This window comes from Entelurus aequoreus, linkage group LG09, assembly GCF_033978785.1.
Source record: "Entelurus aequoreus isolate RoL-2023_Sb linkage group LG09, RoL_Eaeq_v1.1, whole genome shotgun sequence".
Classification (NCBI taxonomy): domain Eukaryota; kingdom Metazoa; phylum Chordata; class Actinopteri; order Syngnathiformes; family Syngnathidae; genus Entelurus; species Entelurus aequoreus.
The window spans coordinates 26,578,260-26,650,348 of record NC_084739.1 but is presented as its reverse complement, the minus strand read 5'-3'; the positions used below and the strand labels follow the sequence as shown (position 1 = coordinate 26,650,348).

The window sequence follows — 72,089 nt, the reverse complement described above, 5'->3', positions numbered from 1 at the left end:
GTAGTTTCCATTTCCTTCTACTTCAGGGGTGTCCAAAGTGCGGCCCGGGGGCCATTTGCGGCCCGCAGCTAATTGTTTACCGGCCCGCCACACATTCTGGAAATGCTATTGCAAAAATTAAAAAAACATTTAAAAAAGTGGAATGAGGTGAAATCTAACTAGAAAAAGTTGCAATGTTGACACAAAGCTACCATGCAGGCTTTTTTTTTTCTTTTGTCTATCTTTATTTTTAATTTTTTTGCCATTGCTCCAAAAGAAAAAAAAAAATCAATGTTATAATGAATTATTGACCTATTCAAGGCTCCAATTATTTCAAATATTTCACTTTAAAATGTTTTATGTGGGAAATATTGTATATATTGTGTGGTTGCCATACAAAAACATCAACATTTTATTTGACAAAAGAGCATAAAACAAAAAAAATAATAGTTCAAACGTAAAATCGACAGATATATCTGAAGTTGAGCTCGTAACTTAAGTGTTGAAAGTAAAAAAAAATAATAAAAATGTATAACTTTCTGAGTGGGGCACCTTTTGGATCACAAATATCTTTAATGGGATTTTATTTATCTTTTCACTGTGATTACTCAAAAATAATAATCAATGGTGTCCTGCATTATTGATATTTTTAAGGCTCTAATTACTTCACATCAAACATTGCTTTCTGAATGTTTTGGGCAGTGGGGGAAATACTGCATATTTCAGTTTTATTATAAAAAACTAAGTTGTCTTTGACAGAAAAGGCATTAAACCTTTTTGTTTTTTTAAACTTTATATCAACCTGAAGTTGATATACTGTACAGATTTACTGTAAGCGTTATATAAATAAAAAAATAATAATTTGACTTGTTTTTAACATTTTAATGACTTAGACCCGGGATCCCTAAAGGTAAAAAACAAACAAAATCCATATATTTTGTTATGGTTTGAAAATGAAAAATATCAAAATGGCCCCCGCATGCTTTAATTTTTCCGTGTGCGGCCCTCAGTGGAAAAAGTTTGGATACCCCTTTTCTACTTGAACACACATCTTTACCTGGGCCATTCCAAGCCAGTAATTTACAGGAGTTATCACACCCTCTGAAAAGCCTCCGTTTTAGTAACGTTGTCCAATGTTGTAAAAATGTGTAGAATAAATATTGCATTTCAACATTTCTGTCAACAAAGATTTGCATCAGCCTGCGACAGATAGTCATTTTGATAGTAGTCTAATATAGCTAATATAGACACTTACATCATGTGTTGCCTTCATTATAACACTTATATAAGGCTTTACATTTTTTGCGGTTCAAGACCATTTTTATTTTTTTAAATTTTTGGTCCAATAATGCTATTTCAACATTTTGGGTTGCCGACCCCTGATCTAAATGAATTAAAAAAAAGGGGAACATTTGTATCTTTTAGTGTGCCAAATAAAAGGCGTTTCCTGTTTACTATGTGGCTCATTGACCTGAGTTGTACATGTCATGTCTTTTTGCACCGCTATTCGATTGAAAAAACTAGCAAACTCCAAAGCAACTCTATTTGCTAATTGTTAATTTTAATTTGTAGGTCAAATGTAGTGATTTTCTAATCCAACAGACGTGGTGCCATTATAGAACGGCATCACGGTGCCAGTGCGGTGCCAATACAGCCAGTGAGTGTGCCACACATTCACTGAAATGTTTTCTAGCAAACATTAGGACTGTATCAAAGAGGGAAACGTTACATAAAATTGAATGCACAACATGGTAGCAAAACTGTTCATATTTTTTGTGTGCTGAAAATCTGCAAACGTGTTCCATATGGGACTTCCTTGTTTTTGGCAAGAACACAAATGATGTGATAGTTTGAGAATAAGCGGTAGACTAATGAAAGCATCTTCTCAAACAGATGGCTCACTCACATCAATGCCTCATACTCTCTGCAGTTGAGTTGAACTCTGTTGACTAGGAGCATGAACCTTTTTAGAGGTTATTATTCACCACAGAAATTCACTTCCACTACAAGAATGAGTCTGCAGCCAATGCAAAAATGTATTTCCTCAAAATAACCAGAACCATTTTCCAATTAAATCCCTTTTAGAAACGTCTTAGTCCTCAACATCTCTGCAGAAAAGGTAAAACCATTAAATCACTTTGACCAATGCAGGCAGGCAGAAAGATTAAGATTGGCTCGAAAAGATTTAGCCCATCAACAAGTAAGCAGTGAGAGAGCTGACTGGGTCACGTTCACATGCTTCAGTAGGAGGAGGTAAACAAATTACGCCGTTACAGGCTATCAATGACTGCGAGTATTCGAACCAGGGAACTCAAGGTGAAGTCACGAGGGATAATAAGAGAGTTTGAGCCCACCTGTGAATAGGATGTGGAACTGCTAGCTGACCTAAAGCGGCCAATTACCCTGTCAGTAGTAGTCCAGCAAGCGCCTTTTCCCATTGTACCCGGTCCCTGAACTCAACTAAAAGAATGTTGGATGTTTTCCTTTTTAAAGCAAAGTCAATTACTGACCTTGCATATATAGTCAAGCAAGGAGACATTTTGAGCGCTCTCGTTAATCTTGTGTTGACTGACAGTAAGGATAGACACTTATGTATACAGTGAAAAAGTACTGTCAGGTTCAAACACTGATGACATCTATTAAACAGACAAGAAGCAAGGAATCATGCAGGGACAGAGTTCAAATGAGCTCATGAGGAGAACGCATGGAGGTGCACACTTAGTCACAGTCTCGCCTTACGCTCTAAGGTACAGCTCCCGCGTCCCTCTATTTATTCAAGAGTTCCCCAGTCAACATCACTGAGGCCGCCTCTAAAAGGAGTTGTAAGCTGGGTAACGTTTGCTGTCGTCTGGAACAACATGGCACACAAACTACTATGAGAAATGCAGCCAATATTACATACAGATAATGTGTCATGAGACATGCAAATATACATTTAATACACAGAGGACATAAGTAAAGGAAATTAAATTGACTGAAATATACCTATAACTACGAAAACGAATAAGAAAACAACCCGAAGGACCTCAGAGAGGCGGGGTGGAAGATGGGCCTAACAGGACTGACTATTCGGAAACGACTGGAACAGACATCGACAACGAGATAAGGACCTTCCGATTGTGCAGGTGTGAATGGGGGAAAGTGACCACATACAGGGGCTTACGGATCCATCGGGGGAGGAAGAGAAAGGAGAGCGAGAGAAAAGGCATACAACATCCTTGCACTGCTCTGGCAGATAAGACAAGCAGGACCCCCAGCCGGGGAGAGAACCACAGAGCCGAGGGTCCAAACATTGTTGATATGCGGTTGGTAGAGGAAGAACCCCCTGAGCGGAGCAGTACCCCCCTGGCATGTGAGCATGCTGAAAATAGACCTGCCAGGCCCCCAGTCACCCAGCAAACAGAAAAGAGGGAACCAGGAAGAAAGTGCACCATCAAGTGGCCTAGAGCAAGTGATGTGAAGACATGGCAGAAACTGGACTCAGACCTCAGTCTAGTGCTGGAGCACTCGCTACGTGGTAAAGTGGACAAGAAACTCAACCTTCTTGGGGACATCCTGTACGAGGAGTGCAAAGCTAGATTCGGTAGCCTCACCAAGAAGCAGCACAATCTACCCCCAAGAAAGGGCAGGAGGGAGGCTGAGATTGACGCCCTGGTGCAAGATCGGCGCCAGCTCCGCAGGAGATGGAGGAAAGCATCGGCAGAGGAGAAAGAAGGCCTGAAGGTGTTATGGGATGAGGTGAGACAGAAGCTGGGCAGCATGCGAAGAGCAGAACGTATTCGCAGACGCAGGAAAAGAAAGGAGAAAGAAAGAGCTAGCTTCATGAGGAATCCTTTCAAGCACGCCCGTCAGCTTCTGGAGGAGAAAAGAAGCGGGAAACTGGAAGCCACCAAGGAGGAGCTTGAGCAGTACATCAGGGGCCAATACAGCGACCCAAAGAGGAATGATCCGTTAGGTTCATCAGGATACGTCCCTCTTCCACCTCCTCCAACCACGCAGTTTGACGGCTGCCCTCCTCGACTGAGCGAGGTAAGAGCAGCCGTCAAGAAAGCGAGGTCAGCATCAGCTCCTGGGCCTAACGGAATCCCCTACAAGCTATACAAGAACTGCCCCCAAGTGCTGAAATGCTTGTGGAAGCTAATGAGCACAGCATGGAAGAATTTACTCATGCCGTCGGAGTGGCAGAGAGCTGTGGCAGTGTTTATTCCGAAGGAACAGGAGTCCCATAACATCAGTCAATTCAGGAGTATTGCTCTGTTGAATGTCGAGGGAAAGATCTTCTTTGCAGTCATGGCCAAGAGACTAACCTCTTACCTCACAAAGAATGGCTATATTGACACCAGCTGCCAGAAAGCAGGAGTACCAGGTTTTCCAGGATGTGTGGAGCATTCTTCAATGATTTGGGCACAGATCCAGAGGGCCAAGCAGGAGAAGAGCGACCTCCACGTGGTGTGGCTTGACCTTGCCAACGCTTATGGTTCTGTCCCGCACAAACTCATCCAGTTTGCATTGGAGTTCTCCCACGTCCCTGTTTCCATCATCAACCTGGTAAGCAGCTACTTCAGGGACTTCCAGATGTGTTTCAGCCTCCAGGATTTTACAACAGGTTGGCAGCGTCTGGAAGTAGGCATCGCCATGGGGTGTTCCATCTCCCCAGTCCTCTTTGTCGCAGCTTTTGAAATCATCCTCCGCGGAGCCCGCCAGACTGTAGGAGGAATGAGGCTGCAGACAGGGCAGAGGCTTCCATCACTCCGAAGCTACATGGACGATGTCACTGTGGTTCTGCAAACAGCCCCATGCACGAGAAGATGTCTGAAGAGGCTGGATGAGCTAGTGACATGGGCACGGATGAAGATAAAACCCTCCAAGTCACAAAGCCTCTCCTTGCGCAAAGGCACCAGGAGCGACAAAACCATCTTTGTTGCAGGAGGTGAGCAAATCCCTCTACTGGTCAACCAGTCTATCCAAAGCCTGGGGAGGCAGTACAATGCGGACCTGTCGGACAAGCATGCAGGCAAGGCAGCACGGAAACAACTCTCAGAAGGCCTAGCGAGTATTAACAAGAGCCAGCTCCCCGGAAAGTACAAGTTGTGGTGCTACAACTTCACACTGTACCAAAGGGTTATGTGGCCACTGAAGATTTGTGAGATTCCATCCTCAACAGCCAACGGGTTGGACAGACTAGCCAACTCCTACATCCGAAAGTGGCTGGGCCTACCGCGTTGCTTCTCACACACTGGCTTATTTGGGGAAACTTCGCTGCATCTGCCGATCCAGTCCATCACCCTGGGCTATAAGCAAGAGAAGGCCAGACTGGTTCTTGAGCTGGAAGAATCTTCAGATCCTACAGTGAGGAATGCATGTGTACCCACCCGAACAGGCCGGAAGTGGCAAGCAGGGCCAGAGGTCGCCAAGGCCATTGGCAGGCTCCAACACCAGGAGATAGTCGGCAGGGTGCAAGTGGGGAGAGCGGGGCTTGGCTGGGGTGATTCTCCACGCCTCTGGTACAAGGCCACAAAGAGGGAACGCAGAGCCATGGTTGTGGAGGAGGTCTCAAGGGCAAACCAGGAGCAATATACTATCAAGGCCGTGTCTCAAGGTCGCCAAGGAAGATGGACCACTTGGGAAGGTACCAGCAGCAGACCCATCAGCTGGGCCGACCAATGGAAGATGCCACAAGCCAGACTCAGCTTCCTACTCAGGGCAACTTATGACACCTTGCCATGCCCCAGAAACCTCCACGAGTGGTTCGGCCAGGAGGAGAGCTATCCCCTGTGTGGTGCTCCCAACGCCAGCCTGCAGCACTTGCTATCAGGTTGCAAGATCGCGCTGACACAGGGTCGCTACAGATGGCGGCATGATCAAGTCCTGAGGAAACTGGCCGAAGTCCTGGAGAGCAGTAGACAAGAGGCCAACAGCCAGCCCATAGCCAAGCAACTTCCTGTCATGTTTGTGAGGCCAGGGGAAGGCAAAGGAGACCCCAGCCGACGAGGCCCCCGCAGTTTCCTCTCTCTGGCAAGGGACTGGAGTATGAGGGCTGACATCGGCAAACAGCTCCAGTTCCCCCGTGAAATCACCACCACTTCACTCCGCCCAGACATCGTGCTGTGGTCTGCTGTTACCAAGGCTGCCATACTGATTGAGCTCACCATCCCCTGGGAGGAGGGAATCCAGGCAGCCTATGAGCGCAAAGCAGCCAAGTATGCAGATCTGGCTGCTGAGGCAGGTTGGTCCACTACCATCTACCCTGTGGAAGTAGGCTGTCGGGGCTTCGTCGGTACATCAACTATAAGGCTGCTCCGAGATGTGGGAACAACTGCGGCAAAGCTCCAAAGGGAAACTAAGGCCCTTGCTGAGGAAGCAGAAAAGGGAAGCTTCTGGTTGTGGCTGAGGAGGAGGGATAAGTACTGGGGGTCAAGGCAATAAGATGGGTCGGCTGCAGAGGGTGGCAGGGAGACGTCCCTGCCACCGCTCCGCCACCAGGAGGCGTTCCGGGGTTAAAGAGAACGAAACTCCAATGAGCGGTGGTCCCCGGCTGATGACCCTGCAGCTGACCCAAGGCGCTGTAGGAGGCGGGTCAGGCATACTTGCCCAGCAGAAACAACACCATATCTGTACAATCAAACCTACAAACGAGGCATGATGCAATATGTACATACAGCTAGCCTAAATAGCATGTTAGCATCAATTAGCTTGCAGTCATGGATTGACCAAATATGCCTGATAAGCACTCCAGCAAATCAATAGAATCAACAATGCTCATCTTTGTGCATTCACGCACAGCATAAAACGTTTGGTGGACAAAATGAGACAAAGAAGGAGTGGCATAAAACAAGTCTTTCTGTGGCAGCGTCGGAGAAAGTTGTACATGTAAACATACTACGATGAGTTCAAGGATCGCTGAAATTAGTAGGAGAAAACGGTGCTTGCCAAATACTCTCATCAGTGAATCATGTGCAACATAAACAGTGGGATTTCTAACAATTAGGAAGGTTTGTGTCATGTTTGTTCTCCCACAGAAACCACATTAAAACAAAACTTTTTTTTTTTCTTCATCTTTTTCCATTTTCACACATCTCTGAAAGAGGTCCAGGGAGCCATTAAGGCAGCGCTAAAGAGCCGCATGCGGCTCTAAAACTGCGGGTTGCTGACCCCCGTTATAGCCAGACCTGTGTGTATATTTTCGTACCTGACCGTTTCGGCTACAACTGTGGCCTTTCGCAGTGTGGTTGTCACGTGATGTTGCTGACGTGTCTGGTCAGCGGATTTAAACAGTTTTTGCCGCCGTCTTCCTGTTGTAGTAGCAGGCTGTGTCCCAGGTGCAGGAAAGTTCATCCAAGTGTACACCGCCTTCCGCCCAGATGCAGCTTAGATAGGCTCCAGCACGCCCCGCGACCCCGAAAGGGACAAGCGGTAGAAAATGGATGGATGGATGGATGTAATGAAACAACGGGAAATATGTGATGCATTACATTGTATTGTATGCATGTTCAAAATAAACTGAAACTGAACAGAACTGAAGGCTGTTTTTGTAACAGATTTGAGTTTTAATATATAGGCTCCCTTTATTTTAAAATCATTATTTTGTCTGTTTTAACTTGGGTAACAGTTTGTGTATTATTTTCTCATTTTAAAAGCAATATATTGTCTACTGGGGCAGCACGGTGGAAGAGGGGTTAGTGCGTCTGCCTCACAATACGAAGGTCCTGCGCTAAGGATCTTTCTGTGTGGAGTTTGCATGTTCTCCCCGTGACTGCGTGGGTTCCCTCCGGGTACTCCGGCTTCCTCCCACCTCCAAAGACATGCACCTGGGGATAGGCTGATTGGCAACACTAAATTGGCCCTAGTGTGTGAATGTGAGTGTGAATGTTGTCTATCTGTGTTGGCGGCCTCTGTGATGAAGTGGCGACTTGTCCAGGGTGTACCCCGCCTTCTGCCCGATTGTAGCCGAGATAGGCTCCAGCGACCCCGAAGGGAATAAGCGGTAGAAAATGGATGGATGGATGGATATTGTCTACTTTGGATTAAATAAAAGTTTACTTATGGAGTTTACTCAGGGTCAAAAGTTTTTTACTTAAATAATTTAACCTTGAAACCGGAAGTTCAGTTATTGGTGTAAAATTTTGAAAAGCACACTGTATTCCAAATAAAAAGTCAACACCCCCCACCCCCAGGTAGTATAATTTCATTTACCACTTAAACTTATTTTGAATGAATTATGTTTAATTTTTTCGCTTTCATATATTGTGATATTTGAGGGTATTTTTTTTTTTCCAGATTAAAGTTTTTATTTTTTCAGATGCAGACTTTTGACCCTTTTAAGTGGCAAGGGTAAAGGGCGTCCCCTATCATGTTGCCTTCAGGGAACATGAATAATTATGCATTTCAACAGCCAAGCTTTAAAAATCCCATTTCCGGGTAGCACATGCGCAGGTGATCTGTTTGCTAATCGCAACAATGGCGTCCGACAACAAAGTACTTGCATCGGTCTACATATCCATTTAGTGACAAGAGCAATCAAGTGTCTGCACATTTTAATCCATTCTAACTTTCTAGATCTGTAAATGTTCTACACAAGCATAGAATAGTTTGCTAGCATTTTAGAATGCATGTCACTTCTATTTCCCAAACTTACGCCGAAACTAACATTTTAAAGTGACGTTAAGTGTCTTCACAAAAATAATATTGCAAATCCTGTGCACGTATATCACTTAAATTTTCTGATCATTTTCAGGCATCTTCCACGTGCAAGTTTTTGCCTTAGACCACAACCATTCAACTGGCGGCCCAGGGGCCAAATCCAGCCCAGGAATGACACCATACAGGGCCCCCCCGAGTTCAGTTCAAAACTTGAAACATTTTTTCAGCAAATTCCTAAAAATACTCAAGCGCTCCTGTTGTATAGAGGAACTTGGACCACTGTAAACGCATTGGCCAACGTTCCCTCTAAAAGGTGCGCGCCTGTGCAATTGCGCACTGCTCAAGCCTCCTCTGCGCACGGCAAATCTATGCCACGCACAAAATCAAATAAAAAAATAAGCGCATAACAATTTTCGACACACGGACACGACAGAGAAAACAGTTTTCGTCATCATTGTTCAAATAATGTAACTAACGTCTGTCGAGACGCTTTGAGGACATGAATTCCATCTATCACTTTACTGAGCAAAACTCTTTGTCAGCCATAAACACATCACCAAAACATTAGTAAAAAAAAATGAAATCTAGCAAAAGTGGTCATTTTCTGCAGTACAAACCAGACCAAAAGCAACTTTGTTATATCAACAGCAGCCGCTCGCTCTTTCTTACTTGCGCCAACACATGCACATATGGCACTTAGCCAGTGATGCCTTTACAGCCACACAAAAAGTCAGTCAACTCCAACACCACACATAAAGTGTCATTCCAGGTCGTTACACTATGATTTACCAATCAAATGTGTGCTTATTCTAGTGTCATTTATTAGGAATCTTAATTTATAAACATTAATCATGAAATGCTGTTAGTATATTAAATAAATACTAATAAAAATATATTTTTTACAAACAGGAAGTTGCAGGAATGTACACATGATCCCCTGCTTACATCTCATTGTGCAACATGTGAATGTTTTAATGGGAACTAAATGCAATGTCTGAAAGAGGTAAAAATTATTTTCAAATCAGGACCTCCACCCAGACAAACAATACAAGTACACAGATCATGAAAAACAATATGTTTTGTTATTGTCATTGTAAGCGGGCCAAAACAATTATATTAGAAAATAACCTCATGGAAATTACTGCTGTCATTTGATTATAATAATAAGAGAATTTTGTCTGTCTATCTGTGTTGGCCCTGCGATGAGGTGGGGACTTGTCCAGGGTGTACACCGCCTTCCGCCCGAATGCAGCTGAGACCCCCCGCGACCCCGAAAGGGACAAGCGGTAGAAAATGGATGGATGGATGGAGATTGAACTTGTTATTTAGTCAGGTTTGGGACAGGTGTGCTGCTGGTGTAGCCACAGTGTGCACGTCTGATGTTGCTCACATGGGCTCCGCTGAATGCTCAGGGAGTTTTTCCGTTTGCTCACACACATGAAAAATTAGAGGGAACATTGGTGCTGTCACAGAGATTATATTTGACTAGCTTTTTGCAGAAGGTCCTTAAAACAGCAGAGAGTCTCTGTAACTGACAATACATAGACCTACTGTATTTTCTGGACTATAAGGCACACTTAAACTCCTTTTTTTTCCTCAAAACTCGACAGTACGCCTAATGTACGGAATAATTCTGGTTTTGCTCATCAACCTCGAAGCAATTTTATTTAGTACATGTGTGTGACCAGTAGATGGCAGTCAATCATAAGAGATACGTGTAAACTGCACTAGGATGGCAATAGAGATACTACTTAATTGATTCCTTCAGGAAAATTAAAATCCAGCAGCAGTGTACAGAATTGAGATCGAATTTAAAAAGTAAGTCAAAAGTAAATGGGGGTAAAAATGGAAATAAAATAGAAAATATTACAATAAAAATATAAAGCAACAATAAGAATAAAAATAACAGTAACAATAAGAATAAGAGAAACTAGACAGTAGTGACCATGTTATGAAAATATATTGCACTGTTTTTGCACTGTTTTTTGTTGCCGTTTATTTCAGTATTATTGTTTTGCATCCCCTGTCATCCTAGAATCCCCCCCACCCCCCAGAGAGGAGTTGAACAGTCTGATGGCGTGTGGGACAAAGGAGTTTTTTAGTCTATTAGTCCTGCACTTGGGATGAAGCAGTCTAGCACTGAACAGGCTCCTCTGGCTACTGATAACGGTATGCAGAGGGTGACTGGCATCATCCATAATGCTAATTAGTTTTTCCACAGTCCTCTTCTCTGCCACCGTCACCAGTGAGTCCGGTTTTATTTTATATGACTCAAGTAAACACCAACATTTTATATGTTCCATTGAAAATCTATCAAAATGCTCTAGTACGACTTTGGTAAGATTAAGATTAATTAAGATTAAAGTACCAATGACTGTCACACACACACTAGATGTGGTGAAATTTGTCCTCTGCATTTGACCCATCCGCTATGAAGACGCACCGCTTGATGGATTGTTGGTGCATTAAACATAAGAGTATTATTATGGTGTGTCTATAAGGTAAGACATCTGGCGTTTTGTTTCGCAATATTATGCAAAAGCAACTTTTATTACCTTCTGGTACCTGCTGATCTGTATTTGGGATCTGCATAAACCCTAAAAAATTGCGCGAGTCCGTCTTTGTAGTCTGTGGAGACGCCGCAGTCGATAAGCTTCTCCTTTTTCTCTATCTTCTTGTTATGGCACATTCAATCTCCGCTGTTGCCATTTCTTATATAAAGTAGCGTACAGTGCTAACATATCTGTCAGTAAACTCGCCATTAAAGCGCTAAAACATACCGGTGTAGTGAGTTTACATTACTTACCCAAGGAACTTTAGTTATTGAGTTCCGGTCGGATGGTTTATCACGGGACACATTTCCAGTGTTTCCGGATGAGGAGATGCTACTCCATTATTGATTTAAGTAAAGTCTGAATGTCATTAAAACAGTTAGCTCCATCTTTTGACACTTATTCGACTCCCGTCCTTGCACACTACACTGGTACAACAAAGATGACAGGGAGAAGACGCTACCGAAGGTGAGCCATGTAAATAAGACCGCCCACAAAACGGCCAATCCGGAAGAGACTGTCAGTAGCAGCTTGAAAATGTTCTGTAAAACAATCTATGCAACATTTTGACCAAAGAACCACCATTACATGTTAAGTAGACCACAAGGAAGTGTTGTCAATTTAGAAAAAAATAATAAGAGTCTTTTATTGCGCCCTATAATCCGGTGCGCCTTTTATGAAAAGATCAAAAATAGACCATTCATCGGCAGTGCGTCTTATAATCTGGTGCGCCCTATGGTCCGGAAAATATGGTAAATCAAATGTCTTCTATAGAGGAGGCTTGTTTTCCGGATTATACAAACACTGAAGGGAAAACTAGCCCGCCCTGTCCTTAGTTTTCTGTAAATGTGGCCCTAAAACAATTTTGTAGAATATCCCTGCCTTAGAGTATAGAAAAGAATCCGGTTTTCTCCTTAAGTGGACAATGTTACAGTCATGCTAGTAAAGATTTGCACACCTGCCAAGAGCATAATAAGTTCACTCTAAACTCAGAAAGCCTAAATGGTACTTCAACTACCAAGTTATTATGCACCATACCATAGTGAAGGTAGGGCCTTGAAGCTAATCAGTGGTGGTGGTGGTGATTGAGGGGAAAAAAAGACAAGGGAGTGAAATGAATTGGAAACTAAATTTGCTTCCCAAAATCTAGGCTGAACAATCACAGGTAAATAAACTTCGGTAACAGAGCAGTGGGATTACCTATCTTTTATTTACATCATTTCACAAACATAACTTTAAATAAAACATTCAATAACAAATACTTGTATACATAACTTAATCACAATATTTATTCAAGATGGCTAAAATCCTTAAATAGCAATCATTGTAACCTAACAAAGTAAATAAACTGGAACAGAATCGTCATGACAGTATCTGGTAAAAGACGATAGGTATAATTGTAATGATTAAAACTAATTGAAAAGAACAATTTTTCAAGCATTTTAAAATTTTACAAGTTAAACTTGCGTCATTTAAAATTTTAATTTTATGGAGAGTTGAATCAAACATCAAAATCAGTCATAGTCATAGCCACAGGTGGGTTTTTTCACTGGTTGCTAATTCTTAGTGTGTCTTCAAGCTGAGCAGCTCATTACTGTCTGTCAGTTGTTCATCAGGCACTTGACAAATGATTAATCAGGCATGCGGCCTCAGTGGAGCAAAGGAAAGTTAATTTCCACATCTCTGCATGTGGAGATAAATTAGAAGCATGGGCAGCCACTTTAGTCACACTGTCAGGGTGACCTCCGGCCCTCACGTTTGAAAGGATTAGATCCAGTCCAACAGCTCCGCACTCATCTTCATCATGTACCAGCATACAGCGTACATCGGAGCGCTGACGAAGGCTCAAGTTGCGGAACTGGGGATGGCAGGGCCATACAGAGACAGAACGTGGAGGTGGGTGAAAGACAACATCCTCCTGCACCACACCTAGGTGGGTATCAGTGAGTAAAAGCTGGGCCAAAACTTCAGTGTCACTACTGGGACTAATTTGAACCTTCACGCTTGTGTACATTAAGAGCTGCACCTCTCCAAGGATGATGACCAGTTCTTCTTCCATGTTGCAATGTAGAAGATAAAGAAGATCTGCAAGACTCTTCTGAAATTGCCAGCATACTCGCAAATCCGCATCCAGCAGAAGGTCAGGTACGCAAGCCTGTGTGTCAAATGACAATCCAGTCCCAAGTGGCCTCCAGTCTCCACTAAATACAGGGTGCTGAGAGACTCTGCTGTCTCCAGGATATATTACGCCTAGTATGGCAGAGCACAACTCTTTGGTAAGTAGCTGGCTGTGAGTGTACACACCCAAGATGCTTTCCTCGGTCGTGCCCATCAAACGCAAACCGTAGCCTGCAAGGCTTACCTGCAACTCCTTCAGCTGCAAGAAGGGGAGCTGATGAAACGCCACCAGCAGCCCAGATTCTGCGGTCAATGTATAAAGTCCCACCTCCGAGAGGACCAGGAGAGCAGGACAGGGTTCAGGCTGGCTGCATTTTGCTGCATTAAGCCAGAAGAGCGCTACAATTTTATGAGAATCCAGCAGTGTGCTTGATAGGACTAACTGTATAGATGTTCTCAGGTCTCTTAATGAGAGATTTTGTAGGTTAACAAGAGGATCTGGATATTTGATCGACATTAGAAAAAATCTTTGGACCTCACGCTCTGGACCACTTACAGAGCTCTCAAATGTTTGATCTAAATCTGTGGGTGCTTGAGTAATCTCAGTACTCGCCTCCTCCTGTGTTAAACAGCCATCCATGTCCTCTGCTAGTAAATACAGATTTTCAGTTGTCATATTTGTTTGCAAGCCATTTTCTGTAAGTTCATGAAGGCTATCTGGAATGCTCTTGGCTTTAATAATTTCATCTGTCTGGGACAGGAGTGGGAGTTGTAGGGGGTTTTGACGGTTGTAGTCATGAATAATCACAGTAGTTTCACTGCCACTAAGATGTCCCATTATGTCCATCTGGATGTTCTGCATCAGTGGAAGATATTTGGTCATTGAATAAATGTGACTACCCTTAAAACGTGAAAAGACATAACTGTCTCTAACCAGAGAGAAGACTTGGCTGTCAATGACAGACATGACCTTGCTTTTCCTGGCAAGAGAAATTAGATGATTCGACCAGTAGGCCACAAATGGCTTTTGTCCTTTTTCTTCAAACGGGCGGAGTGCCATGGAGGAGCGCCAAAGGAAATGCCGAGCATCTTGGACAATGCAACTCACTTTGTTAACCAAACCGCTCAGTCGTGAGCCTTGAACCGCAGATCCCACAGACTCTTTTGCAGAATCTTTACAACATACAAAACCAGTCATGTCTCCACAGCCAGGCTGTTCCTCTAAGATAGTTTCCTCAGGTGGAGGGCAGGCTCCCTGATTGCCAAGAGCATGTTCTTTGAGCTGAGAAGTGCTGGCCTGTCGGGGGGATGACGTGGCACTATTGCTCCCTGAATGCTGAAGGTGGTACACGTTGCCTAATGAGCTCCCACCAGAGCCAGGTCTCCCCCTGTAGCAATGAGCCACAACACCTTGGATCTCGTTAGCTTTCCCCTCTGGCTTTATGACACATCCATCAACTAGGCCCAGGACACTTGTGTGCTGGAGGCTGGCATCCCCTGACCACACCTCCTTTCCCGTACAATATGCTACTTCAGCTGCGTTCTCAGCTTCCCTCCAAGGGTGCTCAGACATGAGCTCTGGCTGTGATTTATGACATCGAACGGTCTCCTGTTCCAGGTCACCCCCAGTGCTTACTCCATTCTGTTTGTCTCCACCCAAATTGAAACCAGTCTGAGGGACAGGACATGTTCCAGGTATTTCCTAGTTATTGTGTGGGTGGGTAAAAAAGAAAGAAAAGGGTCACTTTGCGTTTCTTTCAAGCGACATACAATAATGCGTTTTATGTAGAAGCTATCACAACGATACAATTATACATACTATACACACATGCAGATATTTTAAAAAGTGCTCTTGACCCAATATTTTCCCCAAACGCATCATTTCTTTTAAAACCTCTGCGGGAGAGCGTAATAAGGTGTAAACATATGCACATTAATCAACCAGAACAAGCCAAGAGAAAAATAATTTCATGCATCATAAAAAACTGCATTTGGCCCAGCCAGAGTGGGGATAGGTGTTCCCATTAACTGTTTTGCAACTACGCCTCACTTCAGTGCATGATAAAGCTCAAACGCTGCAGCACAAAATTATTCTACACTCAAATTGTGTCTTCCCAAAACACGCTGTGGTTATCTTCTATCTGATAAAGTGTATAACTGCTGTAATTGTAAAAAGACATGTGCACACTTACATTTATTGGGTAGTCAGGAGAACAGGTCACCAGTTTTGACTCCGTCCTGGAAATAAGTAGATCAATAACACTGAAAATAAAGAGAGTAAGATCTATATTAATAACAATGTTTTTATATTTAAATTACTCATGCTGCCTTTCATTTTTAGAGGCAAAAGTTATTTGGTGTGAAATGAGACTTTAGTTACGGCCACAGGCATGCCTGCAACAATCCCGAGTCCCCGTCACAAAAAGCAGCCTTTGTTGGTGAAACAGTCAAAATGGCTGAATAAGATTAAACCCACTCTACCAGCTGTGGGGGAAAAAAAGAAAAAACCTTGGTGCACGTTTATTTGAAGATTTACATATAATTTGCAGCTCTCCTGACATTGGGGGTGTGGGTGAGGATTTTAGAAACCATGGTTGAGCTGTGCCTGCTACAATCGGTCGTCACAGCAACACATGGGACACAATGCATGTCCTTCAATCAGCGATATCTACCCAAAGTGAAAATCAATTATGAATGCAGAAGTTTAACATTTTTGATGACGATTTATATAAAACTTCATAGTTAAATTCACTAACTATAGCAAGCGCTTGCTGTTACAATAAAACTGATATCTGCATGTGTGTATATTCCTGGGATGAAGCATGTTTTGTTTTTGTTTTTTTAAACCATATTGTACAGTGCATCTTTCCTGGTACATAATCATACAAAGTTATCCTTTAATGTCTAATAATGAAATGTGATTAAGGTTAAGAAAATATAAACTTTGGAATAGGGCTCTAGGCAATCTTTGCTGCTCACTAGTGTTACCATATGAGTTATTGTGTAGAAATAATTACAAAAGTACACTTCATTCACCAACAGTGTTACAAAAAAGGTCAGTTAGAATACATAATGTTGGATGTAGAGAACATACAAACACTATCTGATCAAAAATATTGAAATTCAATGATTTAGTACTTGTGCAAACAGCTAAAATGTATACACAAAGCAAACTATAACCTGCTGGCCAAGAATGTACAACAATTCTTCAACAGAAATATAACCTTAGAGAAAAATCTCATTTAAAACAGTAGTATGCACGTACAACACTTAATACCTTGAGCATATCAGTACGTCGAATCAAATTATGGAATGGATTAAGCAAAGAAGTCAAACAATGTACTAATATGATCCAGTTAAAGAGGTTCAAACTGTTTATCAAAAGTATTCTTCCTTGTACTTTGTAAACATCTTAATCTTTATTTAAAATTAGTTATTCTCATATGTGAATCGCTGTACTTACAATACAATGATTTAAACTGTTACAGATTGAGAACAAGGAATAAATACATGTATTAGAAGTTGCTATGAAGTGGAAAGGGGTAGGATTAAATAAGCTTTGCTTCTTCCTACTCCTTTTCAGACATGTAATGAGAAATGAAAGTGTAATGTGATTTAACATGCTGACATTGTATGCATGTTCGAAATAAACAGGAACACAATATAATTTGAGTTACTACTTGAGCTACAGTGTATGGCCGGAAAACAAAAAAAAGGAAAGGACTGATCCAGAGGTTTGTTATGGGATGAAAAGCAGAAAGTGGCAATAATAAAAAGTTAAAAAGTAGCTCCATCAATCAGAGTTTGGTCTTCGACAAAGCTGTATTGCCATAAGCTCGACTCAAGGAATAGCGGATATACACTGTGCTCCAAATTATTATGCAAAGTACATTTTACTCAAATTGTCATAAATAATTGATGCAAATGTCAGTCAGTATAATTTTCAAGTCATCAGCTGTTAGTTTAATTCAAATTTCATTGAACAAATCTCAAAATGTATTTTTACAATAAATAAATACAGTAAATAACTCAAAGTCCACTGTTCCAAATTATTAAGCACAACAGCGTTTCAAGAAATTTTATAGGCTGTAAAGAACTATAAATGGTCACAGGTTAAATTTGTAGCATTATAAGACCATATCAATTAAAATACTTTTGATTGAAATAATTTCTGATCAAACAGGCTGAGTTACATGTTAATATAGGATCCCTTTTTGATATCACTTTCATAAGCCTTGCATCCATTGAACTTGTGTATTCTTGGACTGTTTCAGCTTTAATTTCTTTGCAGGATGTTCGAATAGTGTCCCATAGCTGCTGCTTGGATATGAACTGTCTCCCACCCTCATAGATCTCTTGCTTGATGATGCTCCAGAGGTTCTCAATAGGGTTGAGGTCAGGAGAGGATGGTGGCCACACCATCAGTTTCTCTCCTCTTATGCCCATAGCAGCCAGTGACTCAGTGGTGTTCTTTGCAGCATGAGATGGGGCATTGTCATGCATGAAGATGTTTTTTTGTCGGAAGGTACGGTTCTTAGCAGCTTCTCTCTTAATCCGAAATAGTTGTCTGGCAGAGACTTTTATATTTTGCCCTTTTCTGCACAAACTTGCCTGTGCTCTGAGTTAGCGACACATTTCTTTACGGTTTGATGATCACGCATAAGCTTTTTGAAAATATCCAATGTTTTCATACCCTGAGCAAGGTAGTGTACCATCTTACGCTTTTCAGCAGCAGAGAGATCGTTTTTCTTACCATATCGCTTGAAACCTGTGGCCTGCTTAATAATGTGGAACATCACTTTTAAGCAGTTTTCCTTTGATTGGGCTCACCCGGGAGCCTATTTATCACAGGTGTCTGAGATTGATGTTAATGATCTACAGAGCCTTGAGACAATACCATCTATGAGTTTAATGGAAAAACAAAACAAAAACATTTTGACATTTAAATCCAATTTGCCTAATTTGGAACAGTGTACAATCAATTTTATACTGCACAAACTGAAGTACTTTTGAGACAGTAAATTCACAAGATAAAAGTAGAGCGCAGCTTAGAGTCATGAGGCTGCCATGTTTTGCCTCTTTAATAAAAATGTCCATCTGTGAAGCTTAAAATCCTGTGCAATTTGCTATTCCCCAGAACAACTAAATTGACAATATTCAGAGCAGTATAATCAAATCAGCCAAGACAGTACATTTGAAATGCTACGGTCAGTCTCACTTGTTTGGTTATGTATCACTAATTGATGCTAATGGCAGAATTGCCACAACTTAAACCATAATGTTGAGTTATGAAAACAAAATCGGTGTGCCAGTCAAGCCCTATGGTTGACAACCTTATAACTTATTAATTATACCAGTAATTAAAATTGAAATATACCAGGAAGAGTACACACATATTTACGACATATGTGTTGTGAAATTCTCCTGTAAATCGTAAGAAAATATTGAATTGACAATATGTTACTATGATGTGGAACAGGCTGGGAAAATAGTCCTAGGTGCATTTAACAAGCTAGATCCCGTTTGTGGCATTGTGCATCACTCTGTCCACTTACATACATACATACATACTGTAAATGTAAGTTTGACAACAGAAATTTCCTTATTGAAAAAAAAAACCTTGCGGAGACCTTAACGCTGACGACCGCTGTGACGGATAGTTAAAATGGTAGTAAAGGACATCCTGGTACCTTAGTTTTCATGAGTAATATGTTCCAAAATCGAATCGTACAAAAAACAAATACATTTTTGCAATGCAAATTCAATATGTTCCAGCAAAAAATAACATGTTTTCTAAAGAATAATTAGTTTTATCTGCAGAAAATGTGTAATACATGTAGATGAGGAATGAAAATAATAAATGGTAATTTGTACCTTGATTGAAGACTCAGTGATAATTATAATACATTTTACTTAGATACGCTTTTATAAAAACTGACTTTATAATAAACAATAAAAGTAAAAATATAATACAAAAAAAAGCATTGATTACATAACAGTCATTCACTTGAACACAAAACAACTCCACATTGAATAAAGTACCACTATTACAGCATAAAATATTTTTAAAAAGTGGGTTTTGGCATGCTGCAGGCAAAAACGGCGATGAGCTGAGAGGGAGGAAGGGTGAGCCACACGGAGCATACCATTGTATTTTGTTAAGTTCTTTCTTGAAGTGAATAGTGTTTCTCAACTTTAATAAAGAGCTGGTACTTACGTCTTTGGCAATGTTGGCTTTATTTTACTGTTAGTCAACACAAAAAAAAAATCACATGTGGTTAAAGAGGAACTGCACTTTTTTTTAAATATTGCCTGTCATTCACAATCATTATGAAGGACAAGACGATGGATGGTATTTGTTTTGCATTCTAAATATTAAAAAAATGTGATTCAAAGTTCTTACAATGGAAGCCACGCAATTCAGCCTATAAAGCCCTTAAAAACATTCAAACACCTCCATTAAGGTTTTATATACATGTCAGTATAGTAATGTAGTAACGGGCACATTTATAACATTTAATATTTACATATTTTGATAATTTTAAGCATACGCGGCACATTAATTTAAAAAACGCATCACGTTTGCTTTTTTTTCCCCTTCATCCCTGATTACTAGCTGTGTTTCCATTGCAGTTTTAATCGCAAATTAAAAGCAATATTTTTCAAATTTTGTTAAAGTACATTTGCGACTTATAGGGTGTTTTGCATCATGAGCCATAAGTCTCATAAAATCTCATCTCGCGAGACTCCACTTTGAGGAAGATTTTGCAGCCACTGCTCCGTGATGTCAATAGATGACCAAGGCAGCAGGTCATCGCTCAAAGGCAACGTCCTTACTGCTCCCTTGACACTTGTTTGGGCATGTGGTCTCTCCGCGCTTGCAGGTCGGCCTCTATTGTGGGTAGGGCCTCGCGGGAGTTCCCAGTGCGGCAATGCCGCCTAGCTTTCTCCTCCCCCTCCCTACCGGGCGACCGATCGGACACTCACGGCCCCCTAATTTTGTTCGGGCAAATGTGGGTCTCTCCACGCGAGATGGCCCGGTGCAACGTCCAACCGATCGGAAGCAAGACCAAGATGACCCATCATGGGCGCCCCGTCGGTTTGTTGTTTAAGTGACATCTAAATGCGAAAAAGTGCTTCCTTCATGCTTTTGCAAAACACTTCAATATCGAAACGTCTCAAATGTTTTAGCGATATTTGAGAGGTTTTTTGAAATATAGGCGTTTCCATTACCAGTCGACATTTAGGTTTCGCGCATTTCTAGGGATAATGGAAACGCAGCTACTCACTGCAGACTTTGAGAGCAAACAAACATAATAAAACATCACTTACCATGCAAGGTTTGCTGTCATTAGGATGCCGACTGCTGCAATGTTAAGACATTCCCATTTAGGTGAATAATTAATTATAATCCTCAAAGAAACGAGGTGGGCGTGCAGGGTGACGTAAGAGTCTTTTTGTGTCGTCCTCACCAGTTATGGGTCCTAAATGGCTGTCAAAGTGTATCAACTTGTCGGAATACGTCCTTGTTCTACTATTCAGATGAGAGACATTTATGATCTACAATAAACTTACAGGGAGCAAGGAAGTGAGGAAGTAGAAGACCACTCGATGTAAAGAGAAACACATGGAAGTGATCACGGTGCCGCTAAATAGTTTGTCTGCATTAGCACTTACAACAATAATATCACTAATATTTAGTTAATATTCAAATCACGAAATGTAAATAGAGTATTGAATAGAGTAGCTCCCAATGGCTCCGCTGTAAGCTGACTTTTATATATTGGGGCGGTATAGCTCGGTTGGTAGAGCGGCTGTGCCAGCAACTTGAGGGTTGCAGGTTCGATCCCCGCTTCCGCCATCCTCGTCACTGCCGTTGTGTCCTTGGGCAAGACACTTTACCCACCTACTCCCAGTGCCACCCACACTGGTTTAAATCTAACTTAGATGGGTTTCACAATGTAAAGCGCTTTGAGTCACTTGAGAAAAAGCGCTATATAAATGTAATTCACTTCACTTCTTACATTTAGTTAGTTAACCGTGAAAACTACAGGACAAGACATGAAATACAATGCTTTAGACATAGTTCAGTCACAGGAAAATAAAGTGCTAAACAAAATAGCTACCTCATGGCCGCCTGCCACTTCGGAGGTTCTTGGGCAGCAAATACTTCTGTCTTGTGCATACTAAATAAGCGTACAATAATTAAACCAATGTGCTTTATAAATATACAGAACAATTCGACACAATATAACAAAATACCTTGTTCAGCTAGCGAAATGTTCTTGCTGCTGCTGATGGCTCGCTCAAAGTATTTTTCATGTCTGGGCGAATGCAGGTCTCGCAGTCTCTAATAGTAAACCAAACCTCGCGAGAATAGCGGTGTAACATAGGAAATAAATTGCCGTTTTTAATAGTACAAAAAATTTAACAAATTCACAACCATAATAATTTTCAACAAAAAATATTAACCCTTAAAACAAAAATATTAAGTGTAAGTTTCAACAACACTTACATTTATAATGCATTTTAAAAAAAAATCCATCTGTTGCCATATCTTTCATAATGATTGTGAACGATAGGCAAAAGTTCCAAAAAAAAAGTGCAGTTCCTCCATATTGATTCCGCGTAACGAAAAGTGGGCAAACTTGTTTGGGCGTACAACAACCAAGACATACAAAAACTGGGCAATATCTTGGCAAAAAATGTTGGCGAAAAATTTTAATCGTACGAAGAGACGTAAGAAAATCTAGGCACCACTGTACCTGAAATCTTCAAATAATATCCATATAAATTCTGAACCCAAATTATCTCCATCGTGTCACGCCATCTTTACAGCTTTGTCTTATTCTAAAACCACAGAGGCACATGTTGCAATGCCTTCTCCAGGCATTTGGACTGTACAAGCTGCAGACCAGGAGTGCCCAAAGTGGGGTCCGCCAAGTCATTTTGTTTGGCCCGCCAAAGGGTGGCTTTCCAAACCTGATACATATTCATATATGACCACTTTGAAGCTCGCAATCAAGCAAGGCTAACTAGGCAGTACTCACTCATGATGCTGCTGTACGCTTAACATTGCTGTGTTTGGCCCGCGGCCCTTTGGCACATTTTCACTTTGGCCTCTGGGGCAAAAAAAAAAAATTGGCACCCCTGCTGTAGACTTATGAGAAAACTACTACAGACAGTCCTCGTTTTACTTCTTAAAATGCATAGTTAGAAGGTTTATGGCAAGCTAATGTCAAATGAAGAGTGATGTTTTCAAAAATGGGACACAGCGCCAGATCACTACCGACTGAACTATAGATGCCGACCTGGGACACCCCCTCAGCTGTCTAGACCAGCTGTGATTTACACTGGCACAGCATGAAGTGCTTCAGGTTGGCATGTTCATTTGCAACATTCCCACTTCTCACTGAAATGCCGCCATGATTTATGGCTTTGACTATGCGCTGACACATCCTGCTAAAAAAAGAAGTGGCGACAAACTAGTTGCAACTGAACCTTCTTCACCTCAGAGTGTTTTGTGTTTGTCTGCTTGGAGTCCTACCTTGGAGTGGCAAGTGTCGTCTTGGAGGGGATTTTAGATTTCCATTTTGGAGACAGGCTGATTCTCGATATCCGCACAGCCTGTAGCAATCAGAATGAGACAAGACTGGAATGAAAACAAATCAATTACAAAAGGGTTCATTTTTTTGCACTTGGTGTGAGTTCATAAAAGTTTGTATTTTTGCCACGTTTTGATCACATTTAAAACATAAAATTAAAAATTAAAAAGGGTGTTCAGCGGATCTCTTGGTGTCAGGAGAGGGAGGGGAGTTAACTTGGTTTGATATGTGCTCAGACGAAAGCAAAACAATTTTGATTAAAAATGCACTAATTTGTGACCATATACTGGATATATATTTTCGATAAAATGTTGTATTCATAGCTGGATTATAAAGACTTCAAATGTATGTTTTGACCCAATTAAAAAGTATATTCGACAAGCTGGTGGGGGGACTCAAAGCCACTAAAGTTATTTAAAGTTACAGTATATTCCGATCAGGGTTTTATGCTGCTGATCCTGATACCGATCATCCATGAGTGAAATTGGCCGATACATGTTATTGGTATTTGTATTAACTATACATTTTTCAATTCATTTATTGTGAGTGCTATCAACAGTTTAACAATATTAAAATAATATTCAATCAATCAATCAATCAATGTTTATTTATATAGCCCTAAATCACAAGTGTCTCAAAGGGCTGATTCAAACAAATTCCTTATTTTCTTTTATTACATACAATTGTTTGATAAAAACAAAGTCACCAGTACACACCAACTTAAAACAAAAGCAAAAACTACTACCAGTATCTACTAATTTAAATGCTTTTGGTTTTGCCCTCAGTCATCCAGGGAATTAATCAGAGTTTAAAAAGATAAATAGATTAATGAAAATGGCTCCAATTAAATTATTTTGAGACACTACACATATCGATCGAATCACTCTAGTATTGATTGTATACTAATACTAACCACCAACTTATGGATTAATCTGCCCTTTTGTGTCGTGTACTTGCTGTGACAATGCTGACAGTTATCCTCTCTCTAGCTCCTATTTCTCTACTTGTTCATAGTTGCTTACTTTTTGCTGGAATGTGATTACACTTCTTAAACATTACTAAGCACTTATTTCTTGGTGTTTAAAGCTAACTGAGCCAATAGCTTGCTCTCGGTATGTAACAAATTTAGCTTCCAGAGGGGACCAGCATTAATTGGTAATGCCAATCACATGCTTTTATGTTAAAAATCGACCAATAGTGATGGAAGGCCGATCGTTCGGCACATCCGTAGTCATAGCACACAGACAGACGTGCATGTCTGCTGTAGTCAGGTTCTGTCTGCACCTGCTGTTTCTCTCGGAGGTCGACAGCTCCGGTGGGGTGGTTGAAGCGTAATAGGGTTCTGCTCCCTAGCTGTATGATGGCACCTGAAGGGGAAGGGGGCACACATTAGAGAGTTGCAAATCACTAAGCTACCTGCAAGCTCAAAGTATTTGGAATAAATAATGCAAGCCTTACTAAGACAGGTGCAGCAATTAAAGATTTGAGGCTCTTCACAAGATCTGGCACAGATGATAGAGTGTCAGAACATTATCCATAATGCATGAAAAGCTACAACTTGGCCGATGGAAACGTTCCTGTCAATGTTTCAAAGAAGTAAAAACTTGCTAGTATTAAAACGGCACCTACATTTCAGTGATGGGCAAGCTACTTGGAAAATGTAAGCTACTACTAACTATATAAATGACATTAGTAAAGTTACAAAGGACTTAAAGTTAGTATTATTTGAAGATGATACAACTGCATTTTGTTCAGGAGAGAACACAAGATAATACAAATAACAGAAGAAATGAACAAATTGAAAAGATGGTTTGACAAAAACAGACTCTTTGAATCTCAGTAAGACTAAAATAATGCTATTTGGTAACAGTAGAAGAGAAAGTCAAACAAATACAGATAGACAGAGTAAATATTGAAAGACTAAAAGAAAACACATTTTTGGGTGTACTAATAGATCAAATGAATTGGAAATCTCAAGTAAAAAATATACAACATAAACACAAGAAACACATTAATAATGAATAAAGCAAAACATGTTCTAGACCAAAAATCACTTCATATTTTCTACTGCTCGCTAGTGTTACCATGTCTGAGTTATTGTGTAGAAATATAGGGAAACTACAAATGTGCGCTTCATTCACTAAATGTGTTACAAAAAAGATCAATTAGAATAATACATAATGTTGGATATAGAGAACATACAAACCCTTTATTTATTATATCACAATTATTGAAATTCATCGATTTGGTGCATTTGCAAACAGCTAAAATTATGTATAAAGCAAACTGTAACCTGCTACCCAAGAAAGTACAACAATTATTCTCAACAAAAGAGAAATATAGCCTTAGAGGAAAATTTTATTTTAAAACATTTGTATGTACGTACAACACTAAAACCTTTAATATATCAGTATGTGGAATTAAATTATGGAAAATATTAACCAAAGAAATCAAAAAAGCACCAATATGATTCAGTTTAAGAGACTGTTCAAACTACAAGTGATCACAAAGTACACCGAACAAGAATTATGATGAACATCTTAAACCCTTTGTTTCCTTTTTTTTTATTGAGACAGAGCTTATTTATGTTTTTAATATTGGTTTGCTTACTATGGTATATTATTTATTTATTATTTGTTCACTGTTCTGTTACAGAGAACAAGGAAATTGGATAAAATTGCTATGGTATGAAAAGGGGTAGGATTAAATAAGCTCTGCTTCTTCCTTCTCCTTTTCGGACGTGCTGTAATGAAACAACTGGAAACGTGTGATGCATTACATGGTATTGTATGCATGTTCGAAACAAACTGAAACTGAACTGAACTAGGTAATGTCAATCAAATGTATCTAAGATACAAGTGAAGCTATCCCCACAGAATTATAGCTACGCTACAAGCTACACAGCTAAAGTAGCTTGCTACATCAACACTACATCCATCCATCCATCCATTTTCTACCGCTTGTCCCTTTTCGGGGTCGCTGGAGCCTATCTCAGCTGTATTTCGGGCGGAAGGCGGGGTACACCCTGGAAAAGTCATCACAGGGCCAACACAGACAGACAGACAACTTTCACACTCACATTCACACACTAGGGCCAATTTTAGTGTTGCCAATCAACCTATCCCCAGGTGCATGTCTTTGGAGGTGAGAGGAAGCCGGAGTACCCGGAGGGAACCCACGCAGTCACGAGAAGAACTTGCAAACTCCACACAGAAAGATCCCGAGCCCGGGATTGAACTCAGGACTACTCAGGACCTTCGTAATGTGAGGCACATGCACTAACCCATGTTCCACCGTGCTGCCCTACATGATGTATATAAATAGATATCTTAACTGAATGTATAACTTTACACCAAACATAAAGGCAGAAAATAAATGCTCAATTTGGTTTTTCATTACAGTAATTAAACTGGAAACATGCCCTCTGTCTGGCTTTTTAACATTTCTTAACTTGCAAAGTTGTGGTATCTTGTGCAAAATTATGGGGAAAACACTGGGAACAAATCACATTAAAGGCAGTCAAACAATAATAATAATAATATTGAATAAACACCAAAATTGGAATTGAGACTTTTCAACAAAGGATAATTTAATGTTTCAACAGAAACCACTGTAGCAAAATGACAATAACCTGGCCAAAGGAAAAGTGCAAAACATGTGTCTCCCAAAACAGACTAACAAACTCTTTACATGAGCAGAAATCTATAAAAGTAAACAATCTGGAATCTGATGTAACTTTTATACCAGTATTAACTAAGCTGCATCGAGTAATCAGTATAGCCATTTTCCACTAACCTCCCTCCTCCCTGAGTGGTTTGCTCACACAGCTGTGCACAGTCAAGTTAGCCAGAACAAATAAAATGTATGAAATGTAAAAATAAAACAAAATGTGTCAAAATAAAAGTACCGGTAAATGGCATATTGATGCACCATAGAAGAAACAGTCATTTAAACCTCATGTGGTTCCTGCCACTGCTGCGGACAACATGTTTTGATATTGCTGTTGAGGCTTTAAAGCCTCATGACCCGCACTATCTTGCCTCTGATTGGCCTGCCGTAATTGTTTTGCCTTAACATTACCCAATCGTGGCTTATCATACGTAAACCAACCCATCATGGGAGTTTCTACGTATTCCTCCACCTCAGGTTCCCAGGAGGGGAAAAACACTAATGGATGGATGGATTTGCCCTCCATTTTCTGTCTTTGTAGCTTGTAGCTTTTATGGACTCTATGTCGCTTAAAAAAGCTAAGCTACATGAATCGCTACCGGTTCAAAAAGACTGCTACCGGGAAATGTGGTAGGCTTCGTAGCGTTGCTACTTGTAGGTCAATACCCTCCCCCCGCCCCCCAATCTTTGCTACATTTTCACAATGGTGCAATAGGTAAAGACTTCCTGTAAAAGCAATTTCCAAAGTGATTGGCAGCGCCCTAAACCACGGAATGATCTACAACAGAAAATGGCCCGAGAAGGTTTGATAATTTTCAGAAAGTGATAGACTTGAAGTGATATGAGTGTTTATATATCAAACTCATGCAGTCACATCCAGATTTTTTCTCAAGGCTTCCTCTGCAATCTCCGCCTCCTGGCTGTCGACAGTAAATTCTAATCTTGCAAGTACAAATGACTTAGACGAGTGACAAAGCACCTGCGAGGGCAGCCGGTATGGATTACAGCTGCTTTTGGGGAGAAAATGACTACCATTTGTCCAAGAAAATGCCTTCAGATACAGCGGTTTTTGAAGGGGATATTGGATCCGCTGAAATGGTTATAAAAGAAGGCTAGCATAGCTTCTCAAATTGGTGTGCTGTTATCTCTCAAAAAGCAAAGCCCTGTGTAGGAGGAAGCAATAAGCCTGAAGGCTCCAAGCCCCTGCAAGCAAGGTTGGAAGCTTCAACTCCGCTTGACTCAGTCCTTTGTAAGGGTAACGCTCTGGCCCCACTTGAAACCTGTGGGCCCTAATCAAATTCATCTGCCAATTAAAAACATGGGCCTCGGGCTTTGTCAAGAGCCTCTCACTCTTCGGCATGTTTATTAAGAGAAACAGCATCTGCCTTGTGAAGAGCTGCGTTCAGAACTCACTCATGCCAAGAGGGTGATGCTTGCAGGGGAGCAAAAGAACATGGATTTCATTAGCAGATGTGGCTTGCTTAAGTCAATGAATGGAATTGGAGAACCTTGCATTCCTTTCTCTTGCATCCGTGAGAGAATATTAAGGCGAGCTTACCCTGAGTCAGCTGACAGGGATGAGTTACTACAGTGCGATTGACTGCACACACTGCACCCTCTTGAGGGATGAGAGTCACAATCCCAGCGTGGTTCTCAAACACACAGCCGAGCTTGGGTTCGCCAACTGCTGCAATACAACAGACGTGCAGAAAAATGCTGTTTTTCTCCAGTCAAGCCACATGCAATATGTTGTAGTAACCCTGACTCACCAATTTCCAGACCACAGGATGCTTTGTTAGGGTTCACCAGGGTTTTGCCTTCCTACAGAGGTGATTAATCAGGAGACAATATGTTTGGTATTGTTGTACTGCAATTATAAACAGCGATAGACCTTAGCTGGTGATTAATTTGAAATAAAAATGCAGACTGAATGTGTGACGTGTTACAAGGAAATACTCCATCCACCTTCAAATAAAAAAGACTGATGCCGGTGCTTATCAAGTCCTCATCAATGCCAATCAGATGTGGTAGCTGGCAGTCCAAAACCACTGCACTACCTTCCTTCTTCACAGCCACCGCCTCCTCCTGTGGGACATAAGAGATAATTCTGAGAAGGACAGAGAGTCTCTAGATAGCCTGTAGCGGAAATGGCACACAATAATAATGAAAAAACAGCTGACAGACATTTAATGACAACCAGCAGAAAACTAAATTCTTTATGACTGCTCTTCGTAGCCTGAAGGCCAAAGCAGAATAGCCCTGTTCCAGCCATGTGTTGCCATGAAGCAGTGGAGTGGCTGACGGCAATAAATCATTCAGATTACCGTGGTGAGATTCAAACTGTACATCGTGTTCACCAAGCGAAGAAAAGAGCACCACTAGCTGCCTCCACACAATAGCTTGTATAACATGCACCATTGCCATCATTGATACATAACCATAAAGACTGACTGTTGCCATTAACATTATCAATGTGCATCATGACACTTATTACGCAATTTATTTTGTACAAAAAAAAAAAAAAAAAGTGCTGTACGGAAAGTAAAACAAGCTAAATAATTCAGTGAAACTTCCAAAATCAAAATGCCTCTTAAGTTGTACAATTGGGTTTCTCAAAACTTAATGTTTCAGAAAAAAATAGATGATAAAAAAAAACAGACATTCATGATGTTAAATGTGTAAAGAGGACCTATAATGGTTTTTGTTCTTCCCCGATTTATAAATGTTATAATACGTGTGTCAAACAATACCAATTTGTCAAAACATAAGGTCCATGCATTTTGGTGTGAGCTTCCTCGCAGCTTTGGATGCCTCGGTTCACAAGGTTTTGCAGTCCGGCTGCAAAACCATGATGCCGTCTGCTTCAGGCAATAAAGGAAACAAAAAAAAAGCATGTAAAAAGTATTTTCATCCAACCTTGGCATGCGCATAACATTGACGTGTGACATCCAGTCATAAAAACTTTTTTTATGCAGAGTCTGAATGAATCAGATCATGTGCAGGTGTACTTAATGTTGTGACTAATTTTTATGAAGATTATGCGAGCGAGTCCATGTTAAAAAAAATAGCAGCGGCGACGACCTCCAGATATATTTACGCTGTACAATTTCAAAAGACAAATGATGGCACTTTTGAAGAGGATGTGGCGTGGTTGCCTTTGCAATATGGGAATGCCTCAAGAATTGAACAATTTACAAATGAAAAAAAACAGGTTATAAAAGTGACTGTGGAGCAAAATTTACCCCAAAGCACATCCAATACAACCTGACTCTCGCCAGACCCTTGTAGTTCGCTGAGCTCCACACAAGGATCAAGGGCAATGCAAACTCCTTCAAGATAGCAAAAAATAATGAACCAATCAGGATCGCCGGGCGTGATTTCATAGATGTGACGAAGCACCGAAGCGCCTGTTTGGATCAAACAACAATGGCGGCACGCAGCGAGGAGTCGTGTGCTGACATTGATTCTGCTATTTCAACTGTTTTGTCAAATCTATCGAATATTAATTCTTTAAAAGATGAACAGAGAACGGTTTTGAAGGCATTTATTAACTTTTCGCTCTGTCGTTATCCAATATGTCGGCTGTTCTGTTTTGGATTTCCCAGCGTCGCTCTCATCAGCGTCACGGCTTGATTTTGATGTGAGTGGTTGAAGTAGCACGTCATTCAAGATAACGGACAAAGTGGTTTATCCAATCACATACAATGATTTTTTTTTTACAAGGCCCCGCCTTCTGAAATACATCTCCTATTGAGAAGTCCCAGATCCTTGTGTGGAGCTCAGCGAACTACAAGGATCTGGGAAGAGTTATGTTATATCCAATACATATATAGACCAGCAGGAAATGTGTAAATGCAGGTTAAAATCATCATAGGTTCCCTTTAATGTACACGTTAAGTGCATATATAGTCCTTTGAGTCACTTTGCTAATGCAAAATGAAAAACAAAGAATGTACCATCATTTTAGGACTATAGGCTGTGACGTCCCCCACCCCCACACGTTAAACCCTACGGCTAATTCATGGATTTGGCTTTTCAAGCCATCAATAAATTCAGCCTTGTCAAATCCGACCAATGAAATTCTCCAACGGGTCACAGTGGACCAATAAATTTGTTGAATTAAACACGCTCACATATATAGTCAGCCATTTAGCGCACTATGTCCTTTCCCGCATCATAGCGAATATGCGACAAAATGCATACGATTCAGGCAATCAACCTGGCTATCGAAAAAGGAACGGAAATCCACTACCACCAACAGGTTTCGAAAGGCTGGACTGTGTGAGGAAGACAAGCTCAGAGGGACATTTTCTTTAAGACGAAACGTGAAAGTGAAAACAACCCTGAGAAAATTTTTGTCTTATCTCCGACACAGAAAAAGATGACTTTAGCTGTTTCAGCGTGCAGGAGGAGGCAGATGAAGATTGCGCTCGATTACTTTTTCGGTACAATGCTGTGTTACAAGCAATGTCTTGTTAAATTAGGGAATGAAGAGAAGGGCCTGTGTAAATATTTCATGTTTCAAAACATGTGGTTTACAGACGTGTGAGTCCTATTTATGAACAAAACAGAATGTCCAAAAATTAAGTGGGTGCAGCTTATATTTAGGTGCATTTTATGGTAAATTGTCTGCATTATATATAGCGCTTTACTATACCTGGAATGATACTCAAAGCGCTTTAAATTTTATCAAACCTACAGCAACCCTGTTTTGATTGATTGAAACTTTTATTAGTAGATTGCACAGTACAGTACATATTCCGTACAATTGACCACTAAATGGTAACACCCGAATAAGTTTTTCAACTTGTTTAAGTCGGGGTCCACGTTAATCAATTCATGGTACAAATATATACCAACAGCATAATACAGTCATCACACAAGTTAATCATCAGAGTATATACATTTAATTATTTACATTTACAATTCGGGGGGTGGGATGCTATCAGCATATTTCAGTCATCAACAGTTATATCATCTGGATCGATCATCTTGGACCCCGACTTAAACAAGTTGAAAAACTTATTTGGGTGTTACCATTTAGTGTTCAATTGTACGGAATATGTACTTCACTGTGTAATCTACTAATAAAAGTTTCAACCAATCAATCAATCAATCAATCTGAAAAAGGGACATTGTAACAGTGTAGGTCTCACTTCGAAGGATATGTACAGCGAGCGGTGAACATAGTGAGATCAGAAAGCATAACATTTGATTTACATTTGATTATTTTTGATTAGTATGATTTAAAATCTAATTGACAGCATTAAAATAATACAAGTATAATGTACAATATTTATTCCAGAATAGGATATCATGCTTTAGAGAGGACCAGAAGGGCTGCAGACCACAATTGTTCAGCAAGGATTTATTTGACCAGAAATGATCTGAGTTCAAAGAGCACAGTGACCCAAGCCTTAAAAATGAGAAAAATGTACTCCAGTCAAGTGTTCAGGGCCAATAACCTCCCTCCAGAGCTAAGGAAAACAAAGCAACAAGTGCTCCTAGACCTAGAAGCTAGTGGACTAATGATTTACATTGCCATGCACGATTAGTTGTGAAAAGATTGTGCTCTTGATTCACACATGTATGCAATCCTATTTCTAAACATGGACAATTGTCCACGGGCTGCACTATGAACAAATGCTCCCAATCACCTCTTCCCTCAAACAAGAGTCCGCTCTGAATGCTGCTTGAGTGCTCGTTTGCCTGCCAAGTGTCTGCAACCAGACGTGATGTTCGTACATAAAGGTATCAAAATACAGCACAGTTTGATTTTTGGTAAATCGGTACCCATCCCTAGCTATATCCACCAAAAAGTATGCAAAGTTCCTGCTACTTGCTCTCTTTGAATGTTTTTTTGTTTTGTTTCTTCCCCAGTTTGATGAAACATTTTGTGGGGAAAAAAAATGTCCAACAAACAGGATTTCAATTCTCAGCCCCAACAAGAAACGTGATTTCAATTCTCAGCCCCCCCAAAAAATTGTGATTCACATTTTTGCCAGACTGGTTACGGACCTACATTAACACAACTAGAAAATGTTGCACAACTTTTCATAAACTAGTTCCCGCCTCTTTTAGCTCTGTATTTTTGGACAGTGACAAGAGATGTGTGATTGAAGAAATGCCCCAATGGAGGAGGAGAAGAATCAACCTTAGCCCGTTTAAATATTATTCACAGACTTCATTAGAAGTTGGGCAAAGCCAAACCAATTACTGCACAGTGTCACATTCTTCGGACATCAGGAACAGAGGAGAGGCTCTTACATTCTCCTCACATTCGGGCATGTGGCAGTGAAAGCTGATCTTTACCCTGCAGTCAGTCAGCTATGCTGACCAAAGAAAAACACCTAGAATCTGCTATTCAATAGAAGATACAGCTGGTGAACATACTGTAATTCTAGTTGGCTTGGTGGGGAGTATTTAGGCTTCAATTAAATGCTATCATATGTAGTTTGGCATTTTCTCCCACTCTCTCTAAACACAGCTCTAGGTTACAAAAATGCACTTGTAAATCAACTTCAAGCCAACTAATCACTAACTAGTTTTCCGACAGCCGTGTCATGTGGAGCAGCCTGCCAGCTGTGCAGAAATTAAATTGAATAGTACAATGAAAGCAATCACCTATATGATTCTGGCATTCAGCCAGTGTACACAAAAAATGTAACCCATATTTTTACAATACAGAAAAGATGGCAATATTAAATAAAGTACACGCACACACACACACACACACACACACACACACACACACACACACACACACACACACACACACACACACACACACACACACACACACACACACACACACACACACACACACACACACACACACACACACACACACACACACACACACACACACACACACACACAGTCGCGATCAAAAGTTTACATACGCTTACTTGTAAAGAACAATATCATGGCTGTCTAAGGTTTCCAATGGTTTTTACAACTCTTATTTTGTGTGATAGAGTGCTTGGAGCACATACTTGTTGGTCACAAAAAATATTCATGAAGTTTGATTACTTTATGAATGTATTATGGGTCTACTGAAAATGTGACCAAATCTGCTGGGTCAAAAGTGTACATACAGCAATGTTAATATTTGGTTACATGTCCCTTGGCAAGTTTCACTGCAATAAGGCGCTTTTGGTAGCCATCCATAAGCTTCTGGCAAGCATCTGGTTGAATTTTTGACCACTCCTCTTGACAAAATTGGTGCAGTTCAGCTAAATTTGTTGGTTTTCTGACATGGACTTGTTTCTTCAGCATTGTCCACACGTTTAAGTCAGGACTTTGGAAAGACCATTCTAAAACCTTAATTCTAGCCTGATTTAGCCATTCCTTTACCACTTTTGACGTGTGTTTGGGGTCATTGTCTTGTTGGAACACCCAACTGCGCCCAAGACCCAACCTCCCATTTTAGGTTGTCCTGAAGAATTTGGAGGTAATCATCCTTTTTCATTGTCCCATTTAAAGCACCAGTTCCATTGGCAGCAAAACAGGCCCAGAGAATAATACTACCACTACCATGCTTGACGGTAGGCATGGTGTTCCCGAGATTAAAGGCCTCACCTTTTCTCCTCCAAACATATTGCTGGGTATTGTGGCCTAACAGCTCGATTTTTGTTTCATCTGACATCACATGGACAAAGATAAGACCTTCTGGAGGAAAGTTCTGTGGTCAGATTAAACATAAATTTAGCCGTGTGGACAATGCTGAAGAAAGAACTTCATGTCAGAAAACCAACAAATTTAGCTGAACTGCACCAATTTTGTCAAGGAGGAGTGGTCAAAAATGTTACCAGAAGCTTGTGGATGGCTACCAAAAGCACCTTATTGCAGTGAAACTTGCCAAGGGACATGTAACCAAATATTAACATTACTGTATGTACAGTATACTTTTGACCAGCAGATTTGGTCACATTTTCAGTAGACCCATAATAAATTCATAAAAGAACCAAACTTCATGAATGTTTTTTGTGACCAACAAGTATGTGCTCCAATCACTATCACAAAAAAATAAGTGTTGTAGAAATTATTGGAAACTCAAGACAGCTATGACATTATGTTCTTTACATGTGTATGTAAACTTTTGATCGAGACTGTAATATATATATATATATATATTCACATACACACACACACACACACACACGTTTCCTGGCTCGTATTTTCTGTTACTGTTTCATTCTAGTAAGAGGCTATTCTACAATCCATTTCATGATTACTTTCCCATATGCCTAGAAACCAACCTAAGAGGCTGCTAAATTACTCTGCATTGTAAACCCACTTTAAATACAGAATTTAAAAATAAACAAGCTTTTTGGTCAGCCTGTCCTTAAAGGCTCAAGCTGAAATTTGATCAAGTGTTTAAAGCTGAAGTGTGACAAGTGTGTGTTCAAATGATGAAGTATATCTGACAGAAGTATGGGGATGCTGTCAACGTGAAACATTGAAGCAGAACATTTTAAAAAAATAATAATTTTAAACTACTTTCCATACGTTGATACAAATTGTCAAGTGGTGTGTGAAAATGCAGCTGGTTCAGCTTCTCTTTTTTCAAGTTAAACAGCAACTCCACCTCTGTTGTGTACATTCCATAACAAAATCCCACCTAGTTTTCACCCACACAACATGCAAATGAACTTTGAGACAAATGTCAAATCCTTAGTCATTTATCAAATGCTTGTAGTTTTGGCATCACCATAGCGCCTGCTGGTCACTAGCACAGTGGCCTTTTGCTTAGATGCCACAATGTGTTCACAGGGGGAAAAAAACGTATTGCATATTGTCAAATGGGCAATTTTAAGTTAAAACAAAACATGGGTAATACCGATATAAAGGCTCTTCATTAATTGGCCTGCCTTCTGATCAAAGTGCCACATGTCAATAATCAAGATTTCTTAATTAGGAGCAGTGACAGCTGCTAATGACTTGTAATAAATAGTTATGAATGGTGGGATGTCAACACCCCAAATGTCACCTGTTAACCATCGTAGGAACAGAATACTAATTATACAACAGTATTTAAAAAAAAGGAACATCCAGGAATGGATATTTTTCCGTTGACAACTATAAATCAAAAATGTGTACAGAATTAAGGATGGGCGATATGGCCTAAAATTGCTATTCCCCTTTATAAATTAATTTAGCTGCTGATGTATACGGTAACAAACTGTATCATTTCCAGTTGTATTATTGTTTTAACTAGAATTATTAGTATTATTCCAGTTGTATTAACTCTTCATAATCTACCTGGTAATGTACCGTTAATATCTGGTTACTTTGTTGTAACATGGTTCTACTTACTTAAATAAAATGTAATCAGCACATGTTTCTTTTGGGATATTTTATGTTAGGGCGATACTATAAATGTGGGTATTGATCAAATACCAAGTAGTTACAGAGGCAGTATTGGCCATACTCGTGATGACACTTAAAATGTTGAAGAGCATTGAATGATTAGATTGCTATAATCACAATCTTAATCAGACAAAAACACAGGAGGGCTATATAACAATGTCAATTACATTTTAAATTTTGGTATTTTCCTTTTATTACATATGCACAAATGTTTAATACAAAAAAAATGTCAATAGCGGAACATATTTTAACAAAAGCAAAAAAAACTTACCTAACCATAACCAACTATTGGCTCGTATTTCTTGAGTTTGTAAACTAAAATGACAGTTTTTGTGATTACAAAAAGTCGATCACTGCAGTAGTAGTGACCATTGATACTATACTTCGTGTCATTTCTGTTGATATTGGTTTCCATTCAAGAGTTCCTCCTTGACGGTTAGCTATGCTTTCTGCATCGTCCTATGCTGTGGAGTGTAGCATGTTTTTCTATCCCTTGTCTAGTGATAATTGTGAGCTCTGTATAAAAATAAAAATAAAAAAAATATTTTTTTTTTAATTCGGCCACACCGCTAGAATGTGTCAACATGCATTAAAGCAGGGGTGTCAAACTCATTTTAGATCGGGAGCCACATGGAGAAAAATATACTCCGAAGTGGGCCGGACTGGTAAAATCACGGCACAATAACTTAAAAATAAAGACAACTTCAGACTGTTTTCTCTGTTTAAAAATGTATGGTTTTTTTACATTTAGATGTTGCGGTTAATAGTATTCTATTTGTTGTTATTTATACTTTCTGAATACATTATGTGATAATGTTAATCAGTCAACTCATTGGTGTTAATTTTAAAAAATTATATCAAAATCTAATTACAGGATGTTATTTATGTAGTTTGCTCATTTTCCTCGACTGGTGGACACATTTAAAACAGCTTTTTCTTTCATTGATAAATTTCGGCTCATTTTTATATTTGGCAAATTCATCCCGCGGGCCGGATAAAACCTGATCGCGGGCCGTACGTTTGACACCCCTGCATTAAAGGCTCTATTGCCAAATGTATAATCATTTTATAGCGTCTATATTGTGTAGCCCAATTAGGAACCCATAATGTACCAAATCCAACCATCCATTTTCTACCGCTTGTCCCTTATGGGGTCCAAATCCCTCATGTGAAAACCCAGTCAACCTTAAAATCAGAGACTCTGTCCAAAATATAAGTGAAAGGGGAAAAACCTGCTTAAAAACATGTAAAATGTTCAATAAATCGTATAATCCAGTGCTAATTCTCGGATAATAAATCACCCTATACATTTAATGACAGGCACGATTCACAGAGTATGCATAATAGAACAGCCTACAGTAACAAAATGGTGACATTTGGGAGGTTGGGCACATTCAGCAGAGGAAAATTGTTCAGCACTCATTGTTACACCAGCGTTTTCCTTGTGGTTGTTGCACGCACACAGCCTCAGAAGCAATATTGGGTTGCAAGAGAGGGCATGTCAGTTTGCTTTCTCTTTGCCAAACTTTCAAACACTGTAACACTCTCACCTGAGGAGTATTTCAACAACTCAGCTTTTGGGTGCTGTTTGAATCTTAATGTATGCAAAGTTATGTTTCATGCCAGGCTGACTCTCTCCCTCACTACTCAACATTGCCAACATGTCTGGCTGTTTATTGGCGCTGCAGCAACACCAACTGGTGAGTTGGCTCAACTGCAAGCACAAGAGTCTTCAAAACTGCTGCAGCAAAGATTTGAAGGAAGCGGTTATTGTAGTGAGACAAAAACATGATGGCAGACATTAAGTTTTATCATATAACGCAACCATTTATCAATAATTGTGCAAGACCCATTTACACATGGGTTAGGATAACTATATTTGAAACAGACCGGCTATAAAAGTTTACAGTTTGATAAAATCCATAACAAAATGATTGCTGCATCTTTAAAGTTAAGTTAAAGTACCAATGATTGTCTCACACATATTAGGTGTGGTGAAATTATTCTCTGCATTTGACCCATCACCCTTGATCCCCCCCTCAGAATTATGTTTACATCTTCTAACTTGTGTCTCATTGAAAGGCACAGATGAGGAATTGGTTACCTGGAAATAGGGATTGGTAACAGTATTCAACATTATTTTTAAGTTGTTTAGCATGTGTTAATGTTAAAAAAGTACAAATAAATTGCTAACCTGAGCTGTGCTGCCAAGTTATATTTTCTTACATGTCTGTGTCTCATTTACACATACACACACGTGTATATATATATATATATATATATATATATATATATATATATATATATATATATATATATATATATATATATATATATATATATATATATATATATATATATATATATATATATATATATATATATACATACATACATACATACATACATACACACACACACACACACACACACACAATGTAAACAAACGCCATTGGTGGATCTACACCTGACATCCACTGTAATGATACCAATTACAGGAGCGTATCGAGTCGATATTTTTTAGCATCACAAAATCTTTCATTGAAAAAAATAAGTTATATCATGTTTATAAACTCAGGAAATATGTTCCTGGACACATGAGGACTTTGAATATGACCAATGTATGATCCTGTATCTACTTGGTATTGGATTGATACCTAAATTTGTGGTATTATCCTAAACTAATGTAAAGTATCAAACAGAAGAATAAGTGATCCTTACATTTTAACAGAAGTGTAGATAGAACATGTTAAAAGAGAAAGTAAGCAGATATTAACAGTAAATGAACAAGTAGATTAATAATTCATTTTCTACCATTTGTCCTTAATAATTTTAACAAAATAATAGAATGGAAAATGACAATAGGTTACTGCATAAGTCAGCAGCTAAATTAGGAGTCTTTGTTTGCTTACTAAAAGACAAGTTGTCTTGTATGTTCACAATTTTATTTAAGGACAAACTTGCAATAAGAAACAAATGTTTAATGTACTGTAAGATGTTTTGTTAAAATAAAGCCAATGAAATTTTTTGTGGTCCCCTTTATTTAGAAAAGCATCGAAATACATGTTGGTAACGGTACCAAAATATTGGTATCGGGACAACCCTAGTACAACCCAAGTCGGTATCTATCACTACCCGGGGATTACATTTCATACACAATTGAACAACTGCTTAATTTATATTTGCAATGCATTAAAAGAAAGGCGCAACAATGTACAGTACATTAAAGTAACAATTACTATACCTCCAGAACACTATGGGTTTCCTCCCATCTGCAGGTCCACTCCTTGGTTAGGGTATAAATCTGCAGGAAATTAAATTAATGCTGGGGTTTACAAGGAAGCGCCCTAAAACGGCATACTTAGTTTAGCACTTACCTTTTCCTCATTCTGATGCAGCTCCTCCTCTACCTTCAGTGAGGAAGACAGCTGTTTATGAGAAACCTGGAAATGACCCATGACAATTAACATTTGAAAAAGCCTTGCAAATATTTTGTTTTTAGTAAATCCAAATCAGACCAGTTTGGTTCCTTCTAGTAGATTCTTCAGCCTGGTGACCTCTGCCTGCAGCTCTCTGATCAACTTGACGCTACTGTCTTCATTCACTGTTGGGGAATTCACAATGTTTCGCGCACGGCTAGCGTATCGCAATGTGCTCAAGGTCTCTGAATAGTGCAGATCAGCGGGGGAAATGGCTGCAAGGAAAGGTCGACAGGGATCAATGCACACAGGTAGATGAAAGGAGGAAAACAATTAGGACAGGGAAGGGTGGGAAAAGTCGGAAAATGTCCGGTCAGCAAATATTTACAGGAAGAACAGTGCGTACTTGCAATCATGGTGGTCTTTGAGTTTCCACCCAGGCTGTCTTTAAGCAGCCATGTCAGCACAGAATCTCTGTAAGGGATGAAGATCTTCTGCTTTTTGCTTGTTCGCTCTACCGCACTGAGGTCAGCTACAACACACACACAAAGTGAATGTGTTGAAATAATTTTGCCAATTTCAGTCAATCTTTCAGTACAATCCTGATTAGAACTGTGTCACAGTTGCATTATATGGCGCTTTTTTTTTCTCTAATGGTCTAAATACAAAGTGTGAATATTTTTTTCCCGTGTAGAATGTACAAAAACAGAGTTAAAAACAAAAGTATTCATACACTTAAAGCACATTTTTGAATCGGTACGTTCCAGCTGGAAATTAAACAAAAATGTATCAAAAATAAGTTGTGTTGGAGCTATTAAACATATTTACTTCAGTCAGTGTTTATCACCCTTATAAAAATGATCCTGGTACCTGTCTTACATAATCTAGAAAAGGGGTGTCCAATTCCCCCTCCACAGAGGGCCGCATATTTAAAACCAAAAGATGTAAAGAGCTACGTTCATTTCTTTTTTCCACATAATTGATTTTGTAAACAGTTTTTGAAAAATCTGTTATTTAAAACTGTGTTATGCATCAACTTTTCAGTTATGCCTATGCATTGTGCATATTTGCAGTTTGTTTTTTTCCCCACAAAATGCCACCATTCCTTATAAATTTGGAATAGACAAAGATTAAGAAAGAATACACTTTTGAAAAAAACAATTCGAACAAAATGTATACCAGTAGCCATACATATATATATATAGTGGGGCAAAAAAGTATTTAGTCAGCCACCCATTGACTGTCAATGGGTGGCTGACTAAATACTTTTTTGCCCCACTGTATATATATATACACACACTCACACACATATATACACACATATACATACACACACATATATATACACACACACATACATACATATATATATACACACACACACACACACACACACACACACACAAATATATATATACAGGTAAAAGCCAGTAAATTAGAATATTTTGAAAAACTTGATTTATTTCAGTAATTGCATTCAAAAGGTGTAACTTGTACATTATATTTATTCATTGCACACAGACTGATGCATTCAAATGTTTATTTCATTTAATTTTGATGATTTGAAGTGGCAACAAATGAAAATCCAAAATTCCGTGTGTCACAAAATTAGAATATTACTTAAGGCTAATACAAAAAAGGGATTTTTAGAAATGTTGGCCAACTGAAAAGTATGAAAATGAAAAATATGAGCATGTACAATACTCAATACTTGGTTGGAGCTCCTTTTGCCTCAATTACTGCGTTAATGCGGCGTGGCATGGAGTCGATGAGTTTCTGGCACTGCTCAGGTGTTATGAGAGCCCAGGTTGCTCTGATAGTGGCCTTCAACTCTTCTGCGTTTTTGGGTCTGGCATTCTGCATCTTCCTTTTCACAATACCCCACAGATTTTCTATGGGGCTAAGGTCAGGGGAGTTGGCGGGCCAATTTAGAACCGAAATACCATGGCCCGTAAACCAGGCACGGGTAGATTTTGCGCTGTGTGCAGGCGCCAAGTCCTGTTGGAACTTGAAATCTCCATCTCCATAGAGCAGGTCAGCAGCAGGAAGCATGAAGTGCTCTAAAACTTGCTGGTAGACGGCTGCGTTGACCCTGGATCTCAGGAAACAGAGTGGACCGACACCAGCAGATGACATGGCACCCCAAACCATCACTGATGGTGGAAACTTTACACTAGACTTCAGGCAACGTGGATCCTGTGCCTCTCCTGTCTTCCTCCAGACTCTGGGACCTCGATTTCCAAAGGAAATGCAAAATTTGCTTTCGTCAGAAAACATGACTTTGGACCACTCAGCAGCAGTCCAGCTCTTTTTTCCAGGGTCAACGCAGCCGTCTACCAGCAAGTTTTAGAGCACTTCATGCTTCCTGCTGCTGACCTGCTCTATGGAGATGGAGATTTCAAGTTCCAACAGGACTTGGCGCCTGCACACAGCGCAAAATCTACCCGTGCCTGGTTTACGGACCATGGTATTTCTGTTCTAAATTGGCCCGCCAACTCCCCTGACCTTAGCCCCATAGAAAATCTGTGGGGTATTGTGAAAAGGAAGATGCAGAATGCCAGACCCAAAAACGCAGAAGAGTTGAAGGCCACTATCAGAGCAACCTGGGCTCTCATAACACCTGAGCAGTGCCAGAAACTCATCGACTCCATGCCACGCCGCATTAACGCAGTAATTGAGGCAAAAGGAGCTCCAACCAAGTATTGAGTATTGTACATGCTCATATTTTTCATTTTCATACTTTTCAGTTGGCCAACATTTCTAAAAATCCCTTTTTTGTATTAGCCTTAAGTAATATTCTAATTTTGTGACACGGAATTTTGGATTTTCATTTGTTGCCACTTCAAATCATCAAAATTAAATGAAATAAACATTTGAATGCATCAGTCTGTGTGCAATGAATAAATATAATGTACAAGTTACACCTTTTGAATGCAATTACTGAAATAAATCAAGTTTTTCAAAATATTCTAATTTACTGGCTTGATTAACGCTTATTTAGTGAAACGAAAAGAAATGTAAAACTGCATCAATATACATAAATTAAACATGCATCAATAATTGATTTTTAATCGAATCTTCTGAATCGTAATCGAATCGTGAGGTGGCCAAAGAATCCCACCTGTGATATTGAGCAGTAGAGAATATGCGGTCCCCCTCCAAGGTTTCTCAATGTCATCCCATTGGGTTCAGTTTTTTCTTGCCCTGATGTGGGATCTGAGCAGAGGATGTTGTTGTGGCTTGTGCAGCCCTTTGAGACACTCGTGATTTAGGGCTATATAAGTAAACATTGATTGATTGATTTCCCCTTCTACTGTTACCGAATAGCATCAGTTTAGTTTTACTGAGATTCAAAGATAGTCTGTTTTTGTCAAACCATCTTTTTAATGTGTTCATTTCTTCAGTTATTTGTATTTGCTTCTGTGTGTTCTTTCCTGAGCAAAACACAGTTGTATCATCAGCAAATAATACTAACTTTAAGTCCTTTGCAACTTTACAAATGTAATTTATATAAAGATTGAACAATTTTGGTCCAAGTATTGATCCCTGAGGTACGCCACAAGATATTATCAGCTCTGTAGACGCGTGTTCGCTTCAGGTATTGCTTCCTTTTGGCCAAGTAGCTTCTTACCCAGCGTATAAACAAGATTAATGCGATAATTTGTGATTAATCATATGAGAACTTTTTGACAGCCCTAATATATACACATCACTTGAACTCAAAACATTTGGTAAGAGTAATGGTCAGTTCAAGTTAATTGATATGCTGGCTGCAGTGTGTTGTCAGTGTGCCATTCCTGAAGTAAGAGCCATTTACCCAATGCCGAGATGACAGTGCCGAGGGTGACGAGGGATTTGTTAATGTTGGCTCCCTCCTTCAGCCTGACGCCTGAAGTGCGAGTTGCATCAGCCCTCTCGCTGCCAGCCAGGTCGACCAGGTGGATCTTACTCAGCATCTCACGCGGCAACTCGGCATCAAACCATGCCTTTGGCAAGAAAAAACATCACAGTGGAACACTGCCGCACTTAGCATGACAACAAAAGAGCACTTTATGATGGGAAAATAAGCCTTTGAATTTTTTTTTATAAAAGAAAAAAACTTTAGGACACCCAGCAGAGAAGTATGGGGCTAATTAGAACTCTTGAGAGATGGCCTTTATTAACCGCCAAATAATTAACTTTGCCTATGCACTTAAATTCAAAACAGCATTACACCTCCTCCGCATCTCACCTGAGTAAAGTTGATGGTAAAGATGGCGTGTGAGCGACTACTGCAGTCATTCATCCCCGTGCTGGCAGTGATACGTTTGGCATTCCCAACAGCTATCAACTCTTCCATGTTCCTGTAGCTGTGAACCAAGTGCTTAGATAGATCTAAGCAAAGAAGGTTATCATTATGAAAATTGTTTTTAAAAAAAGGGGACCGATGATGATTATAATCTACATTTAAAACACTTCCTTGTGGTCTAGATCAGTGTTTTTCAACCACTGTGATACAGTCTGGTGTGCCGCAGGAGATGATGTAATTTTACCTATTTGGGTTAAAAATATGTTTTGCAAACAAGTAATTATAGTCTTGTTATAGTATGGTGTTGTTGTTGAGTGTCGGTGCTGTCTAGAGCTCGGCAGAGTAACCGTGTAATACTCTTCCATATCAGTAGGTGGCAGCCGGTAGGTAATTGCTTTGTAGCTGTCAGAAACAGCGGGAGGCAGCGTGCAGGTAAAAAGGTGTCTAATGCTTAAACCAAAAATAAATTAACGGTGAGTGCCCCTAAGAAAAGGTATTGAAGCTAAGGGAAGGCTACGCAAAACAAAACTAAAACTGAACTGGCTAAAAAGTAAACAAAAACAGAATGCTGGACGACAGCAAAGACTTACTGTGGAGCAAAGACGGCATCCACAAAGTACATCCGAACATGACATGACAATCAACAATGTCCCCACAAAGATGGATAAAAACAACTGAAATATTGTTGATTGCTAAAACAAAGTAGCTGCGGGAAATATCGCTCAAAGGAAGACATGAAACTGCTACAGGAAAATACCAAAAAAAAGAGGAAAAAGCCACCAAAATAGGGGCGCAAGACAAGAACTAAAACACTACACACAGGAAAACAGCAAAAAAACGAAATAAGTCACGGCGTGATGTGACAGTACACCTACTTTGAGACAAGAGCTATATTGATGCATGGTTGGTTATGGTTTAAAGTCATATCCAACAATTGCGACAATGACTTTTTACTGTCAACTGAGTTTCGTTTTTTAATTATTTCTGCTGGTGGTGTGCCTCCGCATTTTTTCAACGCAAAAAATGTGCCTTGGCTCAAAAAAGGTTGAAAAACACTGGTCTAGATAATATTGGGTATATTTAAGTGTACATTTTGCATACATTTTGCTCAAAAGCCACATTTATCATCTGTTTTGAGTCTGTCTACAAAATTAGCGTTTGTGCAAGTATTTCCCAGATTGCAAATTAAACCACGCCTTGCCCTCTCTTAAAGTATCTTGTCTTTTGAAAAGATATTGTTGAATATATATTTTGAAAACGAATGTGACCGCAACTTATTTTTTCAGACATGGTGGAAAATAAACTTCATAATTATATAAATTCACCCGTTCACATCATTAGGTACACTTGCACACTCTGATCGATTTAGCTGCATAAAATACAACTGCTTTTACCAGAATTTATGTCACCGCATATCGCACTTCAGTGTTATTAGATGAAAATAATACTTTATTCTGCCTTTTTTTGTGTTTCCTCAAAATCAGCTGGTCATTCAGAGGTTCCCCCTTTATGAATGATAGCTTGACTAAATGTCCAAATAAGTACATCCACCTTACTGTGACATCACAACGCATCCAGACTTTAAAACCCTGTATGAAGAGGCATCCAAAACTGTGTGTAAATTCACACCAAAATGCCTGAACTTTGATTGACGCGTTGGCATGGTTTAACACGAGTATCCAACACCATTTAGAAGTCAGAAAAGACAAAGTCATCATAGGTCCAGCAGAGATATAAGGAGGGGAAAGAGAAAATCTTACGCTCAACATACGGCCCATCCCTCGGGTGTTCTCGCACTCTTAAACCTCCACCATCCGTAGCCATGCTCTTCTTTTGGAGTAGATCATGCACACGTTCATTGTAGATCTCCATAAAGCTGGTGTCCACACAAACGCCCAATGGTCATATCCAAGGGTTTCAGTGTGGATTTGTGTAAAACAGAAAAAACAAGAACACGGAACTCCTTAAAAACAAGCAGATATAGCAGTGAGAAAGCACATGCAATAGGTTTTGGCACAACACATTAAATACTGCAGTGCAGTAGGCAACGTCAGGAAAAGGACAGGTCTCGCAAGGATTGCTCCCTGTGTAAATGAGTCCTGCAGGTTCTGGCTCTGTGTTGAGTAGTAAAAAAGGTCAAATTTTAGATTTGGTTTACAAACCAAAAACAAGCCAAAGATGCTTTAATCATCACAACTACCCAGATACATATCATATTTCCCTGAGCTGAACCAAACATTGAGAACAGCTGAAACCACACAGAAAATGAGTTATTGCTGCTCAGTCAATAGACACCAACTGGTTACCCCACTTTGAGAAAGACTATACAATAAAGTTTGTTTTTAGACCATGTGTATTAAACAGAAGCATGATTGACACCATCTGACCACTGGGTACTGAAAAAGTACAACTCTACTAAAAGCAGACAAGTAAAAGCACTTTCGTTCAGTTGAATTCAACTCAACCAATAATCAGCAGCACACCCCAAATTTTCACAGGAGGTTGATAACAAATTTAGCAGGGAGCTGGATAAAAAACAAAAAAACAAGCCACATAAACACAATAAGGAAAAACGGCTTACATATTTTTCCTGCTTTAAGAGTCCTACTTCTTTGCAAGCAAAAGGTGGCATGAAAGTAGGGCAAGGTGCACATTGAGGGTACTCAGCAGGGAACGAGGTTTAAAGTGGAGCAATCTCTGCTTTTTGAAAAACCAAAAACATTTACTGTACTCGTTTCACAATATTATTTAGAGTTAGCCTCAGTTAATGTGGGGGTGTGAAAGCTTTCATAAGTCAGTAAATAGGTATTTCGGGGAGCAATAAGCTCTGTGAGAAGTTGAGAGCCGCAAGATTATGACCCACATTGTAAAACAATGTTATAGGTTGATGCCAGCTTCTTCTGAGCATTGCAGCTGTGCTTTGGGGCAAGGCACTATAGTTACAGTCCTTGAGCATGCTGCGGTTTTAGGTTTGGCCCACATGGGCAGGGCGGCATTCCCTAGGGGGCGACACAAGTGCCGATGCATGCCATCCATCCATGTGTTCAGGTTAAAGGGGAACTGCACTTTTTTGGGAATTATGCCTATCGTTCACAACCATTATGAAACACATGACTGAATTTTTTTTTAATGCATCCCAAATATTAGATAAATGTAAATAAAAGACAATGGGACTATTCCGCCAATAAATAACCATTAAAAAAGCGCCAAGAATACTCAATTTACATTTTGTGACTTGAATATTAAACATGTATTGGTGGCATTGTTTTTTTTTAAGCACCAACGCAAACTATAGCAGCGCTGTGATCGCAAGCTTGTGTGCCTATTACATCATCGAGTGGTCTGCTGCTTCCTCGCTTCCCTGCACGTTTACTCTATAAAATCATGCATTTCACCTGGAAAGTAGATGGCTGACAATATAATCCAACAAGTTGGAACACATTGACTGCCTTTTAGGGCCTGCATAGAACTGGCAAGGACGACACAAGAATCGCTTTTTTATGCATTCTAAAAATTCTAAAATACGGCTCATGCTAGACGGCTAACATTGCAAATGATGGGAATATGATCACTCCGCCGATAAAGCCCTCTTATAAACCAACAACAATGTATGTACATGCTGTGTGTGTGTGTGTGCGTGCGTGCGTGTGTAAGTAAAATAAACATATTCTTGACATGTAATATTTACTGTATTTTGGTCATTTTAAGCATTGCCAGAACATTTATTTTTGCCAGAACACAATTTCCTTCAACAGCAGCTAGTAATAATGCCAGACTTTGAGTGCCACCGACTACTACTTTAGGACAACTGATGATCCAAAATCCTATATTTTTGATCCTGAATATACAGAATGAGCTACAAGTTTTATACGTTGTGCGCCAAGCAGCTCAAGCTATAGTGAAACACATAGCATCAAGTAGCACTACTGCTATACAGGAAATACAAACTACGAACATATAAAACAATCACTTACTGTACAATGTCCTCTTTCAGCACGAGACTTGTGTTCCCCGTTTAGATGAAGAATTCATCACAATCTTCACTCAGGTAAAAAAAATGCTGGGAGTATTGCTAATTTTTAAGATGGTTTTGATTTAGGAACTTATTTTTAATGCTTTTACATCTGTCTATTTTGTTGTGCTTTTTAATAAAAGGGAACAATGTTTTCATACTTTGTAGGAATATAAGTGCATAAATATGAATGACGGTCCCTTACCTGACTTCTGTACGAAATGAGACATGATGATCGAGCATGCTTCTTTCAGCTATTTTGGAGAACAAGCCTTCACAGATCCTTGGGATTAACCCTTTTCCCTCCTGCCGCAACAAAAAAATAAAAAATGAGAAATGTGTTGTATTTAGAACAAAACACTGTAGTGACAGTTTTTAGTTCTTGTATTCACTCAACCATGACTGTCAATGCTTTTCTATTAACACGAAAGCAGCACGCCAAGGCAGCGGCACACAACAAACAATATAAAGCTACTGAAGCTTGGAGGCAATCTCTTGATCTCTTGTTTTAATTACAAAGAAGCAGACAGCAAGCATTAGGAATGTTACGTAATTAACACAGAAGTCGACAGCAGCTGGGATGAAGTCCTAATGTGAAATTTACATTAGGGTGGGAAATGGAAGCGCTGCGGGCTGCTGCACTCATCACGTTTTCTGATTAACGGAGAAAAAACAGAGTGCAAAGGAGGGATGTCTGATGAGGTCATCTTCTAATGGCGTAAAGTGTCGGTTATGGTCACGCTGGGTAAGCACTACCAGGTTGTTTTGCAGGGTAAGTGCTGCAGTGCTGATAACATCGAGACATTGGGGCTTTATTAGATTTAAGACGTGGATGATCAAAAGTTTTGAGTAAAATATGCATGCAATTTATAGGACTGGAGACAAACACCAGTTTACAAACAATAACCTCTGTTTCCTTACTAAACTATTTACCAACATATTGGACAAATTCATAAATAAAAGGAACAATCGCGTAGTACGCAAACATCTCAACATCGATGGCATGAATCCAAATAACAGAGGAAATTACCAATGCAATAGATCATTAACGGTGCACAGTTGCAGTGTTTATGGACTTAAAAACATTTGACACCATTAAATCATAATCTCTTAACAAAATTAGAACGGTATGGCATCAGAGGGCTGGTCATGAACTGGGTAAGAAGCTACTTAACCAACAGGAAGCAATAGGTGAAGCTAGGAGTACACAGGTCTACAGAGGTAAATGTATCTTTTGGCATACCCCAGGGTTTAATACTAGAACCAAAATTGTTGAATCTGTATACAAACGATATATTTGTAAAGCTACAGGATTTTAAGTTAGTATATTTGCAGATGACGCAGCTGTGATTTTTTCAGGAGACAATACACAGACGCTAATAGAAAAAACAGAAGAAATTAACTAATAGTTTGCTTGACAGACAAAATCAGACGTTGACAGTGTAAAATGAATCAAATGTGTAGGTGTAATAGACGATAAAGAACTAGAAATCTCAAGAAACCTGGTACATGAGAATAGGGGTTATTGCAGCTGATTTGAGGGGTGACGGAACAGTGCCAGAAATTAGTGAGGATTGAGTAATTGCAGTTACGAGACAGGCCAGGGAATGAATGCAAGCTTTGACCAGAGTAGTAGGGAGAGGATCAAGTTGGCAAGTGGATGGTTTAAATTTGCAGACAATGTTGGTTATTTCAGCAGCAAAGGGGAGGTTAAAGTCAGAATGGACGAGAGAAAACAATTTGAACATCGGAGGGGTAGGATAGTTGAGATCTGGGGGACTAACTGCTAATAGATTGTGTCAATTTTAATATTAAAAAAGTCATAATGGAATTACAGGAGTTGGTGGAGTAAAAATCGTGAGGGAGAGAGTCAGGTGGGCGTAGTGTTTTGTGAACCAAGGAGAATAATGCTTGAGAGTTGCCAGAACCTGACCTCATTAAATCTGCATCATCGTTAGATTTTGCTGTGGAGAGAGAGTCCTTATAGAAGACGAAAAATGTATAGACTATCTCCTTGTGGATGGTAAGACCAGTTTTCCTGTAGAGGCATTCCAGTTGGCAACCTCTAGCTTTCAGTTGGTGCAGTTCAGGAGTAAACCAAGGTGCAGATTGGGTAAATGAAACAGTCTGTGATTTAAAGGGGTGAGGGAATCCAGTAGATTGTGAAGGCCATTATTGTAGTGACTCAGTAGATCATCAGGTGCAGAATTAAAGTTAATACTGGGAAGGTCAGCAATACCAATGGCCAGTGCGGTTGGATCAGTGTTCTTGATATTACAAAAAAAGATTGTACGGGGTAGTTTGGTTATGAACAATGTCACCTTAACATTAAATAAGTTGTTGAGCATGTTGTCAGATATGGGGAGAGTAGAAGCAGACAAATTGGGGGTTACACCAGAGCAGCAGAGTAGATCCAGGATATGGCCTTTTGAATGTGTGGGAAAATCTAACCATTGCTCATCAAAACTGTCCAGGCATGATATGAAGTCTTTTGTAAGGTAGTCATTACCATTGTCAATATGAATATTAAAGTCACCAAGAATAATGACATCAGGGGAATGGGATGAAATGAAAGTGAGGAAGGCAGAAAATTAATTGATGAATTCTGAATTTGGCTTAAGTGGATGGTAAACAGTGGCTACAGTGATAGGAGACGGACCATTCAGTTTTACGACAAGGGACTCAAATGACCCATACACCGGCACAGAGACAGGCGAGACTTTCCAGCCCTCGCGACAGATTATCGCGAGACCACCACCGCGACTGGTCATGTGGGGTTGACAGTTGTAAATATAACCTTAACCTAAATTTAACGTAATTATTGTATGCATGGCAGCAGAGGGGTTAGTGCATCTGCCTCACAATACGAAGGTCCTGAGTAGTCCTGAGTTCAATCCCGGGCTCTGGATCTTTCTGTGTGGAGTTTGCATGTTCTCCCTCCCCGTGACTGCGTGGGTTCCCTCTGGGTACTCTGGCTTCCTCCCACCTCCAAAGACATGCACCTGGGGATAAGTTGATTGGGAACACTAAATTGGCCCTAGTGTGTGAATGTGAGTGTGAATGTTGTCTGTGTTGACCCTGTGATGAGGTGGCGACTTGTCCAGGGTGTACCCCGCCTTCCACCCGAATGCAGCTGAGATAGGCTCCAGCGACCCCAAAAAGGGACAAGCGGTAGAAAATGGATGGATGGATTGTATTGTATGCACAATCAATCATCATGCAGCAGTTGAGCGTCCGGGTCAGCCAAGGTCAGCCCACTGCCCCATAGACGCCGAGCGTCCGATGTGCGGGACAAAGCCCAGCATTTATCCAAGGACTCGTCTCGTTTCGCAGCAGTGTATACTTCACCATTGAAGTCTGTGGACGCCAAGCGTCTATACTGTTTAAAGCACTGTGAAGCTGCAGGAATGACAGAGGAAAGCCGCGTCGTTACCAGTGATAAGAAGCGGATTCTGAACAAAAGAGCGCATATTTAGTCAATAACATGTACACACAACACTATATATTTAATCACTTATTTTTTGACATTTTAGGGGAAGCTGAGCTTCCCTTGCAGTCTTAGAGCAATCGTCACTGGTTCAAATTCAAAATGGCTTGCAGAGTACAAAGAAAAATCCTGATAACATCTTGAACCTTATCGAAAATATCAGACAATGTTATTAATCTCATAAGAATCACAACTTGGCCATTTATTTCTAAAAACTTTAGTTATTTATTCATTTTTTTTACGCATTTGTGCCACAGATTCAACACAGGACGTGAACAAACATGTGTTAGCAATTGCTATGAAATTGAAAAATGGGTAGTGTTAAATAAGTTCTGTTTGTTCCTACTCCCATTTAGACATGTAATGAGAAACTGTGAATGTGTGACGTACCATATTGTAACCGTGTGCAGGTTCGAAGTAAACCAATACCAACCAACCAATGTACAAAATATTAGGTACACCAGCACAATTTCTTTAGGTTTGAATACTAAAGCAATGTTTTGAATGAGAGGAAAAATATTTGCAGTGGTTTTAGACATGCACTGAATCATACAGCGAAGTGTTGCTCATATTTTACCTGAATCACAACTACATGAGGGTCAGAAACACCTCTTCGTAGGACAAATTTGAACATGCTGATTTCTGATTGTCACTGACAGAGAAGTAGTGTATGAACTTAAGTAGTTGTAGCATAACTGAAAACCTTACCGTGTGACCCATCATTGTGTAGGATTTTCCTGATCCAGTTTGTCCATAGGCAAACACACAAGCATTAAATCCCTCACATGCAGCTTTCAAGACATCATGCCCCAAATCATTAAAAATCTGCAGAAAAGAACAATTGAGCAAACAACCTTGCACTTTAAGACAATACAATTTTGTTTTTCCAAGTAATTGTTACCATTTCCTGGGATACAAATGAAGGTTTTCCTTTGTCTGTTGAATCATATGAGAAGTCATAAGAAAATATTTTTGTGTTCTTCTTCTCGCACCCTCTAGATCAGGGGTCTCAAACTCAATTTACCTGGGGGCCACTGGATGCAGAAACTGGGTGAGGCTGGGCCGCAAGAAAAGATTTCTTAAAAAAAATCTAACATGCACTTTTTAATGAATTCACCTCCTTTGAATGGCTTTCCCGCCCTAGCAACCATCTCACTCACCATGTAGCTAGCTTTGACTGCTGCATCGCTCTTTTCGCTTGCTTTCTTGACGAAATCTTGTTGCCTCAGTAGACTGGTTTTAAAATTTGCAACCCGGTTCACTCCCCTAGTATTTTGCATACTCCTCAGCATGTCTAGTTGTATAATGACGTTTCAAATTGTATTCCTTGTGCAACGCAACTTTCTCTGTATCAACTACAGAAAAGAGCTATAAGGATTATTCATAAAGTAGATTACTTAAAACACACTAACATATTATTTATTAATTCTGGTTTATTGAAACTACAGGAGCTAGTAAAGTTACAGACATTATGTGTCATGTTTAAGGCTAAAAGTAAAACATTACCAGCAAATTTACAAAAAATGTTTGTCATCACTTCTGAGAATGAAGAGCATAGAAGAAAAGGTCATTTCAATTCTTGACGAAATCTTGTTGCCTCAGTAGACTGGTTTTAAAATTTGCAACCCGGTTCACTCCCCTAGTATTTTGCATACTCCTCAGCATGTCTAGTTGTATAATGACGTTTCAAATTGTATTCCTTGTGCAACGCAACTTTCTCTGTATCAACTACAGAAAAGAGCTATAAGGATTATTCATAAAGTAGATTACTTAAAACACACTAACATATTATTTATTAATTCGGGTTTATTGAAACTACAGGAGCTAGTAAAGTTACAGACATTATGTGTCATGTTTAAGGCTAAAAGTAAAACATTACCAGCAAATTTACAAAAAATGTTTGTCATCACTTCTGAGAATGAAGAGCATAGAAGAAAAGGTCATTTCCAACATCAGTATTCAAGGACAACTTTAAAACAAATGTGTATATCAGTGGTGGGGGTTAAACTATGGAATTCTCTTTACAAGAGATAAAAGATTGTAAAAATATATTCCAATTGAAAAAATATATAAGGACAGAACAATGAGATCATATGGACAGCCATAACTGTTTACATTTTGCTTTATATTTATTATTTTACTTATTTTTTGCCTAGTTTTGTATTTGTTTTGTATCATCCTGTGAGGTGTATACTACTTATTTTGTTTTTTTTGTTCTTTTTGTACATCATGAAGTTTTGCACTTCTTGTGTTTTTTTGTTTGTTTTCGTTATATTTGGATGTAATTGTTTGTTTATATGATATCATTAAGTAAGACTACGTACTATGTTGAAGGGGGCAGAAAAATATAAGATTTTTCTTCATCCTGCTCCTTCTCAGGCATTGGTGTGTAAATGTATAATTTAAAAATTGAGGTATAATTGTCTATCGATCAAAGATGCACATCAATGAAGGAGATAAATAAAAATGAAATGAAATGAAATAAGACACGTCGGGGTGCCCCTGTGAAAGAAATATTGCATCAAAAATCGTCTCTGTCTGGAGCCAACGGGAGGAGGGTGGGGGGTGGAGTTTACAGTTACGGTAGCACAATTAGCCCCGAACGGGTTAACATCACCACGTCTGTATCAGCGCTGGGGTCCAGTGCACCACACTTTTGTATTGTCGCTCGCTCCTTCGGCGGAGTGCTCGTCTTCCCCGCCCGGACTGTTTACAACGGGGGCGGGAGCGAGCAGGCGGGCGAGGGAGGGAGGCAGGGAGGGAGGAAGGAAGAGCGTGTGTCATAGAAAAGCGGCAAAATGTTTCTCTGCTTGCATTACGCAAGTGACATCAATGCATACTTGCCAACCTTGAGACCTCCGAATTCGGGAGATGGGGGGGGTTGAGTTGGGCGGGGTTAGGGGTAGCGGGGGTGTTTTTGTAGCCCGGAAGAGTCAGGGCTGCAAAGGATTCTGGGTATTTGTTCTGTTGTGTTTATGTTGTGTTTAGGTGCGGATGTTCTCCCGAAATGTGTTTGTCATTCTTGTTTGGTGTGGGTTCACAGTGTGGCGCATATTTGTAACAGTGTTAAAATATAAATAAAATAAAATATGACCACCCTCAGTGTGAAATGTATGGCTGTTCCTCAAGTATGTCTTGCAATAACCTGCATGTGTCTTTAGAAGCCTCATACAACATGTGTCTGGGCTGGCACGCTGTTAGTATGGAGAAAAAGATGATGCGGTGACAGATTCTAGAGGACACTGATGACAGTGCCATCACGGCACGCCCTCGATATTGTCGAGAGCCTCATACCACAACGTGATTGGTAGATTTCTTCAGCTCCGCACACAACGCTGTCAAGCGCCATTCATTTAAAACTCGCGGGCCGCACTAACATTAAACTTTCATATTAAGGTGGGGGCCGCAAAATAACGTCTCCCGGGCCACAATTGGCCCGCGGGCCGCGTGTTTGAGACCCCTGCTCTAGATGATGTCTAGAGATGTTGAAAAGCACACAATCATACAATTATTTGTCTCATAGTGCATTCCTGTTGGAAACACACAGTACCTTATACAGAAATATAGTGTTCCCATCCAAATGGGTCACCTCCTTGGACGATAGTTGCTTTTCTCTGCCGAGAACCAGACATGTCAAAGGTAAACTGAGCCTTAGAATGTATTTTCGTTTACCTTTTGTTAAGTGGACGGACTCGGACAGCAACAAGAACTGAAGCCATGACAGTGAAAAGGGTCTTCGGCCTTCTGTGTGGGAAATGTGCGTCAATATGACCCTGAAAACACCAGCAACCAATTAGCACACCTGTGTGACCTGTCTTTTGACAAATTACTTTTAGTTGTCCTTTATTTGTTCTCCGGCAGAGGTCACTGTTTACAAACTATAATACATGTCCATGCTTTAAAATGTGATTATATCACATATAGTGAACTTATTCTCGTTTTTATTGCTTTACCTATTATTACTTAAAGTGTGTGCAGTCTGCATTCATTTTCATTTAATAACACACCCACGAACACTACTGTATATTATAACAGGACTGTATTATTTGTATTTTCCCGTTAACTCGCGCAATTTTGTTTCGTTATATTATGACACCCACATGTGTAGTGAATGGCGACGATTAGATATCCGCATATTTGCAAAATAAACACGCAGTTTGAGTAGCGCTAGGAAATCCGAGGTTTCCGATTGCATTTGAACGCACCACATGACTAACGTGTCCCATGATGCATTACGGCGACCAGTTGCGACTTTCAAATGTGTGCATGAAGATTCGAGATCACCCGAAAAACATTTGAAAACCTGCTTTTTAACAAATCACCACAGTCGACAACAGTGTTAACATATTAGTAATGAAGCAGCCATCGCCGCCTACAAAAAACAAAGCTGAGGAAATCGATAAGACGACGGCTATAGCGATGCTAAATGTTCCCGAGGATTCAACATGTCGTGGTTCCGCCGAAGGTAAAAGATCATAAGTCCTTCGTGTTTGAAAATATATATGTTGATGTTTGTAAAGGAGTAAATTACCACTGTGTCGTGCTCAAACAATATAGGTCTGCAATGTTATTTATGGAACATGGGGAACGCTGGGACCCAGGGCAGCAGGTTGTAACTTTTCCTTTAAAAGAAGAGTCTAAAGCAGGGCTTCCCAAACCGGATCCGGACCGCCAGCGCCCAAAATCCGGCCCGCGGGAAGTCCCAAGTTAAAAAAAAAAGAAGATTATTATTTTTATTTTTTTGTATTATTTTTTAGAATCTGTCCCTTCTAATCCATTTTCTACCGCTTGTTACTCTCGGTGTCTCCTAGCCGCTCAGGCAAATCATCCATCCATTTTTTTTTACCGCTTATCCCTTTCGGGGTCGCGAGGGGGGTGCTGGAGCCTATCTCAGCTACAATCGGGCGGAAGGCGGGGTGCACCCTGGACAAGTTGCCACCTCATCGCAGGGCCAACACAGATAGACAGACAACATTCACACACTAGGGCCAATTTTAGTGTTGCCAATCAACCTATCCCCAGGTGCATGTCTTTGGAGGTGGGAGGAAGCCGGAGTACCCGGAGGGAACCCACGCGGTCACGGGGAGAAGATGCAAACTCCACACAGAAAGATCCCGAGCGCAGGATCGAACCCAGGACCTTCGTGTTGTTAGGCAGACGCACTAACCCCTCTTCCACCGTGCTGCCCCCAGGCAAATCATATTGTCTGAAAATGCATTTTCCCATCAATAACGTGACATCATCACGCTTGCGCCACAGTGCGCAATCTTTCAGTCAATTAGTGCGCCAGGAATATATATATATATATATATATATATATATATATATATATATATATATATACTGTATATTAGGGCTGTGAATCTTTGGGTGTCCCACGATTCGATTCAATATTGATTCTTGGGGTCACGATTCGATTCAAAATCGATTTTTTTTTTTCAATTCAACACGATTCTCGATTCAAAAACGATTTTTTTCCCGATTCAAAACGATTCTCTATTCATTCAATAGATAGGATTTCAGCAGGATCTACCCCAGTCTGCTGACATGCAAGCAGAGTAGTAGATTTTTGTAAAAAGCTTTTATAATTGTAAAGGACAATGTTTTATCAACTGATTGCAATAATGTAAATTTGTTTTAACTATTAAAAGAACCAAAAATATGAATTATTTTATCTTTGTAAAAAAATTGGACACAGTGTGTTGTCAAGCTTATGAGATGTGATGCAAGTGTAAGCCACTGTGACACTATTGTTCTTTTTCTTTCTTTTTTTTATAAATGTCTAATGATAATGTCAATGAGGGATTTTTAATCACTGCTATGTTGAAATTGTAACTAATATTGATACTGTTGTTGATAATATTCATTTTTGTTTCACTACTTTTGGTTTTGTGTCGTGTTTGTGTCTCCTCTCAATTGCTCTGTTTATTGCAGTTCTGGGTGTTGCTGGGTCGGGTTTGGTTTTGGAAATGGATTGCATTGTTATGGTATTGCTGTGTATTGTTTTGTTGGATTGATTAATTAAAAAATAAAATAAATTAATTAAATTTTAAAAAATCTATTTTTTTTCGAAATGAGAATTGATTCTGAATCGCACAACGTGAGAATCGCGATTCGAATTTGAATTTATTTTTTCCCACACCCCTAATATATATGTATACAGCCCGGCCCAATTTTTTTAACCCAATGCGGCCCCCGAGTCAAAAAGTTTGGGGAGCCCTGGTTTTAAAGGATAGGGTCGTCCTTCTAAGTCTTGTAGTTTTTAAGTATCAACGGATCACTTCAGAATAATTCAATTCAACAGAAGTCTAACTGGAACCTTGTTAGAGGAGAAGCTAAAAAGAGGAAATTAGCACATGTACAGTATATCCACACAGTGCGGCCGCCAGCTACAAACACTTTCGGCCATAGATATGTATGAGTAGATAGTAGGGCTGGACGAATATGGCAAAATAATTGATTATTGTTCATTAATTGGAAAACTTAGGTACTTATTGTACCACCAAAACTAAATTTTAAAGAACAGAGGATAAAAATTAGTAACAAATAAACCTCCACAAGTACAAAATTAGATATTTATTATACCACCAAAACTCAATTTTATATAACATTTAAAAGAACAGATGATACAAATCAATAACAAATAATCCACTGCAAGTAAAATAATAATAATAGTAACAACGATAAATTTGAATAAAATAGCAATATTAAAGAAAAATAACAATAAAACGTTTTCCCTTTTAGTTTTTTGGAATTCAGTGTTTTATTTTTACACTTATTTACCGCATTAGAGTGGCTGTGCTGTTTGTGTCATTAATACAATTTTATTAAAATATTTGTAAATTAAATGCAAAAATCCTCACATGTATTAGTGCAATGCATCTTTGGCCAATTTTGACCAGTATTTAAAGTCTGAACATAATACTTGTGCAGTGTTGGCGTTAACGCACTTTTTGTGTCTTTTTACGCATTGAAATAAGAAAGGACGCGCACTTTCAGACGCAGATTTTTTTTTAATGGACGGTATAGCTCGGTTGGCAGAGCGGCCGTGCCAGCAACTTGAGGGTTGCAGGTTCGGTCGCAGGTTCGATCCCCGCTTCCGCCATCCTAGTCACTGCCGTTGTGTCCTTGGGCAAGACACTTTACCCACCTGCTCCCAGTGCCACCCACACTGGTTTAAAATGTAACTTAGATATTGGGTTTCACAATGTAAAGCGCTTTGAGTCACTTGAGAAAAAGCGCTATATAAATGTAATTCACTTCACTTCACTTAATGTTTACCAACCCTGCCTTCTCCGTGTCAAAACAGTGTTTTGTTTATATTTGCCGAGTCAAATTTCCTTCCCCGTTTATTGCGTTTTTATTGGTCGACTTCAAAATAATGAACTTTCCGGTACATTTTCTTAAATTTTGATTTGCCAAAATTTGTATCAATCACAAATACTGCATTTCCGGCGTTAGGACTCCCGCATGTTATTGTTTTCGTCATGGCGAGCAATAAACCCAAGAAGCAAAGCTTCAATGAAAAGTCAGCCACTTTTCAGCAAATGGCTCACTTATGAAGATGGAAATATGTTTTACACGCCATGTAAACGGGCTAATAAAAAGAACACCTTTACGATCGGGTGCACTGATTTTCAACGATCCAGCCTCACCAGGCACCAAGAATCATCATGTTGAATCCTGCTTGTCGGCTCCCAGATCGTGGTCGACGAGCGCGGGGGAGACATTCCTTCCAGGGCCGAAATATTATCGGGGGTAACACCCTCCATTTTACCCGGCAGTGGGTCCCTACAGTTCTGCTCTTTGGTCGGAATGACGAGGCATTCGATTTGTTACAACTCTTTATGTTTTCCACAAAGCCAAGCCGACATCCACCATGCTATTAAGACTCCTGAACATACTAGCGCTACCTCTCCTAACTTGCCCACTCACTTACACATGTCACTCACCCCACATACCGCCATTCTTAAAGAGGAACACACAGCATATGGCCATCACCAAGCCAGAGATGAAATGCTAGAGGCATTGAGTTCCACTGTATTAAATGACATTGAAACTACGTAACTTGCCAAATTCTATAGTTTGTTGGCATTATTTGCCATGAAAGTGTAGATGTGGCAGTTTTTAAAAGACTGATGATCTACATCAGTGGTTCTTAACCTTGTTGGAGGTACCGAACCCCACCAGTTTCATATGCGCAGTCACCGAACCATTCTTTAGTGAAAAATTAATTTCAAAAAATTACAAATTCAAGGCAAAGTTATGTTTTTTTTACTGGTGCAAAAAATGAACCGTGCATGAACATCACCTTGTTCAAAGAACAAAACCAACACAATGCATGAACTCACAACAAATTACACACCTGCAACTCAGTGTGACATCTGCTGTTGCCTTTGAGAGACCAGTTCAGATATGCGTGGCTTCACCTGGGCAAGTGCCACTCTCATGTTATTTTAAATGATAAAATAAAACGATTTATTTATTTTCACAGCAAAGTCTGTTCCTTTTCTTCGTTTTCCACCCAGACATACAATACTAGTACACAGCTCATGAAAAACAATGTTTTTTGTTATTGTCATTGTAAGTGGGCCAAAACACTTATATTAGAAAATAATCTCATGGAAATGACAGCTGTCATGTGATTATTATAATAAAACCTTACATTTTTTATTTAGTCAGGTTTGGGACAGGTGTGCTCACATGTGCTCCACTGAATGCTCAAGGAGTTTTTGCGTTTGCTCACGCATATGGAAAATTAGAGGGAACATTGTTTAAAGGGTATCCATAATACGCCGATAGGGAGAAGTTATTATTTACACCAGGGGTCGGCAACCTTTACCACTCAAAGAGCCATTTTGGCAAGTTTCACAAATTAAAGAAAATAATGGGAGCCACAAAAAAAATTTTAAAATGAAAAACACCGCATACAAAGCTTAAATTGCTTTGTGCTATGTTAACCAGGGGTCTCAGACACACGCACCGGCACGCACTTTAATATGGAAATTTGATGTTAGTGCGGCCCGCGAGTTTTGAATGAATGGCGCTTGATAGCGTCATACTTGCCAACCCTCACATTATTTCCGGGAGACTCTCGAATATCAGGGCGTGATGGCACTGCTTTTGGCGCCCTCTACAGCCTGCCCAAACAGCGTACCTGCTCGACCACATGTAGAATGCAGATTCAGCTTGCTCACGTAAGTGACAGCAAGGCATACTAGCTCAGCAGCCACACGGCTTACACTGACGGTAGCCGTATATAACAACTTTAACACTGTTACGTTACAAATATGCGCCACACTTTGAACCCACACCAAAAAAGAATGACAAACACATTTCTGGAGAACATCTGCACTCTAACACAACATAAACACAACACAACAAATACCCAGAATCCCATGCAGCACTAACTCTTCCGCTCAACCGACGCACGGAGGGGGGGGGGGTTGATGTGTGGGGGGGTTTGGTGGTAGCGGGAGTGTATAATCTAGACCGGAAGAGTTAGGGCTGCATGGGATTCTGGGTATTTGTTGTGTTGTGTTACGGTGGGATGTTCTCCAGAAATGTGTTTTTCATTCTTTTTTGGTGTGGGTTCACAGTGTGGCGCATATTTGTAACGTAACAGTGTTAAAGTTGTTATATACAGCTACCGGCAGTGTAAGCTGTGTGGCTGATGACTAAGTATGCTTTGCTGTCTCCTACGTGTGCAAGTAAAAGCTACATACAACATGTGGCCGGGCTGGCACGCTGTTGGTAAATGCTATAGAGGATAATTACTGCAGTGCAATTAGGGCACGCCCTTAATTTAGTAATTAGAGTGAAAATAGGATTATATTTGCCCTGGGTGTTATCTAGGAGAGGCACTGAGATCCATAAGTCTCCTGGGAAAATCAGGGGGATCGGCAAGTATGCAGCTGAGCCGCATCAGAGTGGCCAAAGAGCCGCATGCGGCTCCGGAGCTGCGGGTTGCCAACCCCTGATTTACACAATGAGTCGGGTGTGTCTTGACCTCCGCGGCGGAGGCTCCGCCGAACCCCTGAAGCCGACTCACCGAACCCCTAGGGTTCGATCAAACCCAGGTTAAGAACCACTGATCTACATACATGTGAGAATAATCACTTCAATTTGTCATATGCATGTATGCCCTGGCACACCATTATCATCATTTCATGACCAAAGCAAAAAACTTTTTACGCTTTTCTACTGAAATAAATACACTTACAAATAAATCAATATTTGTTAAATACAAATATAAAAAAAAAATACCGGCAGCGGTAAAGTTTAGATCCATGAAGAAAAGATGAAAGTGAATGAATGTTTATAACTGAATACATTTTCATCCATCCATCCATTTACTACCGCTTGTCCCTTTTGGGGTCGCGGGGGGTGCTGGAGCCTATCTCAGCTGCATTCGGGCGGAAGGCGGGGTACACCCTGGACAAGTCGCTACCTCATCACAGGGCCAACACAGATAGACAGACAACATTCGCACTCACATTCACACACTAGGGCCAATTTAATGTTGCCAATCAACCTATCCCCAGGTGCATTTTCATATGCATTAAAATTAGTTTTCTTTTGTATTAATTTTTTGATGAATTAACGTTTATGACAACCTTTTTCCAAAACACAATATAGAATGTGAGATTAGGGCTGGGCGATATATCGATATACGCGATATATTGCGGGTTTGTCTCTGTGCGATATTGAAAATGACTATATCGTGATATTCGAGTATACGTTCTCACGCAGATGTTTTTAGCTGCTGGCATTACACTACAGGCTCTTCCCACTTTTTCTAGTCTCTCCTTCTCACAGACAGCAAGCGCACCTTCTTACACACGTCACAAACTGTCACGTCATACGTCACATACGTATACGCCCTCGCGGAGCAGAGAGGTAGCAGCATGAGTAACGTTAGCTGTGATGCTAGCGTAGCCGTGCGAAGTAATACGAGAGAGAGAGAAGGTGCGAATCTGGTAACAAATGAAGGAAGAATTAATTCCCAAGAAAAACAGCAGAGAGTCCATCGTCTGGCGGTGATTTGGCTTCAAGTGGGAATATGTCGAACAGACAACCGTAATTTGTCTAGTGTGGGACAAAAGCGTTTCTACAAAAAGTAGCATTATTGCTAATATGTAGCATCATTTGAAAAGTCACCTGCTAGAGAATGAAGAGTGCTTACTCCGCATGTCAACATCTCCATTCAGTGCCACACCATCAAAATGCCGAGGCAAACATTTCCAGATCAACAACATATGAAAAAAAGAGTCAACAAAAGGAGATAATGTCCGCAGGAACCTACCACATAGCGAAGGACGAACACTATTTGATTTCCTATTATGCAGCTCATTTTTATTTGACGCTTATTCAAATATCTTGTGTAACATCATGCACAAAAGAGTGTCCGCCCTGAGATCGGTAGGTTGGAGTTCAAATCCCAGCCGAGTCATACCAAAGACTGTAAAAATGGGACCCATAACCTCCCTGCTTGGCACTCAGCAACACGGGTTGGAGTTGGGGGTTAAGTCACCAAAATGATTCCCGGGCGCGGCGCCGCTGCTGCCCACTGCTCCCCAAGGGGATGGGTCAAATGCAGAGGACAAATTTCACCACATCTAGTGTGTGTGTGACAATCATTGGTATCTTTAATCTTTAATCTTTAAAAAGTGCACTTTATTTGTTTTAAACTGTTGTAGTAGCGTTCTGTACAAAAAGTGCTCTTTAATTCAGTGTTGTTTTGATAAGTCATCTTAGTGACATCATGCACAAAAATGCACTAATAGCTTGTTTTAAAATGTCTCTGACAACCTTGCACTTTCTGTTTTGGAAATAACATGAATGTTTGTGCCACTGCTTAATAACTGTTTAATAAATACCATTTTGGTAAATTTACTTAGTTGTGATTTCCCTCTCTGCATGAAAGTTTAAAATGAGCATATATTAATGCAGTATGAACAAGAATGTTTTAATGTAGACACATAGAATCATCATACTGGTGTGATTATATGCATCAAGTGTTAATTCAAGGATAAGGCAAAATATCGAGATATATATTGTGTATCGCGATATGGCCTAAAAATATCGAGATATTAAAAAAAGGCCATATCGCCCAGCCCTATGTGAGATATAACAGGATAATGCATACATTTATAATTTGTTTTCAAAACGGTTACAAAAAAGTAGGACCCCAAAAGTTTACTGTGGGACCTAGGGCTGGGCGATACGGCCTTTTTTTAATATCGCAATATTTTAAGGCCATATCGCGATACACGATATATATCTCGATATTTTGCCTTAGCCTTTAATGAACACTTGATGCATATAATCACACCAGTATGATGATTCTATGTGTCTACATTAAAACATTCTTCTTCATACTGCATTAATATATGCTACTTTAAAACTTTCATGCAGAGAAGGAAATCACAACTAAAAAATAAAAAATGACTTCCAGGAGTTATCTCACCCTCTGAGAAGCCTACATTTTACTAATGATTTCTAATGTAAAATGTGTAGAATAAATATTACATTTCAACATTTCTGTCAACAAAGATTTGCGTCAGTCATTTTGACAGTTGGCTAATATAGCTATTATAGACACTTACATCATGTGTTGTCTTCATTATAACTCTTATACAAAGCTTTTAATTTTTTGCGGCTCCAGACAGATTTTTTTTTTTTGTATTTTCGGTCCAATATGGCTCTTTTAACATTTTGGGTTGCCGACCTCTGGCCTAATGCATTCTTACTCTCATTGTGTTGACAGAAAACACACAGGAGGGACATTGCAGCGTGACCGCCAGTCCTAAGCATTGCAAAACAGCTGAGAGTGACTCAGAGATGTCGAGAAGAGCAAAGGAGGAAGGCTGCGTGAATGTAGTCTTCCCGGGAACTGTGACTAAGGAAGGCTGCTGCCGTTTTGTCAGCGAGGTCCTCAAATTTATTTTATATCAGAGACAACAACTGCCCATGACCTTTGACCAACTGGTGTACTCTCAGAGGAAACAACAAGATAAATCGGTGAAAATATCAGACTTTATTGCACATTATTTTTTTATCATTGACAGAAAATTTAAGGGGAACCACAATATTTTTCAGAATTTTGCCCATCATTTATAAACCTTTTGTGAGACAAGCACCCATATTTTTTTTTTATGCACTCTAACTCGTAAATAAACTCCAGCAAGAGTCCGCAAACATTGCAGGTAATGGAAGACGATCTATTCCACCTAAAAGTGCTGTAAAAAATATAGAAAACCTCGGATTTTTATACATCTTGCAAGTATTGTATACAGTCGTGGTCAAAAGTTTACATACACTTGTAAAGAACATAATGTCATGGCTGTTTTGAGTTTCTAATAATTTCTACAACTCTTATTTTTTTGTGATAGGGTGATTGGAGCACATACTTGTTGGTCACAAAAAGCATTCATGAAGTTTGGTTCTTTTATGAATTTATTATGGGTCTACTGAAAATGTGACCAAATCTGCTGGGTCAAACGTATACATACAGCAATGTTAATATTTGGTTACATGTCCCTTGGCAAGTTTCACTGCAATAAGGCACTTTTGGTAGCCATCCACAAGCTTCTGGTTGAATTTTTGACCACTCCTCTTGACAAAATTGGTGCAGTTCTGCTAATAAATGATAAATGGGTTGTACTTGTATAGCGCTTTTCTAACTTCAAGGTACTCAAAGCGCTTTGACAGTATTTCCACATTTACCCATTCACACACTGATGGCGGGAGCTGCCATGCAAGGCGCTACCAGCAGCCATCAGAGGCAAAGGGTGAAGTGTCTTGCCCAAGGACACAACGAACGTGACTAGGAAGGTAGAAGGTGGGAATTGAACCCCAGTAACCAGCAACACTCCGATTGCTGACACAGCCACTCTACCAACTTCGCCAATGTGTTGGTTTCCTGACATGGACTTGTTTCTTCAGCATTGTCCATACGTTTAAGTCAGGACTTTGGGAAGGCCATTCTAAAGCCTTAATTCTAGCCTGATTTAGCTATTCCTTTACCACTTTTGACATGTGTTTGGGGTCATTGTCCTGTTGGAACACCCAACTGCGCCCAACACCCAACCTCCGGGCTGATGATTTTAGGTTGTCCTGAAGAATTTGGAGGTAATCCTCCTTTTTCATTGTCCCATTTACTCTCTGCAAAGCACCAGTTACATTGGCAGCAAAACCGGCCCAGAGCATACTACTACCACCGCCGTGCTTGATGGTAGGAATGGGGTTCCTGGGATTAAGGGCCTCACCTTTTCTCCTCTAAAAATATTGCTGGGTAGTGTGGCCAAACAGCTCAATTTTTGTTTCATCTGACATCACATGGACAAAGATAAGACCTTCTGGAGTAAAGTTCTGTGGTCAAATGAAACAAAAATTGAGCTGTTTGGCCACAATATCAAGCAATAGGTTTGGAGGAGAAAAGGTGAGGCCTTTAATCCCAGGAACGCCATTCCTGCCGCAAGTATGGTGGTGATAGTATTATGCTCTGGGCCTGTTTTACTGCCAATGAAGCTGGTGTTTTACAGAGAGTAAATAGGACAATGAAAAAGGAAGATTACCTCCAAATTCTAAAGGACAACCTAAAATCATCAGCCCCGAGGTTGGGTCTTGGGCGCAGTTGGGTGTTCCAACAGGACAATGACCCCAAACACACGTTAAAAGTGGTAAAGGAATGGCTAAATCAGGCTAGAATTAAGGTTTTTTAGAATGGCTTTCCCAAAGTCCTGACTTAAACGTGTGGACAATGCTGAAGAAAGAACTCCATGTCAGAAAACCAACAAATTTAGCTGATCTACACCAATTTTGTCAAGAGGAGTGGTCAAAAATTCAACCAGAAGCTTGTGGATGGCTACCAAAAGTGCCTTATTGCAGTGAAACTTGCCAAGGGACATGTAACCAAATATTAACATTGCTGTATGTAACTTTTGACCCAGCAGATTTGGTCACTTTTTCAGTAGACCCATAATAAATTAATAAAAAAACAAACTTCATGAGTGTTTTTTGTGACCAACAAGTATGTGTTCCAATTACTATCACAAAAAAAAAAGAGTTGTAGAAATTATTGGAAACTCAAGACAGCCATAACATTATGTTCTTTACAAGTGTATGTAAACTTTTGACCACGACTGCATATATATTTTATTAACCGGCACATTCCTAATAACATGTAATATTCACGTATTTTGCTTATTTTAAGCAGAAGGAAAAACATTGTTTTTTAGCCTGAATAGAAATAAAGGGGATGCTCTGCGAGTTTTAGAAGCTAAGGGATAAGCAGCTCCAGCAATTAGCAGTATTTCTAAGTGCTAAACAAGAACTACAAACTGCGAATATAATAAAACAATCACTTGCTGTACAATGTCTTCTCTCACTGGGATGCCGACTGATGGGATGTTCATATCTTTCCATTTAGATAAAGAATTAATCATCCTTACGCAGGTAAAAGAAAGAAGAAGTTTGTTTTGTGTGTGTCGGTCTAACTTCTCGGTTTATGGCCACAGCCTTCTACTATACAAGTGAGAGGCATGATTAATAATCTAGAATTAACTTTTACCAACTCAGAGGCGGTGCAGCAGCTCACCGGCTCGGTTTGTCAATGTAGCAGCAAAGGCTAGTTACTTCTCTGTGATCATGGCACCGCTAGAAGTAGTTCCTCTGCATTCGCGTTTGGTAAATATTCAAGTCACAGTATGTAAATGGAATATAGTTGGCGGTTTTTGGATGTTTTTTTATAAGGCTTAATGGCTGCAATAGTTTTAGTGTTAGCGACCTCGTACTTGCTGTATTTTACAAATTAGAGTGCATAAAAAAAAAAAAGAAATGTGTTCTTGTCTTACATAGGGATTGTGAATCATAGACATAATACAATTTTAAAAAGTGCAGTTACTGTTTAAAATTAAGTGTGTTTGTTTTGTAACCTCCCAGGATGAAGCTGTCGTGAGTCAGAAGCAAGTTCATCAGGCTAATTTAAACAGGCGAAAGTGTCAAAAGACGCTGCAGGCCGTGGAGGAGGTGCTACAGCAGCTGGAAGTGCTCTTCTCCATGAGCCATGTCCCCCGAGTGCTGCTGCTCATAGGTGGCTCAGTCATCCTCCCCAAGGAGATCTACGAGATCAACATGGAGAATCTGGTATTGGACGGGGGGGGTCACTGCCTCCGTGTGTCGACGTGCTTAAGACATCTCTTCCGCTCGCTCTTTGTCGCGGACTTCTTGTCTGACAGCGGCCCCGTGCGTTTAACCACATCCAGAGTCTTAGCGCTGGCCCACAGGGACTGCGGGGTGGGTTGGTTCCACCCTAAACTGCACTTTAAACTGCCAAAATGTGTGAAAAATCAAATCATTGCACTTTCGAGTGATCCATGCAGCTGCGGCAACACTAACATGGACTGTCAGGACTATGTTTGGTTTCAAGCACCCACAGCCATCAATGGCTTTTCTCTCTAAAAAAAAAAGGGGTATTATTTGTGCTGCTTTTTAAACTGGAGGAATTTTAAATATTTAAGAATTAACGTATTTGTACGTACAGTATATAGTTTTAAAAATTTGTTTGAATGATTTCATGGTCAACTTCAAGTTGCATCATGTATAAAAACTAATTCTTACTTGAAATCTGTCTAATGCTGACTTTTCTGCTATCGAAACATTAAGCTGTCCTTAGTATGCATCATTTATTTAATAATAATTGTTTTTGTCAGTGAATGGGCTAAAAAATACCAGAAAAGGCTAATATCATTAATTTGAAATACTGGCATATGTGTGACTATTCCTCCACGATCACAGAGCATTATCATCTTCACATTTCAGTATTTCTGTCTCTGCAAATTGACCAAACCTGTTCACAAGTACTTAAATTATGATAAATATAGCTAGCACAGCAATAGTCCATTTCAGTTTTTCTGTTATGTATTTACCTAATGATTCAACTTTATTCATAAAGAATACATATATACAACAGTATATGTTCACATTGCACCTAAAATCATAGAAGGGAAAAGTTTACATTGCACATCACGCATGTTTACTTGTGGGTGTTTTTTTGTTTTTTTATTTGCTGTCCTCAGAATGCCAGATAGTGCAAATAAATAAAATTAAGAGTACAAAAAACTGAAAATAATTAATTTGCTTAAAACCGAGACTGCAAATATAAAATGTACAATTCAGTAGATAGAGGATTACCACATGAAGAACCAGTAAAGGGTAGCCAGGGGAACAGTCAGGCCAGTGATTCTCAAGCTGTCAGAGCCGTGTACAGGGTGAGTAGGACAACCCGCTTTCAAGCGGGCTCCTTAATGATTGGTCAAAAGGCACTCACGTGACTACAGGGCGCCATGTTATGTACCATTTTGAAGCAGCAGGTACTAAATAAGGCGCCTGTTGTTAACTTGTCAATATTCTCTGTACACGGCTCTGCAAACTGTGGTACGCGGGCTTCATCTAGTGGTAAGCCAAAAAAACACTTAATTAAATGTTCAAACACAGTATTACTGTTTAAACTGTATGCAATGCAATGGCCAAACATATTAAATATACTTGCTATGTAAAACCTCTGCCTTGTTTTTAATGGCTACTTAGGCTGCTATGCTACCGTATTTTATTGTTGGTCATTATGGTGGTATGTGGGTACCGAGGATGTCGTTGTGGCTTGTACAGCCCTTTGAGACACTTGTGATTTAGGGCTATATAAATAAACATTGATTGCTTGATTGATACTTGCAGACCCAAGGGATTACTGAGGTGGTACTTGGTGAAAAAAGTTGAGAATCATTGCCGTAGGCCTTTTAAAGCCATGACGTCAATCAATCAAAGTTGATTTATATAGCCCTGAATCGCGAGTGTCTCAAAGGGCTGCACAAGCCACAACGACATCCTCGGCTCAGATCGCTCTACATTCTCTACATTAGTTGATTATCCTTTACTCCTCTTCCACAGCAATCAAACAGCCTGTAAAATTAAAAACAATTACCTACAGCATAGGCTCAGAAAATGTCATGTTTCATTCCCTGCGAATACTTTTAGTTTAGTACTGATGGTTTATTAATGGTTGACTCTCCCAACCTCCGTTTCAGGTATTTCGGTCCCCACAAAGTAACTGAATGGTTTTGTTTTTATATGGAAATGTTGCCTGTGAATGTCCAGGGTGTTGTTGACCTTAGACACCATGTCAGCTGGAAAAGGCTCCCGCTTCCCCGAACAGGATAAGCAGTCTAAAACAAATGGATAAGATGGATTACGAGGCCATACCTTATGGGGCGGCATGGCGTAGTGGGTAGAGCGCCCGTGTCAGAAACCTGAGGGTTGCAGGTTCGCTCCCCGCCTCTTACCATGCCGTTGTGCCCTTGGGCAGGACACTTCACCCTTGCCCCCGGTGCCGCTCACACCGGTGATTGAATGTTGAATGAATGATAGGTGGTGGTCGGAGGGGCCGTAGGCGCAAATTGGCAGCCACGCTTCCGTCAGACTACCCCAGGGCAGCTGTGGCTACGAAAGTAGCTTACCACCACCAGGTGTGAATGAATGATGGGTTTTTAACATGTAAAGCGACTTTGGGTACTTAGAAAAGCGCTATATAAATCCCAGGTATTATTATACCTCTTATATTTAGAGTGAAGTCTGCACTTTTGACATAAGTATTAATTACCATGACATTTCTACAATAAATAAAATGAAGTGACACCTTTATCTCTGCATAACAATAATAAATACTGTACAAAACATGGACTCCATCTGACAGTAAATAAACCTACTCAGTGGCCTAGTGGTTAGAGCAGTGGTTCTTAACCTGGGTTCGATCGAACCCTAGTAGTTCGGTGAGTCGGCCTCAGGGGTTCGGCGGAGCCTCCGCCACGGATGTAAAGACACATCCGACTTATGTAAATAAAAACTTCTCCCTATCAGCGTGTTATGGATACCCCCAAACAATGTTCCCTCTAATTTTCCATCTGGTTTGCAGGTTGTTTGATTGATCGATTGAAACTTTTACTAGCAGATTGCAAAGGAAGAGAATACATTGTATGAAACAGTACAGTTTACACAGTACAGTACATATTCCGTACAATTGACCACTAAATGGTAACACCCGAATACGTTTTTCAACTTGTTTAAGTCGGGGTCCACGTTAATCAATGCATGGTAAGGTGTGTAATTTGTTGTGAGTTCATGCACTGTGTTGGTTTTGTTCTTTGAACAAAGTGATGTTCATGCACGGTTCATTTTGTGCACCAGTAAAAAAAACATGACTTTTTGTTAAATTAGAAAGAAAAACATCTTATTTTTCACTAAAGAAGGGTTCGGTGAATGCGCATATGAAACTGGTGGGGTTCGGTACCTCCAACAAGGTTAATAACCACTGGGTTAGAGTGTCCGCCCTGAGATCGGTAGGTCGTGAGTCATACCAAAGACTATAAAAATGGGGCCAGGTCATTACCTCCCTGCTAAATGATTACCGGGTGCGGCCACTGCTGCTGCTCACTGCTCCCCTCACCATCAAGGGTGATGGGTCAATGCAGAGAATAATTTCGCCACAACTCGTGTGTGTGTGTGTGACTATCATTGGTACTTTTTAACTTTAAACACTTATATTTGTAAAGGCCACATTTTAATACATATACTGTACTGAGATGATGGGACCTTCAGCTATTTGAGTACGCCTGAAAAACGCCAAGACAATCACACCTCTTGAAACTATGTTTACAAAGTTGTTACATGAATCATCTTTTTAGCCATGTCATGAAGTTGATTATTTCAAGGGTGCTTAAAGGTATGCGGTAGAACAAACAGTGCAGTCATTCGGACAATGATTTGGACCAAAGACAGTACAGTACACCTAATGTATTGCTCATCTTTAAATAAACAGGTATGTTGTGAATATGAACATGAATTTTGCGCTCGGACTTTTATTTAGAAAAATTGCGTTTATGAACACAAACACCGGAAGTGTCTCTTCTTTGATGAGTTTGGTGAACCATCACCGAGGACATCTGCTGGTTACATGGAGTATTACAGTCTAACGCCATATAAAAAAAACACTTCCCAAGTGAATTGTTATGGTTAGTTGCGAATCTTGTTATTTTTGTGATGTTGTGTTTTAAATTTGATATGAAAGAGGTCAAATAATCTACCAAAGACTTGAAACTCGCTATATGCCCTTAAATCTATGTAAGAGAAAACGTTGGCTTCATCATATGCACACGCCGATACGTTTATTTTGGAGGATGAATGGGATGTAATTTGTTATTCATGGCATTTTATTATCCCAAATTGCCCAAAACAATTTCAATGTTGTCGAACTTAAGGTCTATAGTTAAAACGTCCTTAATATCCGCATCACGGTGAAATAAAAAAAAGTTAATGTGTTAAAATCCCACGTTCTGCCTGCATTCGAATGCATCACGTGATAAACTGTGATGCATGATTGCAGCGCTCAGTCAGTTGCGACTTTCAAAACATTGTGAGCTCCTCCAATTTCAATTAAAAAAAAACTTTACAAATAAAATATTACAATAACAAAATAACTATAACATACCGCTCTTGGTACTTAGTAACACATTTATTATAGCAATAGCACATATAAATGTACAGTTTATGTGGCCACCTTGCAATTTATTTAAAATACGTCTACTGTATTAAGTTGTAATCTCATCATTTTAATTTAAATAGGGTGATGTATCTGAAAAGATGACATGGTATGTAGCAATTTAGTTTTTTTAAATTTAATCCAGGGGTGTCTCAGGGGCCGCATGGAGGAAAATCTGTGCACACGCGGGCCGTACTATTAAAATCATGGCATTGAAACTAAAAAATAAAGACAACTTCAGATTGTTTTCTTTGTCTTACTTTGGCCAAAAATAGAACAAACACGTTCTGAAAATATTACAATAAAAATATAGAAAAAAATACCGGCAGCGGTAAAGTTTAGATCCATTAAGGAA

At 39.9% G+C, this 72,089-nt stretch overlaps 2 protein-coding genes across 2 annotated transcripts; one reads left to right on the top strand and one right to left on the bottom strand.

The window, feature by feature from the left end:
• Positions 1–12,368: 12,368 nt before the first annotated feature.
• Positions 12,369–54,318, bottom strand: kif16bb (kinesin family member 16Bb). Its single transcript, XM_062059630.1, has 18 exons — positions 54,287–54,318; positions 52,043–52,136; positions 51,850–51,966; positions 47,860–47,960; positions 45,403–45,518; positions 43,586–43,728; positions 43,172–43,340; positions 39,761–39,886; positions 39,454–39,629; positions 39,313–39,378; positions 39,180–39,239; positions 28,529–28,648; positions 28,333–28,384; positions 28,122–28,250; positions 24,179–24,261; positions 22,837–22,916; positions 15,482–15,551; positions 12,369–14,991 (listed from the first exon to the last, which is right to left on the bottom strand). Exons 1-18 carry the CDS (start codon positions 54,316–54,318, stop codon positions 12,784–12,786), a joined length of 3,942 nt encoding a protein of 1,313 aa, XP_061915614.1. The 3' UTR covers positions 12,369–12,783.
• Positions 54,319–55,337: 1,019 nt separating this feature from the next.
• On the top strand, positions 55,338–68,800 carry mad2l1bp (MAD2L1 binding protein). The gene is made up of 3 exons (XM_062057667.1): positions 55,338–55,606; positions 63,911–64,164; positions 67,087–68,800. The coding sequence occupies exons 1-3, from the start codon at positions 55,495–55,497 to the stop codon at positions 67,603–67,605; spliced, it is 885 nt and encodes a 294-aa protein (XP_061913651.1). The 5' UTR covers positions 55,338–55,494; the 3' UTR covers positions 67,606–68,800.
• The last annotated feature ends 3,289 nt before the right edge of the window (positions 68,801–72,089 follow it).

Bases quoted from the DNA above. Each gene is read 5' to 3' on its own strand.
- kif16bb (XM_062059630.1), bottom strand. From the start codon at position 54,318: ATGTTGTATGAGGCTTCTAAAGACACATGCAG. The intron at 51,967-52,042 runs GTAACAATTACT...TCTTTTCTGCAG, and splicing joins CATTTGTATCCCAGGAAATG to ATTTTTAATGATTTGGGGCA. The intron at 43,341-43,585 runs GTGAGATGCGGA...TTCTTGCCAAAG, and splicing joins TTACCATCAACTTTACTCAG to GCATGGTTTGATGCCGAGTT.
- mad2l1bp (XM_062057667.1), top strand. From the start codon at position 55,495: ATGAAGCAGCCATCGCCGCCTACAAAAAACAAAGCTGAGGAAATCGAT. The intron at 55,607-63,910 runs GTAAAAGATCAT...TTGTGTTGACAG, and splicing joins ATGTCGTGGTTCCGCCGAAG to AAAACACACAGGAGGGACAT. The intron at 64,165-67,086 runs GTGAAAATATCA...GTAACCTCCCAG, and splicing joins GGAAACAACAAGATAAATCG to GATGAAGCTGTCGTGAGTCA.